A 65,097-nucleotide genomic window follows, 5' to 3' on the forward strand; every position below is an offset into this window, starting at 1 on the left:
AGTAACTCAGTAAAGACAATCTTCATTAATTAAACTTCATTTCTATGTTATCAATATTGACATAAACAATTCACAACTTACTGAAAACAAAGATTAGGGCCTATATGCAGCGTGTGCGAACGGTACATCGTCTTTCACCGACGGCCATGTTTGATAATCGGGAGTCAAGTGCAGCTCCGATCACCACAGATCACATGAATTCCCGATTATTCAAAATGGCCCTCAGTGAAAGATGATGTACCGTTCGCACACGCTGCATATAATCTTCATATTCGGTAAGTTGTTGCGTTTCACTAGCACTAACGTTCTACGTAACGTAGCCGTTAGGTAGGCCTACATTAGTCTACAACAGATGACAACTAACATGATTTGCAATAAGTGGGGCCGTCATTCTTGCGCGTGAGTCAACGGGATCGGGAGAAGATAAGACAAGTTATTACAAAGGTTGTCTATTACAAAAGGCGTGTTCAGCCTCAAGGCATCTTGATTTTACAATCACTGGAAACTAATTAAGGCATCCAGTCAACTAAATAGTTAATACGTTATTCGATCTAGTCCATTAGCTCACCTCACGAATTCTTCGCAAGCCCGTCTTCATTCTCATACCCGGTCATAGCGTCATGTTGACAAGGGAATATGTAGGTCAAAGGTCAACCTTTTACGCGTGACCTATATTTCGTTATCTCGTAGTTCTTTCTTCTTCTTTTATTATTATTATTATTATTATTATTATATATTCGGCATTATTTTGCAAAACAATACAAGTGATAACAGAGAAACAAAATAAACAAACAAAACACGAGAAAACAAAGTGTCAGGCTTTCCCTGTTGAGCTTCCCTAAAGAGCCGGGTTGGAAAAAAGAAATCAAAATCACTATGACCCTTGGGCCTCTCCAACCAACTTAAGGAAGTGCATCAGAGAGTAGTTGAACATAAAAGAAAATAAATAGTACAATTTTGAATTAAGCGTGTACACCAGGTGGATTATTCTACATACAAACTAAAAATATCATTGTGGCAAATGGGTATTCATTCCACCCCCTCCCGTAAAAAAAAAAAGAAAAAAAAATCCAGTATACAAAGAGTATTTATCAGAGTACATCTCAACAACAACAAATAAATGTCCCCTCTAACTGCACTACTGACTAATAATGTATTCTTTGCACCCAAACCCTATCCCAAGGCCCAAAACCTCCGCCCTCCCCCCCCCCCCTCAAAAAAAAAAAAAAAAAAATCACTGCAGACAGCAAGTGTATGATGCCAGCAAGTATCATCAACATACCCCAAACCATCTTCGATGCACAGTAAAAATAAGAATAATTTCAAAACTTAAACTTTATCATTACCCTGAGACTCCATGACCCAGCACTTTCTTTGAAAAGTCCTTGTGTGGTATTACATACACCACTTTGCAATGTATATTATATATCTGGCGCCAAAATTCATAAATAATATATATTAGATAATGTGAGCATGAATTATGTGAGCATGAATTCTTCTTCTTCTTCTTCTTCTTCTTCTTCTTCTTCTTCTTCTCCTTCTTCTTCGTCTTTTTCTTCTTCTTCTTCTTTTAGTTAAGTCTGCCTCTCCAGACTGCGTATTTTATTTATTTATTTTATTTATTTATTTTTTTTTTTTGTAAAGCGATTACTGGTAGTATACCACCCCCTATATCTGACACCCGACACGTCATTTCCAAAATTAGATCTATATTCTTTTTATACATCTTGTGCATCTTAATCTTCAAAGTTCAAAAGTTAAAGGGATGGTACAGTTTCGGTTACGATGGGGTTTGAGGTTTCAAGCGTTTTTTAATGATGATTTTTTTTTTTTTTTAGATATAGTGAGAAACCTCTTATGAAATAAGAAAGAGCATATATGATTCTAAGAAGAATTCAAAGCTGAATTATTTGATGAAAATTGGTTTTGAAATGGCTGAGTATCCGAAACAAACAATTCTCATAAAAGGTGGGACCCACCTTTTATTAGGATTGCTTTGTTTTACTTTGTTTTTGGATATTTAAGACATTTCAAAAGCGATTTTCAGCAAATAAGCTTTTTATTTCCCCTTAGAATTGTAGACGTTTTAACATATAAGTGATTTCAAAGTATCTCACAAAAAGTCATGGTAAGCTGAATTCTCATCTCAACCAATACTATACTATCCCATTAATGTAGTTCCCTTGGTAATTTCTTGATGCCTCAATGATACCTCCGTGATATCTCCAGAGTTGAAACATCTTGTAATACCTATAATAAGTTTTCGTGATTAGGCCTCGCAATTTATTCATGACTTTTCTAGGTCTGTTTTTATTGGGACTGAGTTTCAGGATCATTTTCGGAATTCTTTTATTTATTTATTTATTTATTTATTTATTTATTTATTTATTTGTTTGTTTATTCAGTCATTTATTTATTCATTTATTTATTTGTAATTCTTCACAACATCTTTCAACGACGACATTCCGTTCAGTTCAGCTGATATCCAGCAGACTTGCTTTTTAAGGAAGTCCTTTATACAGTGCAGACTTTCAAATTAAAACAAACAATACAGAACAAACAATAAAACAAACAAATCAGTATTTATAAATTATTCTTTACAATTATTCTTATCATTTCATTATTATTATTATCATCATTATTATCACTATAACTATTACCTTTATTACCATTATTAATGCACGCTATGGACAGCAACTGTTCTTAAAAAAATAAAAAACAAACAAATTCAATTTCACAACCCGGATAGAATGCGATTTTCTAGACTATAAGGGGGAAATGGAACAAGAACAGGGCTTTTGTACGGTATTTTATTTTTGTTTTGTATTTAGGCCTACACGATCACTGGGAGATTTTAGATTTGTAGGCGGCCTACTATTAAACTATCAACTAAGCCGTAACTTGCATTTGTAGTTGCAACAATTTTTGGTGACCACCCCCCCCCAAAAAAAAAAAAAAACCCAACAACAACAACAACAACAAAATACAAAATACAAATCTAGATTCCCTGAGCTGCTTACTTTTCTCAAAAATATCATCTTTCTGACTGTCCGATTGTATTTTTCTATTGACATCAATTCACAAAACATGGAATTGCATTTTTGAAGTGCATGGACTGATAGCCAAACTCAAAGGCTAGACCCACTTCATCACCACCAACAACAAAACTGGGAGAAAAAGTTCTAATATTAGTTCTTCCAGAAGCAAGATTACTTGAAATTTCTTAGTCTAATTCTTCTTCGCTTCTGTGAGGTTCATTTCCATTATGTTCTATATACAAGATCATGCAGTATAACGCATTTAGAATAAGGACAACATAGGGAAGACTTTGGGACCGGTATGTAAAGCCAATTAAGAGTGCGGAGTGGTTCTCTACATGACTTGCCAGTGCACCCTTTAAAAACAAAACAAAAACAAAACCACAAAGACTGTCGAAAGGCTCTCTTTTAGACATAAATTGAGTATCAAAATTTAAAAGAATAATCGCGATGATCGCTATCATAAGGTGTACTACATTGTGGATTAGTAGTGAATCTGACATCTTTTTTTTATCTTAATTCCTTAATTATTGTACATGTATTTCAGAAAAGTGTTACCAGTATTTTGTTGTTGTTTTCCAACTCATATTAAAAGTATTTATTCCATTCCATTAAGGATATTGAAATTGGTTACCATAACGAAATATGTGACACACCTATAACAGATTATTAGCAATATGAGTCCATAAAAAAAAAAACACGATGCCGTGATAAGTCATAAATCTAGAGTTCATTTCTGTGGTGCTTGTGGGTGGGTGTGAATGTTGTTTGAGAGCGACCCCCCATGGTGCACATGTAACGTCGTTGAGTAGCACAGACATCCTTCAGGGTATTGATCCAGTATGTTAAAAAAAAAAAAAAAAAATCAACCAGTAGGCCCTATACATTTGAAATGTCTATAGGGCCTGCGCAACCGGGAAGGGGGGGGGGGGGGGCTGGGCAGGAAAGCCCCGGCCGTCACCCCAAACCCCCCCCCCCCCCCCCACACACACACACACACACACTTTTTCGCAAAGTGGATAGGGTTTAACTTTTTGTTGTTTATCCTTGCTATTCATCAGCCGATCTGTTGTTAGAGGAGTTGCATTTTTTCTTTTGTTTTTGTTAAGTTGTTTTTGTTTTTCGTTTTCTTTTCTTTCTTTCTTTTTTTTCTTGTTAGCCGATTTTGGGTCACAAAGTATTAAACGTCATCCAGAATGTTTCCATCCTCAAAATGAATCGACGTCCCTGTTCCCATAAACTGGACCTCTTCACTTTTACAAACGTGTCACCGGTCCTGGTCTATCAAGTTTGTATTTTGTTATTCTATGAAAGGCAATCATCACACTGAAAGATAAACACACTAATGAGTTGAAAGGAAATTTTGCAATGAATAAAGAAAGGATGAACTGTTTGTAAACTTTAGCCACACCAACCTCCATGTAGCTACACAACGGCGAGCGCACCAAGCTTTATGCTGTGCAGCAACATAACACTGGGTGTCCGTCACCTTGACGACCAACACAGCGGCCGCATCAACAATGTGACTCGTGCAGCGCTCGGATACCACAGGTACATGTACGTACATACACACCGTACACATTGACGCTGTTTATCGGCGATCTCCAACACACGACTGTCTTGTATTATACTGTGTACCTGTACTTGTGCGCGCGTATATCAATCGTGAATGAAACAACGGAATCAGACATTGAATCCTTGTTGGTTAGCACGCACGTACACCTGCTAACTCTCTTTCATCTCTGCAATATTCGAAGTTTTTAGAATACAAAAATGGCACACGGAGATCCCCAAAAGTGGTCGCTTCCTGGATGGAGAATAGAGCAAAGATACGCAGGGGGTGTCCTCATTGGCAACTGGTCGGAAGAGAGACATAAGGTAAGTTTCCGTAATGTTTTTCGAGTTTCTTGTACTGTGCACGAGATACCTGCACCTGCTGCATGTTTGGTGGTTGTGTGCAGCCGACGCTGTCCCGCTGGTATTTACCTAGTTACCGGCGTTGGCTTTGTGCGGAAACGCATGTACCTCACACATTGAAGTAACACGTAGGCCTACCTACAGTGAATATTTGTTGGATTTAGTAATAGTTATTCGTGTCTATATTTCAGAATATTGTACCAAAGAAACTTCGCAATATAAAGTTTACAGGAATATCTTTCCTTCGTTAAATTGACTTTTCAAAATAGTTTGAACAACTTTTCCAGTTGAATTGGTAGAATGGTACATTGCATGGTCGTGTCACTGTCAGATTTTGGCGTTCCAAAAATAGATTGACGATTGCGTTTCTGTGTATCACTGGAATTGAGTTCTGTCTAACGTTAGATCTTAACGTTAGATAAGAATATTTGGAACCAAATGAAGAGTTTGTTTGCAAAAACCGATAAGTCCATATTTGTCAAATGGAGATATTTGCGATTAAACCACAAGGTCAAGAAAAATTTTGCTTCTTTTGACCATAACTTTCAAAATGTACCTTTATATCTAGTGACCAATATATTATTTAAAAGGTATTATTTTGTACTTTATGACAGAGACTGTACTTAAAAATCTTCAAAAGTGGACTTATCTGTCTTTGCGAACAAACTCTTCAAATATTTCGAGTTTCTTCTAATAGATCTGTAAGATTTTAAAAAGATGTAATATTGTATGATTTAGTGACAGCTCAATCAAGCATTCATATCATGTCATCTTATTCTTATATTTGCAGTTTGAGAAAGGAGCACACCGGAATACATCAACTCAGCGAATGGATTATGTCCACAATAGGAACTTCCAGCCTGATATCATGACAAGAAGAGCAGCTAAAATGAAGAATGAAGTGAGTTTTGAAATTTGTCAGAATCACCTTCAAGTAAAGAGCATAGTTTTTACACTAGACCTATGTATCAAAAGGAAAAAAATGGTCATGCTGTGTACTAGGGTTTTCTACTTTACTAAAAATTTTACTTAATGTATACTGGGAGGTGTTACTTTTTGTCACCAGACAAAAATTACTTTTAATCAAACTTTTTATCAAACACTTTAATCTCCATTTCATATCAAACAGTTTTGATTGAATCCGTCTATTGTTTTCAGAATTTTATTGATTTGAATTGACTAAATAGATTATCTTGATTTTGAGTACATGTGTGTACAACTTCACCCGTCCGTTCCAATCAACACTTGAAGCCTTCTGCAGGTGATTAACAGTTTGTTGCAATCACTTTTTTTTTCAGGGTCTTGATCAGACGCTAGTCTTCGCCCACCACAACAAAGACTTGAAGAACAACCTCATCTCCTGGTACGATGAGCAATTCAACAAGCGCGAGAGGTTGGCAGAAGACACCCTGCCCGAGCTCAGGCACTGGGATGGGCAGAAACTGGCCTGGGAACCCGAGAAGTCGGATCATCCTCTCAAAGGTACATACACCCACCAACTCCACTTTTTTTTTTTCTTTCTTTCTTTTTAATTTTGAAATTACTAGGGCATTTCTAGGTTGATTCCACTGCTTAGTAGTACCATTGGTACTCAACAAGTGTGGATTGATCTTAAGAACACTATTTTTGGTAACTATATGCGTGGTATGGAAAACCTCTCAATGTTGTGATTTAACTTTTCATCGTCAAATGGTCCTATCAAGTCAGTTACTGAGAGGATTGAGATCCTTAAGGTTTCAAATGTTTTTCAAGATGATCATAATTAAGTGATGCGTGTATGCGCAGATGAGGTGATATTATGCCAGCTACGTTGCTCTACTGATCACAACAATGTTATTGACGCATCTCCAGGCCGCCCTGAAACTTTAGATCTCTGTTTTTGTTGCCATTTTTTTTTTTTCATTAAAGGCTTCTTGAACATGTCATACAGAAGCTTGCACAATTAAAACTGTGTCATATTTTCATACAAGCTTTGGTCAACCTATCAATGTCTGTATTGTGTATTTTTATGTACCAAATCTAGATATGAAATTTCATTTCTCTTGTCAATTATTTTCATGCTCTTTGTAGGGGAGCCTACCAACTTTGGATTGAAGTCTAAGCTGCAGAAGAAATGGCAGGAAGAGGAGGCTGCAAAGAAACTCGGCGAGTATCACACAACCTACGGTCTTGACTACAAGAACAAACCTGCCTCCGCACTTGTCAGGCAGCATTATGCGCCACAGAGGGCGCTATCATCACGCATGCACCCAGTGAACAAAATCAACAAGGACTTAAATCTGCGGAGCACGTCGATTCTCCAGACACCCGAGGACATACACCTCAAGACGCGCGCAGAGGCTGTGACCCGTCACCATGGACCTCCACCGGTCTCCGTATGATGACGTCACTATTGTTGTTTCTTTCTCATGATAAACTTGCCGAACAAAATGAAACACTTCTGACCAGTGACATGGAGTTTTGGTGGGAAAATTTTTTGCTTGACCAACGGTGATGGCGGTCACTTGATGGATCATGTAGATGTTATCATCCAAGGAAGCACATTTCATGATGATGAATGCAAAGGATTCTATGTGACACTCACATTGAACATTCAAGAGAAATACATGTCCTGTCCTTCCTCAGTGTACTCTGTTCATATGTAACATTCACATTGAACATACGAGAGAAATATATCCTGTCCTTCCTCAGTGTTTTCTGTTCATATGTAACTAACATTCACTTTGAACATGCAAGAGAAATATGTCCTGTCCTTCCTCAGTGTTTTCTGTTCATCACCAGAGTACAGGATAACTTCATGAAACATGCAATAGCATTCATAGTTTGTAAAGCATTCTGAAATCCGTCCGCAAAAATTGGCATTATACAATGTAAGTTTGTTAGGATTTTTTTTTTTTTTTTTTGGGTTGTTTTCGGTTGTGCTTTTTGGCCAATCCTATCAGTCCATATAACTCTTACCTGTGTGCTAATGATCTATGCAAAATAAGGGTTTTTGTATTATCATATTTCTCTTTGTATTCGTATTCATCAAAAAGGGTCACCTTTTTCATTAGCGTCAGATTTCTAGATTACTGAAAACAGTAATGCAATTGTCTGTCCAAGCCTAGAATCATGATAAAAATTTATGCAAATGAGAATATTATTTCAGTGATCTACTGGTTGTTCTATGTTAAATCTTTCTTCCAAATGCAATATGTGTGATGGTGGTGACAAATAATGGTTTGTTTCTGAATTTGGATCTGTTCCATGAAATTATGTAAAACATTGATGTGACAGATTATTGCGTCTGACATCAGATATCTTACTTTCGTGAAATCATGCAGTGAATGATTGATGAATGTGTATTGAAGCTATTAAAACAGATCATCATTTTCAATTTCTTTGCTGCGTTAATACCTAAATGCGAGAAGTCACATAATTTCTATCTTGATTGCCAAGATTCTGTTAAATTTGTTATTTTCATGAAAATTATGCCTCAACTGTTTCTGCGTGTACATGCAGCAAACTTTTTCACAAATTTGTAAAGGTGTATGTCTTCTGATAAAGTTTATGCAAAATCAAGTATTATTATCATGCAACAAGGTGATCAAAGCGACCCCGCCTGACTTCTTACAGCTGTATATGAATGTACATTTGTGTTTGTCCGCTAACTGGCAGTGCATGTGTTTTCTATGCTATGCAAACTTGTATTTATCGACTGTTGGTGTAAGCATGTATACTTTCAGCCTGTACAATGTATACATGCATATCAAACATTTATATTATATAATTATGATTATGGTATAGCTACGTATGTATATCAGGGACCTCCCACCCCCTGGCTGTATATTATAATGAGCTTGACAAGAACACAGCAGTTATCAATAAATCAACTGAAAATTGAATACATGCATTCCTTGGGCAAGTGTGCCTGAACTTTCTTGCTTTCGTGTCATAAGCAGATATGAAGCTAAGTTTTCACTGCAGTATGCAACATGTGCTCTGACAAGTCAGCACAATACAAAAAGGTATAGCAGTCCCTTGCTGTATTGCTGTGTTGTTCACAAACATGCAGTGGTGAGGCGTCTTCTCCACTCTGACCAGATTCAATTTCCATGACTGTTTCACTCCAGACTGTGAAGTCTCACACCAAAATGTCGTCATTTGAGATAAACATTTTGTGAAAAGAAAGATACATAATATTCATGTATTTATGTATGTATGTCTGTATGTACATGTACACAGCAAAAAAAAAAGTAAACACTTTTTCGAGTTCATAGTTTTCATAGAAGATTTTGATGAAAATGTATTATACAGCATACAATATAAAGGGAAACTTTAGTGAGTGAACACATTTGTTTTTGTCTTCCATGGCACAAAAGTAAAAATGCCAAATATTGACATGTTGTCTTTCATTTGGAAATACCCTTCAAGATAACAATGATAACAAAAGACCAGTTTAACTCAATGAAAAACATTGATGAAATAGCAAAAGTAAGTTTTCATTCTCTTTATCTCTTAATAACCTAAAACAAAATAAAAGTTGGAAACTAAAGGGGAAAGACAAGAATTTTCTGTCAACTCAAACTTCAAATGACATAGGGAGTAAGGGCACAAAAATGATTGAAATGAACAGAATATCCTTATTTCATTCTTTTAATTTAGTAATTTAAGAATTCATGAGACAAATTCAAGAATCAAATATTATTTACACTTTTTCTAACTTGAGAAATCAATCTAAATTCCTACCATTTTTGTTTATATTGCTTCTTTCATTTATTTTGAATTTGGATTTGACAGATTGTTCATTTTCCTCCATTATTCTCTAGCCTTTATTAATCTTTTTTGGGCTTCAAAGATATTATAGAGGTCATAAATTTATTTTCGCAACTAAATTCATGTTTTTTTAGTGTTGAATTTGTCTTTTTTCCCTTATTGTTACATGTAAAAGCACTTATGAAGAGTACGCATGAATAACAACTTGCTAATTGTTTGCAATTTTTACTTTTGTGCCTTTGAAGAGAAAAATGAAGGTGTTTGCTCATGTGTGAAGTTTACATTTTTATTGACCTACTAGGTTGATAGCCAATTAAAATACCTTTCATATGGTATGTAATACATTAACTTTTAGCCAAATATTCTATGAGAAATATAAACTTGAAAAAGTGTTTACTTTCTTTTTTAGCTGAGTGTATGTATGTATGTATGGATGGATGGATATAGTAGGTAGATAGGTACTAGTACTGTAGACAGATACTAAGTGGATAGATAGTACATCGATATATAGATAGATAGACAGATAGATATACATGTAGATAGATAAATAGATAAATAGATAGATATAGATAGATAAACAGATAGATAGGCAGATAGATAGTAGGCAGATAGGTAGATAGTAGATTGATAGACATACAATGTAGTAGATAGACAGACACAGACAGATAAATAGATAAACAGATAGTAGATAGACAGATAATAGATACTGTAAAATGGAATGTTTGCGTGCATTTTAATTTCGCGAGAGCCAAGATTTGCGAAATTAAAATGCACGTGAAAGTTCTTGTCTACACTTTACGCATTGAATGTTCGAGGCAACTTGCGAAAATTTCATGCCGCGAAGAAGGCCGTCGGCTCCAATTCACAAAAATTTCATGCCGCAAAAATGTCATGTTTTACAGTAGATAGATATTACAGAGATTGATGGTAGATTGATGGATGCAATAGATGCTCAAGGTGTGATTCATGAAAAACATGCCATATACAGTGGACTCCCGTTATAACGAACTGGCAGTTTTCTTTCATTATATTGAAGTTTCGTTATACCAAACAATAGAAATATGTGTATGTTATAACGGAAGTGCACTGTACAGTGCACTCCAGTTATAACACATGATTGAAATTCCCCCTACAAAGAAGTTAAAATTCAAGTCCCAAAATTATCATCTACATACTTTTCAGCTATCATGAATTGCCAAGTAACAAAAGAAAGCTGCCAGTCCCGAGGACTTAGTTACAATGGGAGTTGCCTGTATAATTAAGAGTTGATCTCACTTTGGTGAAATCCATCTGGACTAGGTGTACGAGTCATTTCACTCTTATATGCTACCTTTCTGATCTATAGGCCTTAATTTCATTGATTTGATTGATCATCATTCAATTTGAAAGAAATGTATTATCATCATTATAATCATTAGGTAATGATGTCATCAACTACCTTCCTTACTCTCTTGTGCACAAAAATATCGCACAAATCACATCTTTTGGATATCAGTTTAGCACCAACAACATACATTCATTTAATAGTACATTATTTATCTATTGTTGTGGGAAAATTATTTGCTTCAGATTGGTCTCATATTCAAGTAATGTGCAGTTTAATGTTTCCAGGTTAGCATGCCTGTACAGTGACAGGGCATTAAACTGCACATTACTTGAATATAAGACCATTCTGAAGCAAATGAATTTCACATAGATATATAATGTACTCTTAAATGAATCCCACAAGGATTGGAACAATCATCCCCCAGCATTCGCACTGATCAGTTACTAGCCATCCCCTTTAAACTATCAAGACCTATGCAATGCAAATGCAGGTTGACTTGTATTGATTATCACTTACGAAGCCAAAAGAATATCTAAATATGTGCCATATACAAGTATAACAGGTTTTTTTTTTTTCTTCAGATTACTTGGATAAGCCAATAACAGACCTTCGAAATCAAGATTCTGCCCATGACATCATCTGTCAATCATTGCTAAAGTACTAATATGATTAACAAAAGACATTAGGATGCACCTTGTCATAGACTGAGCATACACTGTAGTAACTTGCATATTTTAATGAAATGTCTTTTGTTAATCATGCTAGTAACATGGAAACATGTTGCATGGGAAACACTCAAAGGAATGAATGAGAATATGAATGTATGAAGTTTAAAGAGAGAAAAGGAGGATGTCAAAAGGTAATACTACCTCCAGTTAAAGTACAGATACATTAATTAATGTCTTTAACATTCTATGGACAGTGGCATCACAACACAAACCAGTCTCACAAAAACACAGTCCATCAGAAGCCCTTTTTTTTTTTTTGTTGACAGCGGCGATTTTTAAACTTTTATTGTTCAAATTCTAACCATTTGGCATATTTCATACAAAATCATATAATAATCAAGAACTGCAATTAATCTGTCAACATGATTTCCACAATGGTAATGATATGTGGAATATATTTCCTTGAACAAACTCCACACTTTCAGTTGTACACAGCCCTCCATAGATAGAACTGATTATTTTTTATTTTTGGTAAAAATCATGTCGAGCACATGCCATTGCTTCCTAAATGGAGCAATGGTATAAAAATTTGTATTATTGATAACAATGAACAGAGATAAACAAGAAAACAACAAAAAAAAAATAAACCTACAACTGCATTTATGCCAATTACATGTTCATACATATTTATATGTACTTTATAGAAATAGTAAGTACAAGAGAAACACAGGTTTCTTTTTATCTTCTTACAATCAAACACACCATCACATTGATTTTCTGAGGAAAATCCCCCAGCATTCAAGTAACATTGTTTCACCACCACATCATCATGGTGTGTCTACACACACACATGGGGGCGTATCATGTGAAAGTGATGAATTCATAGGGAAATATAATTCTTTTAGGTTAGAATGCCCCCTAACAACAACACAAAGAAAAGCCAAGATTAGTTCAGAATGTGATTGACAAGTTACCATATTTCCCCAAAATGAGAAATGCTCCTTAAAGACAAGTTTACTACATGAAGTATGAGATGCAGGGTTTCCCTTTGATATCACAGGGAAACAACATTAAGTGTCATCTTAGACAGGCATTCTCTTATCTCCCTCATAATTGTGGCTGCATTGTGAGAAAGATCACTGAATTACTGTGAGCAATCTCAGGATATTAATGCTATTACTGTGCCAAGCACAATCCTCAGGTGCAGCCATGCATTGCACTGCCTGCCAATGTGTCTATAAAACATTTGACCCACCACAGAAATAAGGACACATGCTATCATACATACTCTGCCATCAAACTTGAACACTAGCGCAAATTTGCGTGTTGGCCAACACACCCCTCCAACAGTGTCCACAAGCATAACCAAGGGGTAATATATTCAAAAAGAGGAAAGAAAGAAAAAAAAAGTGTAGAACACATAAACAGAGCAGAACCAAGGCATACATAGAAATATCATTAAGTATACTGACCTGAAAACACCATTCCAGTTTCTGTCCAAATTCACTGGAATCTATTACCATCTAGATCAAGGTATACTATCAAGAATCAATTTGAAAATGTCAAAGTCTTGTAGACATTAAGGTGGTTGTACATGCTGTACAGGTCCTAGGCACTTGCTTAACTATGCCTAACATACACCAAATTTTTCCCCTCAATATAAAAAAAAAACACAAAAACACAAACAAACAAATGAACGCTGCTGGCACCCTCCTGAGCAGAGGGATTAAAACCCACTGTGTGCTTTGAGAAAAGAAAACCTAACAGCATTGTACACACTGCCAAGTGTCCCTGGAACAGACAGGGTTAGCCAAACATTCTCTAAACTGCAGAAACTGGGTTTCTACTTTTATCCTACTACAACCCTGTAGTCAAACAACAGCATTAACAAATTTATGTGTGCCCACTGCAGCATCAAGGGCATGTAACACTTCACATTGGCTGATTTGGTCGACTCACAAAAGAATATAATGTTAATCAACAAATTATGTTACAAGAGCTGCTAAACTTCCTATCACATGTTAGAACCTTACAGTCACTGTAGCCCCTGATATCACAAACAAAACATGGCATACATTACAGTAATTCAGTGTATGCTACACATATCACGTCCTGAAACTTGATACATATTGCCAAGGAAAATTTGTAGAAACATTTGCATGAATAGAAATAATGAATAGAAATAAGTGTGGATGATTAAAAAAAAATTAATAATTATAATAAATAAAACAATTATACTCTTCCCTAGACAGTTAAATACAATTCATAACATCAGAACAGAGACCAATGTGGCAGTTAATTCAATACTTTGATAAGACAAGATGAACTTCATACCCAATACTCACTGGCTATACGTACATTAAGAACCCTTGTGCAAATCAAGAGATAAAGAAATCAATGAATTTGATGAAACAAAACAAAAAAATCTTAAAACTGTACATAACCTAAACAAAGATAAGGACTAAATATACTCAAAGAACTTCCTATAACACACATTCCTGCTAAAGACAGACTTTAAAAAGTTGTGAAATACCACATGGATAATACAGAAAAATATGTATATATATTTTCTTATTTTTCAATTTACAGCACTAGTCAAATAGAACGTGTCAACATAAATTAAAAGAGCAATCCCCAATGTTCTAAATAAACTTAATCTACTTAATCTACATATTGTCAAAGTCATGTTCAAGGAATAATATGAAAGATGGAAATGAAGCAAGAATAAACTATAACTCCACAAAAATCCTCTTATCTTCTTCAGAGTTTCATATCTTATGAATTCTACCGGCATTACAAATTGTTTGAAAACATCTTTTAATGCTCTTTGAGATGCCTTCAAACTAGCTTGGAGTAGCGTTACACTAATGATTTAGCCAAGCGGAGGAAAGCGACCACTTCCAACAAGGAACTCCTATGAATGGCAAGGTGGAGACATTTTAATAGGACTTTGAGGATTGAACAAAACATTTTCTTCTCGCCTAAGCAATCTGTAATGCTCATATGGATAACTGGAGGGACATCACAAAGGCCACACTTTCTCATCTATTATCATCTAGCAGATTTTTAATGCAATGCACAGCAAAAGGCATCTCCAAATGATTACTTGAAATGGGGAAAGGAGAAGGGGGCGTGGGCCATATTCTAGCGCTTGAAAGAAGGGCCCCAGCGGGGGGCCGAGGCCGCCGGATTCGAGGCGGAGCCAGGACCCCCGATGGTGGGGAAGTCGTTGATGTTGGAGGTGTCCGGTGGCTTGCTCCAAGGGGCGTCGCGGATAACAAAGCCCGTATCCTGCTTCCTGGGTTGCTCCTCAGTCGAACGGCTCGGCGCTTTGGTGTATCGCTGAGTCTCCTCTTCTTCGACCACATCAAGGAGCTGAGAGGATGAGAAAACAAGAACTAGATTGAGCTCTCTAAAGCTGCGGTCACACGGTCAAAATTTCACAACGTTTTTAACATTATGGAACATGTCGTGGAAATTTGCCTGTCCACTCACACTGGCAGGCAAACTTCTCAAAGTTTCAGTTCTCGGTAAATTCTATAACTCAAGGTCACTGGTGTGCATGCGCAACAAAGAAGGCACACGCCATCTGACTTGTCAGCTTCAGGGGCACTACAAATGGAAATTGACCAACCAACAGACACATTCTGTGAAAATATAGGCTTCATATTCTTTGCCAGTATCAATCAGCCACACGCTCTTAGCAGAGACGCTAACCTTGTAAACAGCATTGTCGCATTCTGCAGGCTTAAAAGGAGTATTTCTGGTGGAGAAGCAGTATTCTTACCCTAAATGAAATAGAAATTTGTCATAATACAAACCAGCATTTCTCAAGCTGTATTTTTGGCCAAAAGAACAGTACAAATATGACATAAAAGTAACAGTGAGCATCTCTGTATGAATGCTTCCTGGAACTCACATATTCCTCCTCGAGGTTCTTCAGATAGTCGCAGCACTCATCCACGGCGTCCGCCTCTCCCGAGACGACGACCAGATTGGGATCGGGGTCATCCTCCCGCGGGAAGCGGATGTCCACTTTGTACGTGTCCATGATTCTGTTGATGGCTTTGCCACGGGCACCGATCAGCCGCCTGTGGATGCGGTGATCGATGGTCAACTGCTGGGTTACCTGCTCCTCCTGAAGTGCGACGGGAAGGTTTGTGGGGGAAGCGAGGAGAGAGAAGGAGTGAATCTCAAATTTGTAAGATGGGATTTCCCCAAACTGAGATAATTTACCTATCATGTGATGCATACAAAACTTCTACTGACTTTCCTATGTGTCTGATTTATTGGAGGGGCAAGGGCCAAAATGTGGTGAGGGTTTATAGCAGGAGCTAAAATTCATGTCTGATTACATTGTAAAAATAATGACTTTACAAAGAATCTAACTCTGAACCTAAAGAAAGTACCACCATAGCATCTCTGTAATCTTAATAAACTCACTGTTACACTGACACTCTTACACTGACAGCATGCACTTAAGCTAACAGCTGGCCTGACTTTTGCACATATTTGGCTTCCGCACTGCCCCGCATTATGGCGTGCCAGTGCACGCCATATAGTGGTATGTAGTCCATTTTTGGTCATGTCATGTTTACAGAAGAACACAAAATACAAAATCAATTTGTTTTGGTGGGGTCTTTTTTTTTTGTAACTGCCTATTTATTGGCATTGTTTTTGTGCCAGTTTTGGGAAGACTAAACAGAGTCTCAGACACAAAACCTAGCACAAACAGTAACTTTGCGCAGGCGTCATGGCCACTACAATACAATAAATTTTAAACTGCAATCATACAAACTAACAATAATATTTCATACAAAACTCATCTTAATCAAGTAAATGTGTGCACACAAACACACACACACACATACACACATCTGGGTCCCATTTCATAAAAAGTTGATATAATAGCAACTCTTGCTGGAATGACAATTGTCATGGGAACGACAAAAATCCAGCTTCCTGATTGGCTGTTGCAGGGGAAAGCTGTCATTCCAGCAAGAGTTTGCTATTCTAAAAACTTTTATGAAATGGGACCCTGGACATTATTATCCCATTTATACTAAGCAAAAAGGGGGTTCTGAAGCCTCCTGTAGCAGCCTCGAGCAGCCTTTCAGCTCAGCATAATCAGAAAAAAGGAGATAAGATCAGATCAGATCAGGTCAGGTTCGGAAACCACTTACAGGGGTTTCAGAGCCTGCTATAGCAGCCTTTGCTGCAGTATAAATGCTAGGGGGTTTGAGAAGCTGCTTTTTAGCCAACCCGAAAGGAATCACTGAAGGTCATCGCCCGCTTACATAAACAACCCAGCTGTCTCTACCAATCCCCGCTGAAGAAAGCCTTTAAACTTGCAGACTTCATGCAAAAGCCTGTGCCATGTATCAGATGGGAGGAGCCAGTTTGGCCTGCTAGGGCCTGCTAGGGCCTGCTAGGGCCTGCTTTTGGCGAGCAGTATAAACAGACGAGAGGCTGCTTTTTCGGAGCGGGCTTTTAAACCTTCTCGAGGAAGCTTGGAAACCTGCTTGCAGTGCCGTTATGTCCCAAAAAAAATTACAACGGGACCCTCCGCAATGATATCTTTAAAAATAGTGAATCAATCCAAATACAAATTCAGGGTATGAAACTATAACTCATTGCCCACATCTTACAGAAAACCCCATTCGATTTGCTTCAGTGGTCGAAGAGAAATTAGGAATTTTGTAGAGGATGTCAAGAATCTCTCCCCTCCAAGTTCGGTCTATTGTATTCACACACAAAAGCATCGAAGTGCTAAACTTGGAAGAATCAGACTCATGACATGCTTTACAACATTCCATATTTCTCTGTGACCGCTTAACCAAATTGAATGGGGTTTTCTGCAAAATAGGGCTAGATATTATATCATAAGACCCTGAAGTAGCATTTAGACAGTTTAATCATTGGGTGTTATCAATGCAAAAATTTGATTGTAATTTTTTGGGGGGACATACTGTATAAACGGGGTGTACAAACGTGTATGTCACCACGTACCAATTCCTTGACGATAGCCAAAATATCCTCCTTGGCCGCCTCGGCGTTGGCCTCGTATCCCTGGATGGTGATGCAGTCCTGGTTCTCATGGTCCCGGGCGGGGAACTGGATGTTGACTTCGTGCTTGGAGCGGATCTTGCCAACAACCGCCCCCTTGCGTCCGATGATCTTGGGGTGGTACTTGGGATCCACAGAGATCTCGAGAGTGAAAGCCCGCAGACGCTAGAAAAAACAACAAAAAAACGTTTTTAAAAATCACTACATCATCTAAATGAAGTAAATGTCAATTTGCTTTCCAACATTATGACAAAAATTCACAATTGTCAGAAATAGATGGTAAAGAGGGGTCAGTGATACATATGAAATCTATCTTCCGACATCAGCCCACATGTCACTGATGGAGAGATTTCAGCAGTGCAAGACAACAGTAGACAGCGATGCTTCATGAAGAAGCCACGAGAGATAACTACATAGATATTATATAAATATTGCCTTTTTAGAGGTGTAATATAACATTTCACATCACCACAGGAGAAATATTTTTCCCAAAAGATTAAATTTTTTTCAAAGCACTCAGGGCTGAGGGAAGCTATTGTCTCAAGGATGAAGTATGATTCCTAAGGGACTGTCAAAAAGTATGATATTACGTCAAACAAGGCAATATTTGTTATTACACAATATTTCATTCTAGCCCAATAGGCAGCCAAATTCTGGAATTACATTGCCTGACGTATCATCACTGCAGCTGATATAACATTTTCAATCCTAGCGCCATTAGTCACATGACTACATCGGGACCAATCACTGACCAGCATTTATGTAGACCATTCAATATGACAAAATGTTTGTAGGAGCTTACCCGGTCTTCCTGCTCATCATCCAGCTCACTGACCCTGTTCTTGAGGGCCTGGACGGCCCGGGCCACGTTGGACGGGGTGCCCCTGACTCTCACGATGTCTGACTGCTCACTTGCTGGCGGTATGGTGATGTTCACCTGGAACAAGATCACACAAAAATTACAAACATCAGTACAGTGGAAATCTTAGTTAAACTGCTTCATGTCGCTTTACAACTGACGGCACTATTTCAAACACAGAATACAGTCATGTTCAACGGGATCAACATCACATAAAAATTTTACAACAGCTTCTCATCTCCATGAAATTGTGGGCATCATACGTATCAAAGGTTAAAGACCGAATAACCTCGCTGGGGTGACAAGACCTTGTATCTGAAATTTTTGTGAAAATGACTTTTTTGGATTAATGGTCAAATAATTGGTTAAGTGATGTCCTGTCCAAATCCCAACTGCCTTACCCCCAAAATAAAGCCACCACAGCATGTCAAAGGAAAGGCTATCCCATTTGCTAATAGCGCTTTGGCCGCCATGTTTTTTGGCTCCCCTGAACATTTGACATTTTGTAGATACAAGGTCATGTCACCCCAGCGACGATAAGAAGCACATTGTTTCATGTTTAGACATAGAGTAGTGGCACAGTGCAAGGCTGCCAATGACATTCCCACATCAAAATCTGGGATATCCTATAGGAGCCCTATCCCTTTCCAAGTTAAGTGTATGCACACATTAACTCATTGATCCCCAAGAAGCATGGCAGCAGTAAAGTTCCCCTATTCCTTTAACGGTTAAATGCAAACAATACTTAACTCTTTGATAGAGGGCGAGGCAGCGGTACAATCCCTATCCTTTTATGGGTTTAGTGAAAGCAAGGATTAACTTGTTGATATTAACTTGTTGATTCTCATGGGACATCATGCACTAAAGCTCTTATCCCACTGAGGGCAAAAGTGCAAGCAATGATTAACTCCTTGAATCTCACAAGGCAAGGCAACAGTAAAGTCTCATCCCTATCAGGGTTAAGTTCACACAATAATTGACTCATCCATTCTCAAGCGTCAAGCAGCTGTAAAGCCCATACACCTTCAAGCATAAAGTGCAAACAATAATCAACTCTGTGTGCCATGGTGTAGACCACCCGAGTGCCACATTATTCACAGATGTATGTCTTGAGTACTTTTTGAAATATTCTGTTTTAAAAGACATGTAACTTTATAGAAATGTTTATGTAAGACATAAAAGCAGTGAGGAAAGGTGCAGAGAAAATTGTAAGCTTTGCCGAGACGTAAATCTTATTTACTGGGTGGCATGACTTCTGCACACAAATTTGTGACAAAAACTTAGAATTTACTTGAAAACCCCCATGGAACACCGCTATTCAATCGCCAGGCAGCACAAGCTACATGTGTGAGGAATTAAATTGTAAGTGAAGCTTTCATTGTACTGTGGCATTTGGTGATTTATCGATTAGTTCAAAAAAGTTTGTGCATTCAAGCAATGTATGCAAACTTGGCACGCCGTCGATTGAGTCGGGCATGCAAACATGGCACATAAAGAGTTAAAGGTCTTGTTTACCTTTGGGAGCAGTGATTTCAAAAAATATTCAAGATATCACATTTGATGCATACAATTTGTATGTGTAAGTCTGCTGTATCACAAAACACCCTACGGTATACATTTTTCACAATGAAACCTAAAATAAAAGGAGAAATCTGTATTTTTCTTAATTAACCATAACTGTAGATGGTTTAGTCTTGCAACATTTTATTATAACTATTGTTCACATTTTGTGAATTTAACAATACATAACATCGATTATACAGATGCAAATTTTTGCAGTGGTTGTTTCTATCCCCAACTCACATTTTAGAACTATTTTAAAGCACTAATGCTGGGATTTCGTTTCATCTGCAAATGGTAAATTAAGCCTTTAACTCATTGATTCCTCACATCATTATCCTCCATCATACGTCTGACTCCAGCTCCCTTGGCGCCGATGATGTAGCGGTGGTAGTCAAAGGGAACCATCACTTCCTCCACAATTGGAACCAAAGCCTGCACACAAGAAAGCAATAAAGATCAAAGCAATCTCAAAGTTTTCAAATCAGCAAACACATATAATGGTACATTTTCTAGCCTTGTCATAATCATCATAAAGTGATTTCAACTGCTGTTGTTCTCATAAATTGAAGCATCAGTTCAAAATTGTAATTTGTTGTTACTATCTGCAAGTCAGATTGCATATCAATTGGAAGATAAAAGTGAAAGGAGGAAAAAAAAAACAGCCTGAGTTTTGAACCTGTCACTTTCTGCATGACCTTACTAAGGAAGAGTCAGAGAAATATTTTTAACTCTCTCTAGGAAAAAAAAAAAAAAAAAATCTCATTCAATCATGTAAAGTAAGACTGGTAACACAGCATTAGAGACCTCTCAACAACCAGGAACACTTAAAATACAATTAATGTACTATTGCACATTATGCACAATTACCTCTTAATTCAAATCTTCCAAACTTTTCTTGAAAAGTTTGAATAACTTATGTTTTTTTCAGAGTGCCTTTAAAGCAACTTGATTCTAGGAAGCAATCGTTTCTTTTGTCCATGAGCAAAAGAAATGAGTGAAAAACTTTGCATTTCTGTGCAACCTGACTAACATAAACTTGATGAATGTCACATGGATACACACTGCACAATACATCAGAAAAAATAAAGCCCATCACAGGTTTATAGCACAAGTCCTTCCCACCTGACATGATCTGAATTAGGAGTAATTTTTCACTGTTTGGAAGATTCAAACTTCCATTACAACACAAAAATGAAAAGCCAAACCAAATATGAGAACAACCTTTCATAGCAAAAATGAAACAAAAACATACATCCATCTTCTAATAACAGAGACACAGACACTTTACTGGATAAATATGCATAGCTACTCGATCTGGCTTTTATTGGCACAAGACCTCAGTTTCTGTTTTTTTCTGGGGTTACAATTCCAATGGAAGCTGAAGAAATAAGAGACTTCATACCTTCAATGCTTCCTTGGCGTTCTCACAGTTTTCCTTCTTGCCAGTAATAATAATGATGTCCTGCTTCAGAGGGGCGCCATCTTTGTTACCGTTGGTCTCACCATTCACCGGCTCACCTGCAATCACAACAAAAATTGCATAGAATAGTGTCAACTTTGACTGGCTCATCACGAGGGGTGGGATGGGAGGGCTTGGAAGGGGAGGAAAGGCACCTCTTCAGAAGACATAGTGAGGGATAGTAAAAGAAAAAAAAAGAGAGAGAGAGAGAGAAGGTTGAACCATTAGTCTCTGAATAAGAGATGTACTTATCATTACAGTGGCTTTCATTTATTTGAAGACTCCATGTCAGAGACTCTAGCTGCAATATTGATGTGATTCATGCTACTTACACAGATATGGATATGTGGGGCATCACAATGCCAGTGATATCTTCCCTTTATAAAGTCCCTTGAGTTACTCTATTACTAAAGCCACAGTCACATTGGCAAAAGATTGCTAAGTTTAAGATCCCAAGTTTTGGCAGTGTGACTGCAAACTTCCCAAAAACTTCTTGTGAAAATTTTCGTGAAAATTCCCACTCAGACTGGGGAAATTTCCTGGATCCTGCCGATCATCTCGATCTTTGGGCAGTGTGAATACCAGCAACTGAAATTTTGGGAAGTTTGTCGCTTGACCAGTCAACCATATACAGTTGAATTTGCGGGCAGTGCCTCAAAAGCATGCAGTCATTGTGATGTACGTTTGTGCATGTTGACAAGGCTTATTCTCAGAAAACTGCAACAAAACACTTAATTCACATCACAAAATTTGAAAGCTTTAGCCAGCCGCCACACTTATGGTGCTGATCCAAGGAAATGGGTTTTTGCAACCATTAGAACCATGCAAATAGAATATGATTTAAAAGATGACATACAGTTCAGCCAGCAATCAAGTTCCCCCTAGATCGCGATCACGGGTGATCTGTGATCGCATACGCGATCAATTGATTGTATGCCGAATTGCATACAATCAATTGATTGCGACATATCGCGTATACGATCACTGATCGCCCGTGATCACGATCAAGGGGAAACTTGATTGCTGGCTGAACTGTATAACAGGACATGTAGTCATATCTTTGAGGAAAATACCAACTTCACTGAAAACAAAGTACTAGAGCTTTCATCCTGGTTCATTCCAAGCACAGCTAAGAAAAAAGAAGAGTATAAAATGGAAGCAGGTTATCTAAAACTCACTGGCAGGGGCGTTCCTATCTGGGAACTTGATGTTCACTTCGTGCTCCCTGGTGATGCTCTGGATGCGGGAACCCTTCTGCCCCATCACTGTGCCATGGAAACGCTGCGGGATCACACACTCGATTGAAACTTGTTGCTCCTGTTACGACAACAAGCACAGTACAAAGAATCGTGACTTTCACTGATTAGCCACACACAGAAGAGGAGGAAAATGTCCTTCCAAACAAACTTTATCCAAAAGATTTCACCTGTTTGCATTTTGCCATTACAGGGGTTTGTAAGTAAGTGCACATAGGAGCACACAAATGGGGTGATACATTACAAGCTACGGATCTGGCTCCTTTACAGATTATGCCCTACAATTCATTCTTCAAATTGTATCATTTTTGTCCATTACAGACTTCTCCCACTATAGTCGTTGAGTTTGCCAGCAGCAAACAAACGTTCAGAAAAATAAATTTGCAATGACATCAATAGAATATCTAGCTCTTATATTTCATCTAGATGTTAGGATTTGGGTGAGCATAAAGCTATACCCTGAGATGCGACAATTAGACATTTAGAGATTAACACACATTTTTCTTCACTAAATGTTATTTTCATTGAGTGTGTTTGCAGGAAAAAAAAAACATGAATTAGTTCCATAGCATAAAATTATTAAACATACTAACTATTCAGCAATGACTTCATATTTACAGGTGCACAGTAGCTGAACTTACTGAAGTCTGAATTTTGGTTCCATTTCTCACTACAAACCAATGAGAGAATTGAGAAATGATGACTTTGTCATATCATCTGATTCACATATCACATGAGTGTTATCTATATCTGTCTCATAAACATACAAAAAACTTGAACACTCCACAATTTCTTCTGTTGAAGGTCAAATCTTTAGGTAGTTGTTACATTATGTTTGACAATTTTCTCCTCCTGTTCATCAGAAGTCAAGCTTGAAAGTATAGTTTTTCTTGCTGGTCATCAAGAATATACATCTCCGAGGTTGCCACCCTCAGGACGGGGTCATCTGCACTCACCAGATCAGAGACAATCTGCAGGATGCGGTTCTTGGCGCCCTCAACGCAGTTCTTCGCTCCCTTGATGGCCACTTTGGTGCTGCTGGAGCCGTTGCGCGGGAAACTGACCGTCACGCCGCCGTACTCGTCGCCAATCTCCCGCAGGACCTGACCGCGGCGGGCCACAAAGTGGCGGTGATACTTGGTGTCCACATCGATCTCCGCCTCGACGATGTTGTCCTGGTCGCACGTAATACAATGAAATATGAAACATAATTCTCCAAACATGCTGCAGGGCTGCAGTGCTGTCCCCTTTTAAAGTTAACAGATTCTACTAAAACATTTTATTATACTGGAAGGACAATAAAAAATATGGAATTGTAGGTGAACATGCATGTGAACTAAACTTTTATTTTTCAGTTGCCCAAGGTAACAGTGTGCTTTATTAGAATTGCATGCTCTTTGACATCTCATAGAGTGGTTTCTGAATATCTCGCAAAACGTTAACAGCTAAATTCTCACCTCAACCAGAACTGTACACACCCTTTAATGTCAAATCCTGCCTAAATGCTTGGTATCTATCCACTCACCAGGTCCTTGATGAGGCTGGAGAGTCTCTTCTTAGCCTCCTCCACTGCTTCCTTGGTGCCAATGATCTGAATGAGGGTCTGGTCCTCATCCTTGTCGTTGGGGAAGACCACTCGGGCGCCAGTCTCCTCCCGCACCTTGCGGATGTTAGCGCCGCCTCGCCCGATGAGGAAGCGGTGGTACTCCCGCTTGGCATGCACATCGGCGGTGAAGCTAGCTTGCTCCTACAGATGGGAGATGGGCAGATTTAAAAATGTGACCAGTCTCTTGTGACAGAAACAACTAATCAGTGAATATTCATGATTACTACCTAAATAGGATGTTTTAGCGGCGCATTAAAAGCATGTATTCTTGTCCGCTCAATTGTCACTGTGCAATAGGGGAGCATACTGAACGAAATGTGAGTGTAAGTTCACTTCAGGACAAAAACAAACGAGGTCACAAATCATCAGTCTATAACCTGTATGTATTCACTGCACAAGATACCACAACATGTCAGGATAAACTCTCTGCAATCTCATTCTCCGCCCTAGCACACAGAAGGTAAGATTCCTCTTGGTCAGGAGGGGGGGGGGGGGGGGAGGGGATGGGGCGCTCTCACCCGTTCATTGGTGAGGTCCACGAGCTGTTTCTTGGCCTTGTCCACCTCTTCCTTTGGTCCGCGGATGGTGACCCGGTCGCTGCCCGAGCCCTCGTTGGGGAAGTGGATGTGGACGCCCCCGCATTCCTCCATGATGGCTCGGATCAGGCGCCCCTTGGAACCAATCAGGGACTGGTGGTGCTTGCTGGGGATGCGGACTTCAACTTCTGTGATGTTGGCCTGCAGAGTGGTAACAAAAGATGATCACGGTGATGATATTGACAGTAAAAATGATAACCCTGTTAAGGACTAATCATGATTTTTAAACACAGTTTTAATCCAGTAGTGAAAGCAGGCAGGATGATAACGAGCGAAAAAGCAGATGAAACAAGAAGTTCATTTAACCATGCCAAAGCTGTAAGACTCCAAAGGCACTTCTACATTGAAGAGATGTACATCTTGCCTTCTTCATAACTACATTGAAGAGATGTACATCTTGCCTTCTTCATAACTCTTGATTATAAGTTTTACCAATGTCATCAGCTCAACAAGTGGTAAGTATGAAATGATTAATTCTCTTAGTGACTGCAGAAAGAGAAAATTTGTGTTTCTTTTTGGTCTCCGTACCTAAACAGCCCATACTTCAAGATATTGTATAATTTAGACAACTTCCACAGAGCAATACATTTTTTTTTATAATCCCCTTTCCCGTTTAGACATGGCTCCCACATCTCCAGTTTCCATAGCAACGGAGGACCCTCACCAGCTCTCCTTCGATGGCCAAAATCCTCTGCTTGGCCTTCTCCACGTTGGCCTTCTTGCCGGTGATGACGATGGCATCGCTGTCACTGCTCTCGGTGGGGATCTCAATCCTAGTGTCCGTCTCTTCTTTGATCTGCACACAAAAGAGAGGAGAAGTTTGGACAAAAGTGATGGGATCAGCAGCTCACTACAGTACCAAAGTGTGAGATTATTGCCATTCACCACCATGGAAATTGATTCGTACCAACCAGAAGGAGCCCAAACACCTAAGAACACAACGGTTAACAACCATTCTGGTACCAACTTCCAACCCACTGCCGGGAGTCTTGTGTAGGGATACTCCACTTAGAACCAGCACTAACGTATGACAATACACTGTGACATCACTACTTTGATACTCTATGCAGACTGGGTTGTCAGAACAAAAGTACCTTCTTCAGTCACACACATAAACAGAGAGCAGTGGACGCAACATTCCCGTATTGCTGTTATTTCACTAAGTGATTACACAAGTGGTCTCATGTCCCAGTTGAGTGTGCAGACATATTGAATTAATGTTTTGCAAAATTTCTGAAGACTTCCCTTCCGATATAGAGTCACAAGCCTCATATTTTGTAAGGATGAAAGACAACTATAATTTGTGATAACTTAGCCAAGCCATGGAGACTAAATCTTGTGCTCGCTCACCATCCTTATCTCACTCTACCCCTCTCTCTCTCTCTCTCTCTCCCACATACACACACACACACACACACACACACACACACACACACACACACACACACACAGAAAGACACCATATGCAATCAGTGGAAAATGGCAAAGAGTTTTGGGAAATACAATCTCACAATCAACGCATACAAACACATTATGCAACACCTCGTGACGGGAGGATGAAATATTGTTGATAGCATCCAATTTGTCAGAGGGAACCACTATCTGTACCTTGTTGATGGTTGAACCACCCTTGCCAATAATGTTCTTGTGGAACTTCTTGAAGATCGGCAGTGAGATTTGGTAGTTGTTTTCAACCTGCACAACAAAAAAAAAACAAGTCCATTAAGAACATGTCACATCATCCGCATTCAACAGACCTGCAGTGGTCGTGCAAAGTGCAGGACATGAATGTGAAGAGAATACACAATCTTCTGGAAATGCAATTAAGAATCCATGTTAAATAGAAGGACATGCTCTAGTCAAAGTGGGTCAACATGGTATTTTCCTTTTCTAGGTAGACATGATGGGAACTCTGCGGTTGTATCATGGTGCATTATTGCATACACTGCTGAATAAAAAATGACAATATTCACATATTTCAACTGAATCAATTGCACACATTCAGCCAGTCGAGAAAATTGAGCATTTCTAATCAAATTATCATGGAATGCTACACCTTAAGACAAGCTGAAGAATTCGAACAATTACTAACATGAGGTAGGTCACATGATCATGTACTAATTCAGGCAACATTTACTAGCAATGGCAGGATGTTAGAAGCCTATGCTCAGGAACTTCAGGAGTTGCTAGTCTATCTGAATGTATTAGCAGAGCTTGAGGGGCAGAAAGAGAATGAAATGAAGTGGGATCGCATTTTGAGGGGGAAAATATATCTTTGAAGGAAAAAGAAAGAAAGAAGAAACAAGAGAAAACTCACCAGTTCCTTGCTGAGTTCCTTCAGGAATCTGAAGCAGAGATCTACTTCCTGTTTGGGTCCACGCAGAGTCACCACGTCACTCTGTTTGCCTGGGTCTGGGAATGTGATTTGAACCTAGAGGAGAGACAGCATTCATAAAGGGTGGAATCATGCCGAGGATGTGCATCTAACAGTGTTTTAATGCCACTTTTTACTATTGGGAGCAGGGATTTAAAGGGATATAGTATTGTATTGGTAAAGATGAGGAGTGGGCTTTAACTTTTTCCAAGATACCATGAAACCACTTATGAAACTGTACAAAGCATACCATTCTAAGAGGAATTCAACAGTGATTTGATGAAAATTGGTTTTGGAATGGCTGAGATATCCAAAATAAAAAATAAAACAAAGCAATCCTAATAAAATGTGGGGTACAACCTTTTATTAGCATCGCTCAGTTTTGGATATCTCAGCCATTTCAAAATCAATTTTCATCAAATATATGTTGAATTCCTCTTGGAATTACATGTTCTTTCATATTCATAAGAGGTTTCTCATCTTTTTTCACACAAAAAAAAATGTCAGAAACCTGAAGTTAGGTCTCAACCAAAACTATATGATCACTTTAAAAAATGTTCTGAGTGATCAGTTCTATCACAAAGCATCCAACCATATAAAAATCGTTTTTAAAAAATCCAATAAAGCCTGAAATACACGGAGATATCACTGTATTTCTCAATAAACCATAATTGTAGATGGTTTACTCTAGAAACAATTTCAATAAAATTACTGTTTGCATTTTGTATATTGAACAATACTTGCCATTGATAATACTGATTAACACCTTTACATTGGTTGTTTCTATCCCTAATTCAAATTTCACAACTATTTCGAAGCACTAAAGCTGGGTTTTTGTTTCATCTGCAAATGGTAAATAGTGCCTTTAATGACTAACATCAACAGCAGTGTTTTGTTATCTTACATTCTCATTCATTCAAACAACAGAAATGAAATTTAAAAAAAACAAACAAACAAACATTATTTTCCGCTTCAAAAATACAGCATAAAATCAATGAAATTAATCAATGAAATCTACCACCTGGCACAAGTTGATAATTAAGGAAGATCAGCCAAGTCCTTGAAGCTCACCTGTTTGAATTTGTCCCTGATATCCCTGATGTATTCCCCTTTGGCTCCAATGATGGTACGATGGAACCGGTGCTCAATGAGAATATCCCTCGACTTTTCATTTTCCTGCAAGCAAATCACGTCAGATTCCTCAATTCATAGTCATAGGAGGCGGGAAGGCATTTCAAGCATTTGTGTCAGTGGAATCCCAGCCACCATATTAGGATTTCAGTACAGATTTTACTCATGAATGAATATTCAACAATAGCTATGCATGCTAATAAAGTGGAATCCCAGCCACCATATTTGGATTTCAGTACAGATTTTACTCATGAATGAATATTCAACAATAGCTATGCATGCTAATAAAGTGGAATCCCAGCCACCATATTTGGATTTCAGTACAGATTTTACTCATGAATGAATATTCAACAATAGCTATGCATGCTAATAAGCTGTCTCGTAAAATCTCCATAATCACATTCACACCTGCATGTTCAGACATTTCTTTGGAATTTACCAAGAGGACTTGCAACAGCAACAGAAAAATGTATTTACAGATACACCTCTGAATCTTCTGAAACACATGCGCAGCTACAGGTTTAGATGGCTTGTATAGATTTCATGCAAACAATAGACATTTCACAGCCATGGCAGCATGTCACCATGGTTCAAAATTAGGATTGAATTTTAGAAATTGAATTTTCAATTTACGTCAAAATGTCTTTCTTGACTTGTGAAACTTGTTCATAAAAGTTTTCTGTCAATCTCAATCCAGTTATGAATATTGAACAATTACAAAATGAATATGCAATTGTCTAGGAAATGCATGCTTAAAGAATTTCCTTTATGAATATTCAACAAAAATGCACATGCATATTCATGGTCTCCCCCACCGAGTACCCAAGCACATAATATGATCTCACCAGTCGCTGGGCAATCTCAAGAAGCTCCTTCTTGGCCTGGTCGATACCCTCAGGGCTTCCCTCGATGCGGATCTTGCTGCTCTTCTCCTCGTCGCTAGGGATACGGATGGACACGCCCGTCTCCTTCTTGATGCGAGTGACTGAAAACGGAGAGATGACAATGATGATGAATAATCCAGTTCGGAGTTAGCTCATTGGCTCATTGGGCCGAATGACCTTTCTTTTTTCCTCAGTCAGCTAGAAGCACTTCACTCTTTCTAGAGCGACATAATGCGTAAGATTTACGTAACAATTTATGGGATTCATTGATCCTGTTCAAACAAAGAATTAACTTGCATAGGCCAGATGACGAGAATGATCCGTCAATTAACACTCTGGAAAGCATCCATTTCATTATTTTGCAGTGAATGTATCAACAATCTCTTTCTATTGATATTGCCAAATACCACTTTAGCTGTCAGGTGGATGTGCTGGCAAGCAACATTTCTAAGGATAACATGAATAATTGTTACATCACAGATGCATATCCCTGTGAATTTAAAAACCAACATGCCTGTTGGTACAAATGACCTTTCTTCTACTCATGCGCAAAGTGGAACTGCAAAATGGCTTATTGTGCTATGATGAACACATCCACAGTGGTATAAACCCTACTAGCTTGCCCAGATCAACTATGACTTGTTATGGAGCAAGTTGTGAAAATTCTGCAATCTCTCTTGTCGAAAGCCATGCATCAATTTACTCTTTTCAACCTCAAATTTCTTCAGATTATAATCAACAACAATAATCTGTAGCAGAAGAAATACAAAGAGAAAGACATAGAGTACATTTATCATCAGGTATCTTCCAATCAGAATAACAATATTTCGGCTGTTGCCTTGTCAAATACTGTATACGCCGAATATTTCGTGAGGTTTTTATTTTCGCGAATTTCGCGAGTCACTATTCGCGAAATTAAAAACACGCGAAAATATTGACTCTAATGCCGATATGAATGTGACATACAGTACAGGACGCCACGATTGCGAAATTAACCACTCGCAAAATTGTCTGAAAGTCCCGATTCGCGAAAAATTAGACTCGCGAAATATATGGCGTATACAGTAAGCTCTAAATTTTCAGAAAGGAGTACCTCAATGAACAAACTGCTCTCTTGCTGTATTCTAGGCTCATTTGTTCAAAACTGTATCATACACTATAAAAATATACAATACTTTGCAAATTGGGAGTTATAAGAGAATTTCGTCGGTGGCTGAATTCATAATTAGGAACACAAATATCAAACTGCTTGAATGCGCTTGCATGTGCATTTAGTAGGTGCGGCATCTGAGTGCAGATCCTGCCAGCCCATCCCAACAAAATATTCAGCACCCAACCCGCAGTAACATATATATTCATGCTGCACAAGAAGTCAACATGACCTTTATTATGAACACGGTTATAACGAAATTCTGGTTACAATGAAATAGAAATTCACGCCGCAACAATACCGGCTCTTTTTTTTTTATTGTTTATTTGTTCTGCTATAACGAAATTTCGATATAACGAAAGGAAACTACGGGTCCCGACGACTTCATTTTAATGGGAGTCCACCGTATATTTAGTAAGACAAAGGGCAGACATGACTCACTGTTGGCGCCGGCCTTCCCGATGATGTGCTTGTGGTACTTGGGATCGATGTCAATCTCGTCGAAGGACAGTCGGCTCTGAAGGTCACGGGAGATCTCCTCCAGGGCCGAGCGGGCCTTTTCGACTTCTTCCGGAGGGCCTTCGATGGCAATGACGTCACGCCCTTCCTGGAACTCCACATGGACCTGACATAAGTGATAAATCATCATTGTTTAACTATGGTCCGACAGTAGAGGTGGCCCGGGGCCACTAAAAATTGATGTTGGGCCACCTAATTTTGAAAAAGGCTCACTTTTTGTGGCCAAATCATGCAACTAAGATTTATAGGTCATTACATTTGGTGGTGGTTTTTTTTTCTTCTTCTTCTTTTTTGGGGTCACTTCTATTCTTTATTGGGTCTACCAAAATTACACATTTCCAGATTTTAGTGGCCCAAACAGGCCACAAGGAAAAAAATGTAGTGTTGAGCCCTGGTAAATATTATCAGTCATCCTACCAGAATTGCCTGCATGCTACCAATTCTCTGAGAAGAAGCAAACACAAAGGCAAGCAAATGAAGATGACAACATCGACAATGAACTGCATTTTCTAGTGAAACAATAGCACAATCAATCCATATGGACTTCAGATATCAATGCATACACAACTGAAACACCATTGTAACCATCATTTACATTCCAAAATATCACATACACACAGGCCCTCAGCATCAAAATTTGCTGCCTTAATCACGCACTTAAAAGACAAAAGCTCAAAATCACACTCATTCAGCCATCTTTGTTTTAATGGGGGCAATTCTGAAGAATAGGAACCAACCTTGGGCAGATTCTGGGTGATGTTCTTCACATTTTTGCCCTGTCTACCGATGATAAACCTGTGCAGCCAGGCTGGCGCATACACCTCCTCCAACTTGATGCTGTTAGCCTGGCAGTCATTAGAGAAGAGCAGTAGATGAAAAGATTAAATATACTGGCCACTTGTGCTTCTGGAATTGACCATTTCCATCAGAAAGAATGAACAAAGTAAAATAAGAACTTAGCTATTTGAAGGTTATGAAAATCTGAGGTACAAAATAAGGGTCACTCGCATGACATGAGATGGCTATCTCGAACCAAGTAATCAGAAGGCTGCATTTGGTTTGATTTGGTTTGAATTAATCTGTTTTATGTGACTGCAAAGGAAGCAATGAATGTTTGACAGCAAGCCACATATGGTCCGATGGCTTATAATCTCCTCTAGAGGTCTAGGCACAGCGGATAAAGTGTCCTACCTAGGGGCACAACCACCGCAGCCAGGGCATTGAACCAGGGACCTCATGATTGAGAGTTGATGGTTTTATCCACAGAGCCAAAACCACTTCTATAGCATTTACTAGCCATCATGTATCCGCTTTGACAAGAAATGAAGAGTTTGTTTGCAAAAACCGATAAGTCCATATTTGCCAAATGGAGATATTTGCGATTAAAGGTCAAGAAAAATAAAGAGAATAATAAGAAAATTTTTGCTTCTTTTGACCATAACTTCAAAAATGTACCTTTATATGTAGTGACCAATATATCATTTTAAAGGTATTATTTTGTACTTTATGACAGAGACCATACTTCAAAATCTTTAGAAATGGACTTATCAGTTTTTGCGAACAAACTCTTCAAATAATACACCCTTCTAAATGTGTACTTATAGCAAGAAATAGGGTGAAACCCATTTTGTATCTGTGCTTGTGTATACTAGAGTCATACTTTGAGGAAAATGTTCTTCGAAATGTGAAAAATAGATTGATAACTCCATGAACAATCATGCATTACACTTGTGAATATGAACAGAGATACTAGAGAACTTGTCTGAGAAAGAGAGAGGAAATTATCACAATGTTCCACGTATGTTTTAAACCAAGGTGAAGTGTCATGAATTCTTGACGATGTTGTCCTTTGACAAAACTTCAGAGCAGAGTCCTCACCTTGGCGTAGACCTGGGTGATGGCCGGTCCCAGCTGGTTCTGCTCCCCTCGGAGGGTGATGGTCTCAGAGGTGCTGTCCGTCGGAGGAACCTCCACGGACACACCCGTCTCCTTCAGGATGTCGGCCAAGTTGGAGCCGCGGGGCCCGATGACATAGCGGTGCTGCGACTTGCGCACCTCAAGAGAAACTGTGGTGGTCTTCAGCTTCTGTAAATCAAGGAAAAATGACTGTTGATTTTCATTGTGCCTCCTGGCAGGTACAAGGTGACTGTCTGGCATTATCACACGATACTGTATAACCTGTTATTTTTGCGAGGGTTTAATTTTCGCAAATTTCGCGAATCGCTGTTCGACCGCAAATTTAACAACACGTGAAAATGTCACCATGCACTAGGGTAATAGCTCACTTACGATAGCATTGGTGTCGATTCGCGAAAACAACATCTCGCAAAAATGTCCATGATCTCCTCATTCACAAAAATAACAGCTTATACAGTACATTGTATGTCCAAAATACATAGTCTTTGTAATCTCCCAAAACATGCTCTCTTTAAACTGTCACTGCCCGTGTTGCTTCACACTTCAACTGGCACTTAGCATGATTCTGCACTACTATACTGTTATGCTATACTATCATGCACTATTGTACCCTCACTTCAAAACACTCCCCTGCCTCTATGTACAGACAATTTGCATATCTTCTGCACTCTCTACATTCAATACATAGGTGGATAATTGCAGTGTGAATGAAAACATCAAAGTGGTGTGGCACCGAAGAATCGGCCACAAGCCTAAATCGGTTCCAACAACTTGCCTTCTCCTCGTAAGTCCTCAAAATGACAGCCTTGGCCTCATGCACCCCGTCCTTCTCGCCAGCAACGACAATCTCGTCCTTGCGGGCGCTAAGGGGCGGGACGCTGATCTTGGCTCCGGTCCTGGCCGACAGTTCTTGGATGAAGCAGTTCTCCGGCCCGCAGATGAAGGGGTGGTACTTGTAGGGGACGATGAGGCGCTCAAAGGCCCTCTTGGCCTAAAATTAAAAAATGAACAAAAATACTTTTCAATCTTCTTGAGAGGACAACAACAGAATGCTGTAGTGATATCTATAAAAGTAAGCATATATGATCTGGGTGCATTTTCAAAACACATAGAATGTATCAGATATATTTTACTCAGTGCAGTTGTGGTCCTCAGCACGTCAGCTTTCAAATGACAAACATCATGACACAATTAATTGTAAATGCTCTCATCTTGCATGCTTGGCACCATATGATTGCAGTGCATGTTCATGATTGCCAACATCTGCCATTTCATTTATATTCTCTCACTCATAGCTCATTTTGAAAGAGCCACTGAACAAATAACATAAATAGTATCCCGGGGTACCAAACAAAAATCAGCCATTTTGTTGAATTATTTATTTTTTTAAAAAGGTTGTACCCTGGGTGCGAAAAAGAGGAAATTATTTTGGTGCTGGAGCTAGCGCGAACTAGCCACTGCACTGCACTGCACTAAAGCACATGCTAGTGGTATCGCAGCTTCCATGCACGCATAGTATAACATGCAGTGGCATGGGAATAACTATGTACACGCACACACAGTGCATGCATTTTTCTCTGGCTGTCCTCGAGTGGACGTGAGGTGGCACTACACAACGCGGTTACCCGGGGTACTACGGTACCCCGGGGTAACGCATCAAATAGGGAATGAAAAAAAATAACCAGATGATTAGTGATCTGTACTGGTCAGCATGAATCATGTGTGTGTTCACTGCTACATGCACTTTTTGGTTTTCCTGCGGCAAACTTCTACATGCCATGTTGGAGAACTTACAAGGTAGAGTTCACTTTACATAAAGTTGAAATGTTTAATACTTCATTTTATGATGTCATCTGTAGCTAATTGCATGCATTGATGCCACTACAAGGCAGTCTGCAATACTAGTGTAAGGAGGTGAAGTCAAATAGAGGAAATGTCAGTACCAGGACCTGTGAAAATAAGATCATCAGAAGGAAATGTGAAACTCTATATGGATGCAAAAATACTGCTAACAAATGGAGGGGTTGTTGATAGCAACAAAATCTGGGAAGGTCTTGGTAGCTCTTTACAAACCTGTTCATCGGAGATGAGCTGCAGCTCATGCTTAGCCTGGTCGATGCCCTCCTTGGGGCCCTGGATGCGGATGAGGTCAGAGCTGTCCTCACTGTTGGGGATGGTGATCTTGGTCATCGTCATCGTCTCCAGCTCCTTCAGCTTCTTTCCTTCCTTGCCGATGATGAAGCGGTGGTGGTCTTTTGGGATGGCGATCTGGATGTTGGCCTACCACAACACACCAAGACAAGATACATTCGCTATCACTACAGTGTTCTGAAGGCTAAAACGGGCACATTTTTCGTGGAAAAACAGTATTTTAACCCTGTCCAGCAATAGGTATGTGTAGCAATACAATTTGGGAAAGACCCTATTTTCACAAAACCTGCAGTATTTTTGGCAAATACCCTACAAAACACTAAAAAAAAGAGAGAAACATTTGGCACCTCCATCATAAACCTACATCCACAACATTATTTGTGCTGTGTTTCTTTTCTAAATTGTGTTTCCAATTTCCCATGTAGTCCAGTTTCCATGCATATATGCTCTGCTCATAGAATTTTATACTGCTTATATAACCTCATCAAGCAATATCCTGTGGTGAATCTTTGTCTTCAAATGACATCACCCCTCTCAACAAATTCTAAACAATGGTGTCCTTTACACTCTAAATTGACAAACTGGTCTGGGAAAAAGAATACTTTCCTTTCATGCTTCAGAGCCCTAAAATAATAGACCAGTTCGTAATTCCACTTTGCGCATGAGCAGAAAAAGGTCATTTGTACCAACAGGCATTTTGGTTTATTAATTCACTGAGATAAGCATCTGTGATGTGATGATTATTCATGTGATCCTTATCTAAATAGTGCTTGCCAGCACATCCACCTGACAGCAAGCCTGGTATTTGGCAATATCAAAAGAAAAAGCATATTATTGCATTCAATACGAAACAATGAATTAGATGCCTGCTAAAGTGTCAACAGACGGACTATTCTGGTCACCTGGTCTAAACACATGTTCATGCTTTGTTTGAACACGAATTCCATAAATTGTTATGTCGGGCAAGCTTATGCATTATACCGCTTTGAAAACGAGTGAAGTGCCTAACCAAATGAGAAAAAAGAAAGGTCATTTGTACCACGGTGTACATGAGTTAATTACAAACTGGCTTATTTTTTGTCAAGAATTTCAGTGCATAGGTCTGGAACAAAGACTAATAATCATATCCTGTTTGGCATTGATTCCATGAGGTGTTTAAAGTACCTGGGTCTGCAGTTTGTTCATCACTTCTCTTCTGGCTTTCATGACTGCATCCTCCTTACCGGTCACCACGATGGTCAAGCTCTGGTCCTTGGCCAGACTCATCTCAATGCTGGCATCTGAAGAGAGAATCAGAACAGCATTGTTTCCATATGTCTATTTATAGATAGACACTCAGATACCAGATGCCTGTTTTGAGTTCGCTATCAATACACTACATATGATATAAAGAGCATAAATGCTCATTCAAGTCTGGAAGACTTATTACAGTTTTATAATATCCATGAACCAGAAACAGATTTTCCTTTAAGGAGAACTTCAGCTGATTTTCAGATTTTTACACTGAACAACTATGAATTGGTTATACTGGGTACAGAGTCTCAGAATTCATACTGATTGGGATAAAGAATAATAATAATGTCTTCAAAATTTATGACAAATCACAATTAACAAGGATGATGCCATGGCGGCTTCACCATAAGAATGCACGAGTAGGGGCTCAAGGCAGCAGAACAAAAGAAGAAAGCATACATGAATTCTACACAGGTGACCTTAAGTGATATTGTAATGGATTGCATTGCTACATTTCTGAAATATGTGAGCCTCCTCATGCATTCTTATGGCAAGCTCCCACTCATGCATTCTTATGGTGAAACTGGTACCTTGTTCAGTGTAATTTGTTTTGGGGTTTTCACAGTATTGGTTTCTCTGCTCAAGGATTTGATCATGGATTAATTCCACAAATCTAAACATGCAGCTGTCCATTTAAGTACTACATGATGTGAAATTATGAAATTTGCCTGGACTTCTTCTTCAACTATTGGTTTCTCTGCTCAAGGATTTGATCATGGATTAATTCCACAAATCTAAACATGCAGCTGTCCATTGAAGTACTACATGATGTGAAATTATGAAATTTGCCTGGACTTTTCCTTCAACTCCTGTTTTTATCAATGATGTCAAGAAAAGATATTGTATCTTTTGCATCTAAAACTGATCTTTAGAATTCTATAAATGGTGCTGACCTTTCATAGGGAGTAACAAAGATTTTGAAAGGCTGATAAGAAAGCATATCTTTTGATCTATTCCTCGTATTTGTGCTACAAAGGGAAAGTTCTAAGGCTATGACTTAATGATATTACAACCTTCCTGAGTGTCAACAGGTGATTGTGACAAATACCACTGGTTCCTGAACACACATATGTACATCCTACTTTTCTGCTCATTCTGATTATTCAAGGAACTTTCTGCAACTCATTCCAGTTCTCTGTTCGAAATGAAATTCTGCTTTGCGCAGATAATATAAAAATAAATACAGCCTCCAGGCTTCTGGACATATCTGACCAGGAACAAATCAATGTAAATTTCATATTATATAAATAGTGCATGATCTGAAACACAATGCAATTAGCCTAAGTGCAGTACAGAATTGCACCTAGGATCTGATTATGCATTTAGAATACATAGTCAAGAGCGAGGCATGAAAAAGCATACAATATGTGCCAAGTATGCAATGACAGTTTATTTCTAGCACTGTTGGGACACAGAAATGCCCATACCAAGTATTCCTGGTTATAGCACACGGCATTGCACTTCCAATGACAAAGAAAGTCTGTTGCATGGTGGCCATTTAGCCAATCAAAAATCATGATAATGAACAAAAGGTCCTATAAACATATAATTTTATGCTAGAATCTAATTAATCCTGTTCATCTGCCTTCGTTTTGGATTTCAAGTGGTTATATGACTACCCATCATGCAGAGTAATATACAAATAGTGAATGGTCACGAGTGCAATGGTGCAAGATTTCGCACGAGGTGAAAGATAGAGGCGCTCTATTCAATGAGGTGAAGCCGAGTTGAATAGTGCGTCTCATCTTTCACCGAGTGTGAAATCTGGTTCCACTGCACGAGCAAAGACCATACACGATTTGTTTTATACAACACCTCGAACGTCAACAGATTTGGTACTCACAGATTCTTGAATTTAGCACAGAAATGGCAAGCATTATCCGTGAAAGACGAATGAGTAGCCTCATAGTCGCAGTCACTGTATAACACTACATGTGTACGTACGTATACGTACATTCGAAATGAAGTTGTTTACAAAAATGAGTGACAAAAGTACGCGCTTGTAAGCGCGCTTGTAATTGTTGAGTGCGCGCGGCACATGTTTGTTTATTGTGACATCAGAGCGCGTGCAATAGAACATTTTGGTCAAACGAAAATTGCACGGCTGAGACAGCCAGAGCATGCAATGGAACCTTTCACTAAATGTCACGTGATGGGTGATCGACCAATCGGATAGCTACATTCTAAATAGGTGTTGTATAAAAGGTAAAAGCACTAGCATTGGTAGGTCACTTACTGTAGTTTTTCATGATGTCAGCACAAATCTTGCTGGATTGGCTTCCGCTTTCGCCAAAGCCTTGGTTCATCTCCTTGTAGCGGCGCTCTTCTAAAGGCACATGGAACACCTGTCAAAGGAGTGGACATATCATTACATTGTACATAAGAATCCACAAGAAATTATCCCCCAGAAACAATAAGTCATACAGCAGAGGAGCGATATTTCTGCAAAGACTTGAGTAAGATTAGTATATTAATGTCAGTCAAACTGCAGTGTCACATAAGTCTCCGTAAGAATCTATTCCAAGAGACATTTCATAGCAATGCTGTAATAGAGAACCGATATCTCTGCAAAAACATGAGCTATTATCGTATGTATTTGAATATCAGTAAAATCGTGCCTGAAATGATATCTCACCACCATCAACAAATACTACCAACATGTCAAATCATTTCCCGTTTGCCTCTTCCTCACATACAGTTTGTATTCAATCAGTAGCAAGGTCATAAATCACTTGAAATCCATTAAGTATCAGCTAATCCACAGCTACATGTACCACACATGTAGGCAGGCTGTTCGTGCAAAATGGAACATTTTGAAACGGCCAGGATTCAACATTAGAGGCGCTCTGGTGGACCCGGGCCATCAAAAAAAAATAAAATAAATAAATAAATAAATAAATAAATAAATAAATAAATAAATAAATAAAATATTTCAGGCCACCAAACTTCATAACAGCTTGTAACATTTGGTTGTATGATCATGCAACCAAGATTAAAAATGGATTTTTATGGGTTTTTTCTTTTATTTCCCTGTTATTACATTTAATTTTCAAGCCATCAAAGTTTCAAAGTTAAAGATTTTAGTAGTCTACACAGCCACAAGAACAAAAAGTTAGGGTGGGGCCCCATTAGAAGTCATGAGGTTGCAGTCAACATGTCCTTCATTTCGTCACTGCATTCTGTTGACTGATGGACGAACCACTCACCTGAGTAATTGTGGAAGACTTGACTGCCATTTTGGCATAGGAGGGTCCGCGGCCGCGCCCACTGACACCCCGGCTGGCTCTGCCCCCTGCGCTGGCATTGTCCATGGGGGGCATGGGTGGGAAGGCCTCATCGTAGGTGGGCGGTTCCTGGGGCTCGTAGGCTTCCGCCTCAATGGTGAAACCGTTGGGGTCGACGGGCGACTGACCCGGCCCGTAATGGGCACTGCCATCGGGCAAGTATTGAGGATCCGTACTCATGGTCTAGGGTCGTGATCAAAGTCAGACAGTACCACTGGAAAAGAAAAGGGTAAAAAAAAAAAGATGGGGTGGGGAAAAACAGATGCAAATTGTTAATTGGCACCATCATGACATGGCATTGTTATCAGACTAATTAAAGAACTGTTGAAAACCTACCTCTGTTCCAAAAGTAAGACTTTATCTTAGCTCTGACTTATTCCTTTGCTAATGATCAGACAAGTTTAAAGTCATTATTTGGTTGTTTGTTTGTTTGTTTGTTTGTTTTGTTTGTTCTTTCTCTCTTTTGTTTGGTTTATATGTACATACTGTTAATTTCTTATTTTTTGTTGAAATTGACGAAGCACTTTGAATTCGTACAGAAAAGACGCTATAAATATTGGTAATTATCATTATTATCAGAATTTAGATTTGGGGATTTAATGACCCAAGACTTTATGGTCAAAATCACAAAGCACAACGGGAATATAGGGAGGTCGGGAGCATTTAACTGGGGAGGGGGAAGGTACAGCTCTATGTACGTGTACATTTATTCATGGTAACAGATGGTAATCAAAGCCAGTCAGTGACAAATAATGACCACAATTAACATGTCACTATCACTGGAATATTGCACTCAGTACAGCATGCATGCACAAGTTGCACTTCTGTCACTGAATATTCAATTTTATGCTAGAAGGATAGTAAATTGCTGATTCTTTGGGGGGAAAATGAAGAATTATAAAACACACTTTATCCTTCTCAGAATGTACAGTTCATATCTCATGTTCTCAATGGATAATATCAAGGATATTTAGTGGACATGGTATAACCACAAGATAAGCATTGTTTAAAAACATCCAGCATTCTTAATTCCTTCCTAGTAGATAAACACAAGCATATCAATGATTCATGATTTGCAGTCCTTATTGGGTGATTATGTGAAAAATATTGTTAACTTACACTGTACGACATGTACAACGTTGTACATGTAAGGAAAGTCTTCCTATTATCTTCTCTCAGTCAGGGATTGATATGAAATACCTGTGTGCTACGGATGCCTCCCAATTTGAATTTGAAAATAAATCCATAATTCAGAGAGACTTTAATTCCCCAGTTAAGGGCATGAAGAGATATAAAGTACACATGTACATGTACAAATGTATGTACATCCAATCAGGGAGCCTCACATAGAAACTACTAGTAATGTTAGCTTCACTGAAGGAAAAAAAAAAGACCTCAATAAAAGATACATGTGTACTTTAAAAAAAATTATCAAACACACAATCTGGAGCAAGTACATGTACAGCTGTATCTGCATACACAGAGCAGCATTCTGAGAAATTTGCAACCTGAAAACAGTTCAAAGTACTGCAGTTGAATAGGTCAATGAAAATCTTTCCGAGACAATGGCATTTTCAACTCCATGTAAATTTGTATTACATGTACTACATACATGTACATACCGGGTATTTGCATTTTTAAGTACAGTCAGTGTACATCTGTGACTAATGCCTACATGTACATGTACTTCCACAAAACACATGTGACACTTGTTAATTCCTATAGGATTCTATTCCATGCCTATTTTATCCATAAAGCTTCTGTAGTTAAACCATTCTGATTTCACTCTTCCATGTACAGTACATGAAGAAGCAACTTTTTTTTTCCCCATTTTGTATCCATGTGCAGACACTGTTGCAGGGCTACCAACAATTCATCTGTCAAAACCAGGGTGGGAGATTCCACAGAAGATTCAGGAGGCCACTGATGCTAGAAAACATGCATCTCCTGTATGTACCAATGATTCCTGAGTCAGGAAGATTCTCTTTTGTTGTTGTTATTGTTTGAGTTTATTTGGCATTTATCATTCCCATAAAAATATCTATGCCAAATCTTTATTTACAAAATAAAAAAAAATTAAAAAATTAAAAAATTCCAGATAAATATTTTTTTTATCTTATTTTGATTTAATACTAGAAATAATTCAGAAAATAATCTATAGATCAATACATTATATACATTTATAGTGTAGTCCCCTTCACTACCCTCAGTTCCAGTTGCGCGATCAACAATGCTGTATTTTCTGGCCAGCCCGCCTCAGTACCTTGAGCAGGCTTTTCAACAAGGCGGAGGGCCGTGATTGGCTATCCACCTGCCTAGGCCACTCCAATACACGAAAGGCGTTTGACTGATGCTCACGATGAAATAGAACAGAAATTCATCGCGTAATTATCATAGTCTTTACACAGGATAATGAACTCTGTTAAGATGTAAAGCAACTATCTGGGCTACGTGCAATTTGCAAATTACATGTAGTTAAGACAGTGAAGATATTCTCTTTTCAGGACATGAAAGATATTGAAGTTTTCAGGAAGAACACTGTTGAACATTGTAGACTTGGCAGCTCTGCTGATGTACTCGAACTAATAAAGAGACAATAGACAGGGCAGGGCACATTTGCTTGAATATGAAAAAAAAAAGAGAGGAAAACTCAATATTAAAGTGAAATAAAAACACTCAATCAAACTTACATGTGATTGCCAACAAGATCTCTGGTTTCATTTTGATTAGGATAGGGTACCATGTGAATTGCACTCAAATGACACACTAGATTATGTGGTCATTGGGTTACAATCGTGTCATTTGAAGTAGGTTGTTTGAAACCACTTACTGAAGCAGAGCATCCGTTCAAGCAGTATCAAAGTACATGCTGAGAACTGCATTTACAGTGTATTAACTGGTACCAAGTGTTTTAAAGTGAGCTTTACTTGTATAATTATCTGTACCTGTATGCTACACAGTATGAATGTACAGTATGTAAGAAGTTCATATTGCTGTAAGAAATAATACTACATGTTTCATTACCAAATATTTAACATACACTTTAACAAGAACATTCCATTATGTCATTGCTGCAAACTTTAATACCAAACTCTTTCCAGCACACAGAAAGGTACAAACAGTTGTTTTTGTTGATTTTTGTTTAAATCAAAGATGCTGCAAACAATATTATATTGGACAGACATGGACACTTAAAATCAATCAAAAGATTTATGCTTTTATACGGCAAATATACACAATGTGGAAAATACAGCTTGGATCATGTCAATACTACATTGTGCTACAGTTGTCAATAGCAAGGCAAGCAGATACATGTATGTACATATACATCATCATGTATCTGCTTACTATACAAGATGTTGACAAAATGCAAAATGCATTCCCCCACCCCCACTCCACCTACTTACGGTAGGTGGTCTTCAAAGCAGGTAAAAGACAAGAAAGCAATAATTGGTTCCCTTACTCCACATTTAATGTTGTTTTTTGTCACTGAAGGACAATGGAATATTGACACTTTTTTTTTTTTGGAGAGCAACTTACTGTGCAGTTTATCATAGGACCAACCAAATAATAATAATAATAATAAAAGGACATTTATATTGCGCAGCTACTATAATAATATACTCTACTGCGCATTACAAAATGACATGCATACAAAAAATTCAAACAGAAAATACATTACTTCAAGAGATGACTTTTTAGCCTGGCCTTAAACTCATTAATTGTAACTGCTTGTCTTACAAACAAAGGGAGATTATTCCATAATTTTGGTGCAGCGTACAAAAATGCCCTGTCACCAAGAGTAACTTTTGATTTCCCCGATACTGTAAATGCCATACAAAATGTACATTAAAGACATTCATCCACATTTTGTTCAGCAGTACTTTCTTCATCCACAAGCACCCCATCCCCACAAAAAAAAAAAAAAAAAATTAATCTATTGGCTATGCCTACAGGTTGGGAGTGGACCACTGAAATTACATTTTTATCAATAAAATTAACAATACATGTATGAACACACCTATACACTTGTACATGTATGGTACAGGGTAGGAGCAGGTTTAGGCTTGTCCGCTTGTTTATGTTGTTTCACGTCATTAAGGACATTTGGGGTTCATTTATAGGCATACATTTTGCAATCTGAACAGATACATAATTATCATTAATAGGCATAATAATCTTCAGCAACGGACAGGTAAAAACCTCACATGTAGTTCAAAATGCAAATTATATCAGCCCCCAAATGTCAGATGATACAAGTACCTGGCTTTACAACCACAAGCAATAAAAACCAAACTGCTCCATCATAATTCAATCATAACGCCTTCCAAATTTCTACAGATAGCTATGTAGGAACATGCGTTTGCACGTGGTCAAATTTTAGCACAGAGGGTTGAACCTAGTTCCCTGCACTGTGCACCACAGTTCAACCTCCTGTGCCAAAATTCGACCACAAGCAAAAGCACAGGTTTTACCCGTACTGATTGTAGCCGACAGTCAAATTTTAGACGCCATTATGATCCAATTATGGGGAGCTTGCAAGGTTTGACCTCCCATGCTGTCACAATTTTAACACACTGCCAACACTGGTGACACTGATTGACATGCATTCAACAATACTAACCATTAGCGGTAGCATTCTACTAGATATTCAAATTCACATTATAAAACTACAACATATTTTTACAAGCAAACTCCTGCTATGCCAGCCAAATGCCAAATGCCGTGCTCCTCATCCTGTACCCCACACTAGGCTTTTGTTGGGACCTACACTCAACAAGCTTTGCTTTCTAGTAGGTTCCATCGAATTTCTCTTTGCATCCTTTACTTTGATCGAAAATGACACATCGACCGCTATGTATTATGTTTGTATTCATATTTCTTTATGTATAGACCAATCCAAGCTGGACATTCTGTATTATCATATTTTGTTATATCATGAATTTTTCATTGAGAAACACGAAAATAAAATTGAAATTGAAATTGAAATTGAAATGGATTCGGTTATCATGCTCTTTGAGGCCCTATATTATTGGTGCAAGATTTTACCCTAATTGAGCAGTGCACGCGAATTCGAGTACCTACAGCACCACCAGCAAATTATATTTGTGACTGTGCACCACAAAACGAACAAAAAGTCGCACACGCTGATTTTGTGTGAGGACTGAATATAGGTGAAATGGGTCAACCAAGCCGACTTTTTCATATTTTCTGAAAGAGCAAGTCTTCTTCTACATTATACTAAAATAAAACGGGCAGGAAAGTGTGCTTTTTAGCCATTTTTCTAGAACATTATTTGGCAGAAAAGTGTGATTAAGTGTGTCTTTAGAGTCCCGTTTTCATTTCTTAAAAACCTTGTACACACTCTTCACTTTCAAGTTCTATAACTTTTGAAGGGATAACAGTACTGCTTTGAAAGTTGGCATTAACTAAGGACAGAATGTGTTAATAAGGCATGATCAATTTCAATTTAATCTGATAATCCCTTTATAGTTGCTACTCCGGTGTTTTACATCCTGCTTTTTGTCCCATTCATTGCACAGTCAGCACGGCTTGGTTAAGATTAAGCGCTTGAATAGACACTGTACTTCAGAGCCTCTTTTCTCAGTTCACACTTTTCCAGAGTGTGTGCCTTCTTTCCAATATTTAGATAGGTTAGGAGAGTCAAATTGGTTTGAGTTACATATCATTTTAGAGCTAAAAGTCTGCTCTTTCAGAATGTGCTCTTAATTAAAATTTCATGTCTGGTGACTTTTTGTTTGTTTTGTGGTGCAGGGTCACATTTATACATGTATCAGGCACCGTAGGTTCGACAGCATGTGTTTCGGTACTGCACTCTGTGTATGTGCGTGAGATTTTGCATTTTATGAAGTGTGTGTATATGTCAACGTGTGTGTGTGTATGTGTAATGAAAGCACTTACCGTACGCCACATAGTTGCTCTAATGCCCTTTCCTGTGCGGCATGGTCGAGCAGAGACAAACAGGGTGCTGTGCATAATTGGCACACAACTGAACGCAACCAGTGGTACGCAACCAGTGGTAAACTTACTTCTTCATTCAAGATTTTAAATTAATGGATGCTGCGTTATAATAATATCTCAAGCAGGGGATCACTCATTAATCTACTATTGCATAGGACATATGTCCACTGGCCTTGGCAAAATTATTGTGAAATAGTGAAAAAAAACGAAATCTTATCCCGTTTCATCAGTCTTTTAGTGTTTATATCGTCTACATACATGTAGTTACCAATTTACTAGCCCGACCAGACGTCGTGCGAAGCACCCACTTGTGTACAGTGACAGTTACCAACTGGTATATTTACGGGCAGTCACTACATAGACACACACATACATAAGCCTCACCTGCGTGGGTGGTTTGCATGATTTACATTTGTATGGGGTCGGGATGGATGAAGGAGGCATAAAAATATTCACGTATGCTGTCGTGGTTAGCCAAGATGTTCAAAAAATGGAAGCTATTGTATCGCAGACTAAAGCAAGATACCCTTGATTCGACCGTTTCCATGAATAGACCTCTCTTACCATTAAAAATTCCCTGAAATTCATGAATAAAAATTGACGCAAATCAAGTGCAAAATTCAAACTATGCAACTACCTCCACACGTGTTCCGAAGAGCACAACAGTGGGCCATGTCGCCGGACCCCCGAAATCATTGTCGCGACCCTCCCGGGTCAGCTCTCACGAGCAGTTCAACGGGTAAGTTAAGTTGCATAGCAACACAGGTATATACACCTTGTTTCATTCCAAGTTTTGAACAGTGCAGTTACTAGTCCGTTTATCTACATTGAATCTGTACAGCGTGTCACACCTACAGCCACGATGGCAGCAGTTTCTGAGATAACTTGAGCTTTCACGCGATATTGATATTTTGCATGCCACCCGTACCAGTGGCAATAATTTGTGGTATAATCGCCATGGTTCGATCGCCACGTGTTATTTATGCGTTGAATCTCTCGCACAGCGTGGAGTACATGGAGTACCGCGCTCTCATAGTGCGATGTATACAGTTTCAGCTGCACGTGGCACGTGTGCTAATCCATATGCCATTCATAGGCAGGGCGAGCGCACGGCACAGTACGTCGCGAATGTCGAACAATGAGCACAGGCGTTCGAACGATGATCGCAGCACAGGCGTTCAAATCATGCACGCTATTTTGCTTCCGCAATTTAGGCGGTCAAAAAGTGGGTAAATTTACTTGCTTTACTACCAACTTTCTCATACTTTGCGCCATGATCTTGGCAATCTTCTGTGATAATGCAACATTCTGTGATAATGCAACATTATAATGCACTTGTCAATGTAATGACTCACCCCACTACCCCCGGACATGGGTGCGTCATTTCCTCGTTTGGTCCGTTAAATTTGTGACCCAGGTGTTCGTCATTTTACCAGCTTTGTCCGTCAAATCTTTGACCGAGGGGTGCGTCAAAATCCCATCATTGTCGGTCAAATTTTTGACCGAGGGGTGCGTCATGGTACGTCACTTGGCTATGGAAAATAACACGCATTATTCTGAACGGAGGGGTGCGTCATGGTACGTCACTTGGCTATGGAAAACTGCACGCATTTTTGCACGCTACCAGTAGCGGATACACGTACTGCGAGTGAAATTACAGTGAGCGCTTTCCCGCGGCAAGTGAAAATCAAAGTCGGGAAGCGTTTTGGAATAAGAGGGAAAAATGCTTGCCAGAATCTGGCGAGCAAATAATTTAAAAGCCACCCTTTCTCCTCACATTTTCCCTCCAACAAACCCATGAAATCATGCATACTCAATTTCAAACCAGGGACTGTTCAGCGATGTATCAATTTCAACCTTACTGTCGAACACTTACTTTAGTGCCTATTGCATATCGCGATGCAACACCAACACACATTGCTATCGAAGAAAGTTCGTTTACATGTATATTCCAATACAATGTGCGTCTAAATAATGTTCTGTGGTGACAAAGGCAAATTTTTGACAGTAAAAGAAGCAGCAGCAGAAGAAACTGCCTGCCACATGCCATTTTCTGCTCGCGGGATAGCCCGACTAGACGCTGTTAGTACGCTGTGCGAATCTCTACGTACAGCAACTGGGCTGTGTATAGTTACTCGCGGGAATGCCGTGGCGTGGTGTGTACCTGCGCTGCAGTATGCATCCACAGGACTAGCAATGGCCGAGCACACACAGCACATCTGCACACATTGTCATGTATGGATTGCATGCACAGAATACATACTTGTACGGAATATCGTAGCAGCAGCGTGATGTACGGTGAATGACGGTACGGTGCTTACAGGGCCAGGGTAAGGGAAACTTGCCGAAACTTTTACAAATTATGTTTACGAACCAAAAGAAAATGAAATTGCTTGAAGTTGAATAAAAGTATTAAAACGTATGCAAAAATCGTTTCAGTATTTTCAGGGGTGCGTCAAATGTACCGAGGATGTCCGTCGAAAAAGTGACCGAGGTGTGCGTCACTTTCAACGTGTTGTCCGTAAAAAAAGTGACTGTGGTGTTCGTCACTTGCAGCGTTTTGTCCGTCAAAAAAGTGACTGTGGTGTCCGTCAAAAACCCCGTGGTCAGTCAAAAAATGACCATGACGCACCCATGTCCGGGGGTAGTGGGGTGCGTCATTACATTGACAAGTGCATTAAAGCTTGATAATCCTGCAAAGCAAGGCATACGATATCGCGATCGCAGTGTTCGATGTGTCAGCAACGCAGCAGAAGCAAACGGCGTTCCATAGCAAGAAAAGCTCGCCAGCGGCAGCACTGCTGCTCAGTTCATGGTGGTTCATGGGATATCACCTGTCCTTGGCGTATGGGGAATGAAGTACCGATAATAAAGGGCTGTAAACAATGGTAAAGTGCATGATTGCCATGAAATTTCAGATGGCTCTGTGAGCAGGTGATGAAAATCTAAAATTAAAAAGAGTAAAAAGAGTAAAAAGCAGAAAGATTGTGCCATTTGTGGACGTCTCCCTAAGAAAATTTCTGGAATCTGGATCGAGCGACTCCAGGCAGGGCCAGTAATTTAAGGCCAGGCCGGGATCCAAAAACCAATTTAACGGTTAGCATCCGACACTGAGCTGAGCAGTTGATCATATAGGCCCTAATGACATATTTATTTTCATTTGGTCTAGAGTAAAATATCCCGTTTGCGGCAGTTTAAGCATTGTTAAGAGTTTTTCCAACTTGTAAACAAATCAGGCAAATCATTTTCAACCATTTCATATATCATAGATAAGATTATTCATTAACGCAATTGTTTTCATGAACGAAATTTACCATCGACTAACGCAGTTTTCATGATTTACCATGGCAAAACCCGGCACAATTTTCGCCGATAAGGGCGATTTGCGACGTAGCATTTCTGCTTGCGGCACGATGTACAATCCCTATGCAATACGCGCGTGCTCCGCGATCTTTAGCTGAACGCCTTCACATGTATCGCGAACACTGCGTAAGCGCCAATTCCCATTGCGAAAGCACGTGAAAATAGCGTGCGCACATGCATTGGCCGCAAACAAGATCGCACATCTGGCGGTGCTGTTGATGTCTTTCTCGTGTTTTTCTCATTTTTTTCGATGGTAACATCCACTCTCTGAAAAAATGGCGGCCCACATCGGCTCGCGAAAATTCTATTTTACGTGAGGATATGTTTTCAAAATCCATGAACATCGAGAAAACGAAAAAAAATCCAGTTTCTTGGACCATTGTTTCTTAACTGTTATGTTAAGAAGTATCGAAAATTTCATTTTGGATGCGATATGTTGTCATTTAGGTGAGAAAATTTCACTTTCGTCAGAGATCGTGCCCATTTTATCGGTTGGTTTTTGTTGATTGCTAGTGTGTTAGTATATGTGTAGTGTGCATGTAACAGTGCAATGCTGTGTTTAGCTTAGCCCGACCAGACGCTGTTAATACGCTACGCGAATACAGCGTCTGACCAACGAGCGGGCACCTACAAAGTGGGGAAACACAACACAACTACAAAACTTATGAAAATTTATACGTTCTTTATAAACAATGTACACGTTACCAAACGTTACTCACCGTAAGTGCATGCTTGTATTACAGAAGGTTCGTAAGTCCATTGAGAGCCCTCGTGATAAGTCCGTGGAACCAAAAAATGATACTTTCTGGCGGATTCCCTAACACCGTCAGGGTTCATCGTTGCAGAATTCAAAATGGCGCCTTGATCTCTGCGGAAATCTTTTGCGTGCGTGCGATGCGCTGCTTGATCAGTGTGAGTGTTGGTGTAGCAGCACGGTCGACAGCGCGACCTTTTGAAAGGGCATTCAGATCATGTGACCTCCCGGATATTGGAAATGGCCTGGCGTGAAAGACGATGTACCGTTCGTGAACCGTTCACCCATGCTGCATATAACCATCATTTTAGGTAAGTTATTAAATCTAAATTTCAATATTCATAGCATAGATATGAAGTCTCATTATCACTTTGTTCGTCAGATGAGTTTGAAGTGACAAAAAAATGATCTAAAGTATCAAAATTCAATCCGATCGCATGTGATCGTTGGACCCTCTTCGTGTTTGGAGCTTCGTTGGTACAGCCCTGTCGCGCTACGTATGTACAGCGGCGACTGGGCTGTGTATAGTTATGTTTAGCTGTATATTACCGTGTATGTTGTAACTGCCGCGAACGGCTGCACGGCCGCCTACTGACGCAGTTACTCTAGAGCTAGAACATATTTCTACCTAGGACCTAGGTCCTACATCGATAATTATTAAATTAACTAATCATATCATCATGTAAATTAGTCAAACAAACGTGATGTTCTAACGTTCTCAATAGAAACAAGGCAAGGCGATGCCGATGGCTAACATGGCTAGCTAGGCCATAATAAGGGCCTAGGCCAGGCCAGGTTATGTGTCAACGTGGCGTGTCACCCCCATTCATTCTCACGCGAGAGGCAGTGCCAGTCAGTGGTGCGTATGAGCAGTGAACGCTGTCATATTACACACACACACAGAGGATACAGCCACTTCGTCACTGTAAAGAACATTCTTCGAAGAAAATCTGGCAGATGAACATTGTCACAAATCGCACACAACTTACACGAGAGTGGTTACTGTTTGCCGGGGAATCCGTCCTAGTGTTTTCTTCTCCCTTTTAATCGCTCCACTTTTTGCGATTTTCAGTTATACTGAAAACATAAAAAGTTTCGTCCCTTTGCGCAGTGCAGTCCGTCGAAACGCAGACTAAACTGTTGCAATGGCAAAAAGGTGAAGATTCGATATTCATACGCATCACAGTACAATACGTACATACATGCAGGGAGGCATGTATTGCTTACGTACGCCGCGGAGATAGATGGCGGAAGTGCGGGCATGACCTCTATTTTGATAGATCATTATCAGACAAGTAACACCATTGGCCAAGAGTTGACACATGGCTACATTTCACCCAATGAGCATTTGCTTTCTGGAATTGCAGGGAATCTACCCAGCTAGTAGCTCTGTGGTTATCATTGCACCTGTCGTAAATTCCCACCGTACCACGTAGGAGAAATTCATCGTGTGGTGTACAGCGTACATCCAGTCGACGAATCGGAACGATGAGCTGATTATGCGTACAAAACTAGACTTTTACCCCTGTGTGTTCTTAGCTTTTTCCTCTCTTCTGAACTTCTCAGGATGAAAGAATCCTCTGTAAATACTGTGTCTTAATGGTAAATAATGATGACAGTAAATCCCTTTCTGATGTACATTGCCTTGAGAAAACTAAAATCTCTTTTGGACGGACTCTGTAACTGAGGTCATCTCAGTTACACAGTTCGCCCCAAAATTAGAGATCTTAACCCAGATACTCAAGGTAACTTTGTTATAATCATTTAAAATATATAATGACAAAATAAGAATAAATGAGGGTATTTTGCTTTGCTTTGTGTTTAGTACAGAAGCCGAGTTAGCAAAAAATTTCCCAGCCGAAAAAGGGGGAAAAAAGGACAGAGGGCTCCCCGACCCCGCCCTTCATTCCTAATAAAGTATACTTTCTAAATGCTTATTAAAATTTGTAACTTTTAATTGAATGTGGTGTGAGGTTTCAATAAAGAACTTCTCTTTAACATAACCATCTTGAAACGGCCACATTATGATCCAAACATTGACACTCGCCACTGAGCCTCTTATAGGTCGTGAGAGAATAATTTTGTAATGGCACGCATAGCATACACCGCTGAATACGTACGTTTTTTTAAAACTCTAATCCCACCGAGTTTTTTGAGGGACTTGAAACCACGGGGGGGGGGGGGGCCTTTTTGCCCCCCCCCCCCTAATAAAGCTCCAAGACTTCTAATTTTTGGTGAACATATTCTTTTCAATATCCTCAACAACAGTATTGAAGCAAAATTCAGTTTCACAATTATTTCTTATGTATTTTATTGTTTATTGAATTTCTTATGTATTTCTTTGTTTTTTACCTTTTCTTTTTGTTGTTTTTTCGTCAAAATTTGTCGCAGAAACTTTTTAAAGCATCATCAGGATAAAACAAATCATTATCAACCATTGAAAGTAAAAATATTTACTTTTATATGAATTAATTGCAAAAACAAAATTTACATTGGATTTGTAAACAAAATCATGTTTTTGAGCAATTTTGGGGTCGACGATTTTTTTTCAAAGGGGCGTGGCTTCAAAACGGTATGCCCGGGAGCAACAAATTTGGTCTCAAAAGTTGCGCGATACTTGAAAGAAAAAAAGTTATAAAATGTCGCGGCGAGAGCATCACGCGTTGCGGAATAATCACGCGAAACGTCGGTGGGAATAGGGTTAATTGAAGAACCCTTCAGTTTTCTATTTTCAGTATTTCCGACCAAAAACATGACCTATGACAAAATGAAAGCACAGAATTTAACAGTGATTCAAACTGTTTTAAATGTGTTGCTGATAGCAATTTTGCTCAAATTATAAACCATCATGACCTACTCACTTTATACACACAAGATCAGATGTAGGGCCTACTCCGCAGAGAACTGATGGGCCCTGTTTTATATGAAGAGTTAAACATAATTATAAAGTTGATTTTTATCGTAAGTCTATGGCAGCCTGTGTGTTAAGGAACTTTAAAATCAGTTATATCTTTTGATTAAACAGGGCCCTAGTCCATAAATGATTAAGGTTATTAAAACAAAGATCTTTCAGCGCGCGCTTTATTTAATCTCATTCGTATGTTACAGATCAATCACATCTTTGAGGGAAAAAAACAAAAACAAAACTCCGAACCACCTTCGTTCTGTTTTGCAGTGTGTGTGTGTGTGTGTGTGTTGTGTTTTATCATAACCAGCGGCGATACCTGATATCTCTTTCTGACAGGTAAATGTTTTCAGGTCGTTTTATATTTTTCTCCTTTTTTTGTTATTATAACAACGGCAATATTTGAGTGGTAAAATAGTAAAATTGCAATGGGTAGGGTAGGGTGGGAAGGAATTCAAAGGATGGGTAATTAAATATGGAGGAGCGGGTTTTCCCTCCCTTTCTTATTTCTCTCTCCCTCTCTCTCTCTCTCTCTCTCTCTCTCTCTCTAGTGGGGGTAGTGTATAGTAAAGTATAGTATATACAATGTATAATTATTATATGGCTAGGAAGGGTAGTGAGGGGTGTTAGTGGGACGGGTTTTATCTATAGATGTAACATACTTCCATTTTTTTCTTCGGTCATTGCTTTGCTATTGTCATTTCATTTGTTATATTGAAACATGAAAATGTATAATCATTTCAGTTATCTAAAAAAAAAAAAAAAAAAAAACCTTATGTTTGTATAGTAATACCAAAGAGAATTTATGTATTTTGTATTATTTGATTGGAAGTGAAATGATATTATTTGACAAAAAGTGTGTGTGTTTGTGCCCGTTTGTGTTTGCGTGCGTGCGTGCGTGTGTAAGTGTGTGTGTGTGTGTGTGTGTGTGTGTGTGTTTGTGTGTAATTGTGATGGTGATCTGCGATGTTCGTTAAAGATGAAACATCGATCACGAAAATATGGGATATACTCCGATCTCAGTCTCTGAGTTTAAAGTGGTTTAAAGGTTAATGCAGAAATGATATGTAAAATATAATTCAAATGATTGCCAAGGTGATTCTTTCTGAAGAGGAATGTTTCTGTCCTGGCAGTTAATCACAGAAGATTTAAGGAGATTTCTGCATCACCGTAGTATACACCAAGGAGTGACCAAAATACAAAAGTTTTACATGATATATCACGACAATATTCCAGTTTCATTATTTAGGCAAATTTTCCAATAGCAGAAGAATTTAAGGTACATGTACTTCTTGTCTGGTCGAGAGTATCAAAACAATAGTTCCGTGCATTCAGTGGGGATACTGGGCCTTTTCTCGAGGGACATACGGTTTCACGAGTAAGACTTCCTCTGCCCGGAAGTGGGGCAATGATGGGTCAGAAACCACTTCCGCCGGGCTTTGTTTTACACTTTTTTTTTTCATTTTACAGTGTCAGAGAGGCAGCAAGAACTGACATTTACTTGTGTGAATGTTTAGAGGTGCGATTAATGTGGGTAAAGAAAAAGGGTAATTCATGACTTTTTAAGTGTTTTCTTTTTCTTCTTCATCAGTATTTGGTATGGAAAGTAATCGCGTAATTGTCGTAAAGCGTATGTTTATTCACGCATTCACGGACTTGCGAAAGAACGGCTATCGCTGAAGCAAATGGCCGTGTTTTTAATGAAAAGGAATGAAAATCAATTATTGTTTCAAGTTCTGAAGGTTTCCAGATTTCTGCTCGCGTAGGTCTATGTGTGTGTGCGTGTGTGTGTGTCTCAGTCAAGTTCACTGTGCATTTGACAGTTACATAGAGCTATTTGAGCAGCTTCTCGCATCATAATCTTGCATGAAACCAACATTGATAAGAAATGGATGAACAGTCATTAAACGAAACTATGTCTCGTAGCATTCAAATTCTGTTCGATGTCCCTCATGAGAAAGTATGATACATCTAAAAACAAAAACAATAAATGGCAATGGATAAAGTTAAAGACGATTAACTCTAAAGTTCAACTTATTTTTTTTTCAGTTATCTTGTGTACAACCATTTAATTCTCGTGTACATTTTTTTTTTGTTTCTGTATAATTTTTGTTCTTGTTTCCTCTTTGTTACCATGTCTGTAAGTTTGTGTGTGTGTGTTTTTTAATACTTTGATTGCATTTTGTATGTGATGCAGGGCCCCAGAGCAGTTCCGAATGAGCTAAAAGGGCTACCCTGTTTAAAGAAATGGAATAAATATATGGTTACGTGTATAGATAAATAGATTAATTAATTAATTAATTAATTAATTAATTAATTAATTAATTAATACTATATTAATTAATTTAAAGAAGGATTGAGTAAGAGAAGAGTGTGAATCTATTTCTTTTTGATCACCTGATGGGCCCCAAGTGGTTCCCCTCCCCCACTTTCACTTTCTCTCATTCATTCATCAACTTATCTCTCTTAAAGGGGAAATCCAGTCCAAATATAAGTTAGTGTGATAAAAAAAGAGTAAAATCATACGAATTCAACGGTAAAAGTTTGACTGAAATTGGATGAAAAATAAGGAAGTTATGACATTTTGAAATTTTGCTAATTTCAGCAAAACAGTTCTTGTACAGTGGATATGAATATGCAAATGAGAGAGCTAACCACGTCATAACCTCACAATTTTCCATTGATCGTGTACAAAAAATGATGAAAATTCAATGTTTCTGTCATTGAAGTCTGAAACATGATGTTATTCCTAGTTGAGTAACTTCAGAATACTGATCGGTTAGATGTACGAGGTTTTGAGCCTCCGGCACAATTGCGTTTCAATGAAAAACTGGAAATGTCACAATTTTATGTACAACCTATAGCAAGTTGTGAGGAAATGACATGCTCACTTTGTCATTTGCATATTCATATTGACCGTTCAAGAACTATTTCCCGAAAAAAATAGCAAAATTTCAAAATGTCATAACTTCCTTATTTTTCATCCGATTTCGATCAAACTTATACCGTTGATCTTGTAATATTTTAATCTTTCTTATCAAACTAACTTATATTTGGACTGGATTTCCCCTTTAAAGGGATGATATAGTTTTGGTTGAGATGTTGATTCAGGTTTCCAACATATCTGTGAGATAATGAGAAATATCCTATGAAAATACAACATGCAATTCTTAGAGAAATTCAAAGTTTATTGATGAAAATTGGTTTTAAAATGGCTGAGATAACCAAAACAGAGCGATCCACCATTTAGTAAAATCACTATAATTCGATGCTTTCCATTGTTATTAGATATCTCAGCCATTTCAAAACCAATTTTCATCAAGTAAGCTTTAAGTTCCTCTTAGAGTATTATTTGCTCTTTAATATTTTGTAGTTTTCCTACTTGAACCATAACATCCCTTTGATCCATTGCTCCAGGTTTGTTCATTCCTCCACATTAAAATGTGCCAGGTGAACTACAGTTGAAGATTTTGTTTGCAAAAACCGATAAGTCCATATTTGCCAAATGGAGATATTTGCGATTAAAGGTCAAGAAAAATAAAGAGAATAATAAGAAAATTTTGCTTCTTTTGACCATAACTTCAAAAATGTACCTTTATATGTAGTGACCAATACATCATTTAAAAGGTATTATTTTGTACTTTATGGCAGAGACAGTACTTCAAAATCTTCAAAAATGGACTTATCGGTTTTTGCAAACAAACTCTTCAGTTGTATAATTCAAATAGCATTCATTGTATGACAAGAAAAATGAGAACATCATTGCTATTTTCCTTTGTTACATTTACAAGGAAAGCACACAGAATTGTATAGGCAATACAGCTCAATAATTCAAACAATACACAGAATTTTGTTGTACTCGATGCTTATTTATTCATTACAAGTAATACATGTACTTTGACAGCATTTACAAGGAAAAGAGAATGACATCAGTTTTACAGCAATACAGCTGCAAGCACACACAATCAACTCACCACTTGAACAAAACACAACACGAAGTAAAGATGACAACCTGTCATCAAAAGTACACAAATTGACAATCGAGCAACTGATGGTTGGCGGATAATATATACATTATCCTCACCTACATCTACAGCTTCAGGAATGTCGGCAGCATTCAAACATCTTTTCCAGACAGATGCTATTCTTTGTGGCACCAATAGATGGGTGTGCTTCTCTCTGTGCATCTTTTGTATCTCCTCATCTTGATGGTCATATATATTCCTTTACCTTTGATGCACAATTAAATATATTCTCTGTCTATCTCTCTCTCTCTTTCTCTCACAGTTCTTACTCTTATCATTGTGGTTATATATTCCTTTACCTTTGATGCACAATTATTCTCTCTCTCTCTCTCTCTCTCTCTCTCTCTCTCTTTCTCTCACAGTTCTTACTCATATCATTGTGATGATTATAGGACCTATATTCATTTACCTTTGATGTTTTAACCTTTTGAACTATTATGTCCCCTCCCCCATCTCTCTCTCTCTCCCTCTTTATCTATCTCTCATATTTTTTTTTAATCTCCCCTTCCTCTCTTTGTGTGAACAGAGGTGACTCTTTCAGATCATTTCACATGTTACGGGAAGCATCTCTCCAGAAATCAATTAAATATACAGTGTGTGAAATTGCAATGTGCATCACAATACAAGCATTTATACAACAATAACCAGGCAAGCCAATACCACCAGTAATAATCATACATGTACAATGGAGGACAAATGCGATCATTACATGACAAGACATCAAATTTTGAGCTTCACATAAGCAGATACTGAATTTCATCTTTGGCCATATAATCAGGTTAACTGACTAGATGAGGTCAGGATACAGTTTACCTTTCAGGATGTATGACGTTTCATTGCTAAATCACAGCCTACGCTTTCATTCATGATTTCAACATTTCTTTACACGCATTGCATCATCTTTCTTATGTCAAATGGTAACATTTCATTTTCATTTCATTTCATTTCATTTCCAATAACACAAAACACTTACGTACACATACACATAGAACAGTAACAAGAAGACAATGCCCTATGATGTATGGTTCTAGCGGAAGCTTAGAGATCTTTAAAGTCATGATTCAGATATCATTCTGTCATACTTCGCTCATTACATGACACCCATGATTGAACAAGAACCCAATGATTGTTGAGCAACCCCATTTTGAACTGATGGGACCAAGCATTGTCAATTTCTCACTGACAATGTTCACATGATTAACTTTCTTAGAATATAGAAAAATCTTTATACTACAGTAATTATGCTATATGCATATAATCTTTGTATCAATGCCATGAAGACCCATAGGGTGTGGGCAGTGTATGAGAAAAATTTATGTATTGGAAATTACACACACTTGAACATATAGCAAGTTAACGCCACATTTAAGTTGGCTTTAATGAATAGGGTAGAATCTTACGGACAAAATGATAGAGGTTTATCAAAACTGAACAAAAAGAAGAAAGTTACAGAATTTTCAAGTTTCCCCATGTCATCACAAATCAGTGATATTAAGTTGCAAACCTCAAATTGGCAATGGCAATAATATCATCACATTCCTCTCCTCCCATAACTTCACAAATCTTCACCGAGTTTCCCTTTCCTTCAGAAATGAGATCTATGAAAATAAGATGTATCCTTTGCATTAAATAAGTATAGTCCTATGAAGCACTGGCAAACAAGGGTTTTGATGTAGGATAGAGTCTAGAGTTGATGAATTATTGAAACATGAATTTACTGTTCATGTGTGTGTGTCTGTCTGTGTGTGTGCCTGTGTGTGTGCAGAAAAAAAAAACACATGAAAGTTTGTGAGATGATAAATCATTATGGTATCATTTCTAACTTGTAGGTGTTTACCAAAAACATGAGAAGCTAAAAAACAAACAAACAACAATATATATATATATATATATATATATATATATATATATATATATATATATATATATGTGTGTGTGTGTGTGTGTAACTTTCTACTTAAATGTCTGATTTTGCTGAAACTTCTCTTGAAATGTCACTATGCCTATTGAAGTCATCTTGAATGTTGTCTGACATTTCACATTTAGCACGTTTATGTGCAACAAACTGGTGATTCAAGTTATTTGTCAGAAAAATAAAATACCAATCTTATAAATAGCAAGATCCTCATCCTTGGTACATCAAATACCAGTACCATGTTGTCTTCCTTTTCCCCTGAACACTACACTAGGTGCCATGGAAGTTTAATGTGCATTTGAGAATGACATCAAATATGTGTCCCTTTAGTAAAACAAATTGCATTCATTGTATAATGCCATAATTACATAAGTGCAGTATTTCTTACATCACTATATCTAATACAGGCAGATGATTGCTTGTAGCCACGCTTCTGATGACAGAACAGTCTGCAATTATTGTGCGCTGTGACACTCAATTAAAGAGGAACCTACTGAAGCAAAATGTTGATTCTAATATCTTTCTTTCTGATCATTTGTCATGAGACAGACACACATCCTTTTTTCCACAAAGGGAGATAAGAATGTTACAAGTTACATGAAGGATATGAAGACGACCAGTCTGTCTTTAAAGAAAAAAAAAAAACTAAAATGAAAAATAAATAAATATATGTCGCAAAATACTTCTAAACCTTCTCTATGCCATACTGCATATCTGTTATGGTCACACACGGACGGAATGTGGGTGATTTAGTGTACCATTATGAATACCTTTCTTCAAGTTTATCAATCAAAATACTTAACACTTATCCGCATCACACATAACTCTGTTTATACTTGACAGGTGAACAACCACAACATTGCTCAACAACTTTCTGCCCAGTATTTGAGAGAAAGTTTAATGAAAGAAGGGTAAAACTTCTAATTTCTATTTTTTCTTAAAGTCTTTCTCTTACTCTGGTTGTGCTTCTGTCAAGCTAAACCCACCTCAGGTTGGTCATCGGTAAAAACAGGAGTTTGGTGAAACACAAACTAGTGCACTAATTAGTGCAGTGGTCCATTCATGTTTGGTGGCTCTGAGTTCACAATCTCTCCTAGCGACAGAAAACCGTTGAGGATCTTGCAACAGTGTGTATGGAGACAATCCAAACTGACTTAAAACAAACAAAGAAACAATGAAACAAAATAAATAAGAAATATATGGTGTTGACATCTACACCATGTTTTTTTTTTTAACAACATGCCATTCATTTCATTAATACCTTGACATCCAGGACAGTCCATCTGCAATGAAGTCCTATGGCTCACTTAGTTATGCCATGGCAATGAAGTTTTCATTGAACAAAAACCACACCCCTTATACACTTCTAAATAGTTTTTAATATGCCGAGACTGGCCATGGACTAAAAGAAGGGGGAAAAACCCTGAAGACATACACAAAGGAAAAATGGAGGTAATACTATCAGAAATTATCATACTCAAAATTTGTACAAGTACACAAACACTGATACACGTGTAGTACAGTAGTGTAATGATGATGACACTCGCCTATGCTTTATAAATACAGTATTTACACCACATAGCTCGTACTACTGATACACACTGTACACTGTACACAGAAAATACATTCAACGAAATAGATTCATGTGTGGGCAAACACAGAAATTCACAGAGGGATGGGTTAGAAATACACAGACACATCTACCAGAAGGGCATGTACGATTGCAAATTTTCCACATGTGGTACTTTCAATTGAGGCACAAAAAAAACAAACTAACCAAAAATACAATTTGGAATAATCACAGGCTTGCTCATGTCTCAAATCAATACTCGACAGTTGCATAATTCTTGAAGCAACCACTGTGGCCAACATAGTTTGCTACTGTAAACGTCAATATTTTCGCGCGATTAATTTTTCGCGCTGAGCGGCTCGAAAACGTATTCGCGGGTTCTTAAATTCGCGCTCCGCAGCAGGTTACTTTACTGTAGTACACATTCACTGCTTTCATCCAAAGCCTCTGCTACATAGCTTGCTATGCCAGCGTACGACAAGCGACGTAGCGAGCGGCTCGACTGCGAGTACAAGCACTCAAATACGTAGTACAGCTGTGACTCTAGTACCGCAGTCACGGGGGACTGTAGCATCGATGCTTGCGGTGCACACATGCATGCTACAGTACACAGCAATCTAGGGTATCGTCTCTTCGCACAGTACTAGTAGCGTAAACATGCCTGTACATTGTACTACGTAGCAGTATCATCGATGAAGTGCACACAATTCATCCCGTTCAAAATGTGCGTAGAAAATTGTGAATATATATTCGCGCGTTTTTGAATTCGCGCTAGCCGAGCGTAGCGCGAAATCCGCGAAAATTAATGTACCGCGAAAGTTTCCACGTTTACAGTATATTGCCTGGTAGTGTAATTATCATTATTACTATTGACTGCTTTGGGCTGATAGGAAGTACTGTATGCAATATATTTCATGGTTTTTTAGTTTTTAGTTATATTTGCAAACCAATTGATACTTGCAAAATTAACAACTTGCAAAAATATTGCCTCCCATGACAAAATGTGCTACATATCATTTCCAAGGTGGGGAAAATCCACACTTTTCCTCCTGAAAATAAAATATTCCCTTCTCATTCTATCACTGCGCTTTTTTAAATATTTTTGAAGTTGTTTTACAAGTCCAAATTTGTGAAATGTCATAGAATATACAGTTCTTCCTGTCAAACAGCATTGTGTTGTTTTTTGTTTTTTTTTTTATTTTATTTAACAGAAGGCAGAAAGTCCCTATATCCATTGCAATGAAGAGACATAGAGAATATAGGATTATATAATGCCATACCGATCCATGTGTAGTCCCACCTATGGTTATCTGTGTTCTCACTTTGATTCCAGCTGAGGAATATGGGGTGCACTGCACACAGATCCAATTGGACCCAGAACTACAGGACATCTGGACTACACTGGGAGTAAAAACATAAAGCCATAATGGACTTTCTAACACCCTATTCAATAGCATCCTTTTCTTTTTTTAGCTCAGAGTAAACACTCTGTAAAACAGAAAAGCAATAGTGACCTCCCTCAAGCAAACATTTTTATTGTTGGCCATCATCCAAGATGGAAATCCTACCAAATCGTGGCAGTAGCATTTATGTTTCATGGTATTATACCCTTGGGCAGATATTACGATATATGAACAATGTTCTACAAGAGTATGATGATTCATATGTACATGAAAAAAAAAAAAGTGGAAAAGCAAACTATCTCCCAAAATAAATATTGGACTATTGCAACTTGCCCTGTGGACACTTACCTCCTTCCCCATCAACCAGTGATGGGGCACTGCTATGGCCAATACAAACAAAACACACTGACTATGGCACTTGTCAAACAGCTTTCTTTTCGCGAGATATTTCCGCGCACTCCCCTGGCAACTTGAACGATAAATATATTACGGACATGTCCCAAAATGTTACTGCACGGCTACAGCTTCACTGAGCCAAAGATACAAGCAGAAAATTTACCACAATATACCATATTACACTTACAAGGGTCTACTAACATGAGACTTGACTGAAAAGCGCAGCTATTACAGCAGCATACCCATAAAAACAACTCTCCCTCGCTCTTTATACAAGACTGTCACATATGAGGACAGGCATCAAGAACATGTAAGAATTTTAGGACACAAACATCACCCCTGTCCCTGCACAAGTAAAATGCACACCCTTTTGTACTGGTCAGATCAGATTCACACAACCCTGCAGCACAAAGCTATTAAACAGTTCATCTTTAGACAAACATACAAACTGACAAACACTGATTTCGAGTTTTCCTCTCTCAAAAAAGATTGCAGTCGCAGTTGACTATGGCACAAAACATTGAAGAGAGTTAACATGCACAAAGACAGCACCACACTATAACCTAAACAGCATGACACTCCCGGCGCCAGCGAAGCAGCATCTACCATCAGGGCAGTTTGCGCTGAAAGATTGATGAGCGACGAAAGAGGCCGAGGATTTCATTTCAGTTTTCACATAACATCCCAAGGTCATATCTTGATGTATCCTTTAAATCCCAACCTTGGTATTTCATGTTCCATTCATCAAAAGCACGATTCATTATCTCACATCACGATACTTGGCATTGTACACATTATGTCTGTTTGATTTCACTCCATGAGTCGGAAATAAAAAAAGGAAAAGCGACTTGCCAACCTCATTGTTTTCCCTACCGACATTTCTTATTTAAAAGCAGTTATTTCTACATATCATCAATAATTAATTGTGTGGGCCTGGCAAAGTTACACACAGAAGCTCTGAAAGGACACAAACAAATCTGTGTACTCACATCTCTCACCAGGGATAAAAACTGGAGGTTTATGATCATTTTACTGGTACACTATGTATCCGTAAAATATCTTTAATGTCTGACCTCAAACATACACATAAATACAGTCCAGTTGATTTGGTCCCATCTTACAAAATCATTAACGGTGACAGTGAATGTCACTTATCATCGTTGATATATGACATATTTTGGCCCTCGAAATAGAAAATACATTCCTACTTTTTAACTCTACAGGTAGCTGAATGTAAGTAGGGAAAAACACTTGAGCCTCAAAAACTCACAAATTCTACAAGCCATAAACGATTTCACAATAAAGTTGATAATATTGACAAATGATTAAACCTTCAACAGAGTGATTTTTTTTTTTCTCTGTCGACAAGACAACAAATGTCAAAGTGCAGCGGTTTGCCTCCCCCCCGGATCGTCAGTGTTTCATGTTCTCCTTGACACTGGTAGTTGCTGGAAAGTTGTTGCAGCAACAAATTTTCATCAATGGTACCCAGATCATCACTGGATTTAACCCCTTGTGTAACTTGAGTGTCACATAACATTCAAAACTCCATAGAATTGTACACATTGTCCAAAGTCCCTGGCTCAGAAAGGGTTATATCTGTACTTACAGTACACTCACCCCACCCCTTAAGGGAGCGTACACATGCCAAATCCAACAATGATATGTAACCCAGCATCACAAAACCAACAGCGTTGCACAACCCTATCTTATTTGAGGACTCAAAATAGGTGAAATGGATCAATAAGGTCAATATTAGATTTCTATATTTTCTGAACGAGCAATTTTTCTATACAATTCTGAAGTTAGGGATCATTAAATGAATGGGATATTGTCTCTTTTTTTTTCAATTTTTTTCAAGAACACTTTTTTTTTTGGTCATACATGTACATGTAGGCTTTCGCAAATTAGACAATTCAGAGCACAAGAAACCCTTTACACACCATTCTTTTGCATCAGTCATGAATAGAATGTACTCAATATTTCAGTGTAATCTGATAATCCCTTTCACAGCGATTGCTATAACCTGGAGTGTTACATCCTATGCTTTGTCCCATTCATTGCACAGAGTAATGCTGGGTGAGATTAAGCACTTGAATAGACCCTTCAATTAAAAGCTTCTTTTCTCAGTACACACTCTTCAGACAGTGTACTTGCTTTCCATTATTTCGATGGGTGAGAAAAGTCCATTTGGATTTTGATTTATCTATATGTCATTCTAAAGCTGAGAGTCTGCTCTTTCAGAATCTGGCCTTATCTAAAAATCCATGTGTGGCAATTTTTTGGTGGTTTTGTGATGCAGGGTCACATATAAATTCTGCTAGTTGGTACAAGGCAAGGATTAACATTACAACCAAGCATTACAATGAAGGTTTGCCCTCTCCAGTGAGGAAATGGCCTTACGTATTACACAAATCCCCTCTTACATGGTAAAAGAAAAAACAAAACAAAACGAGAAAGAACTAGAAGTTTGGCAGTAATGGCAACTACATCAACAAGAGGAAATACAGAAGTGATGATTGAAATGATGATGAAAATGATAATGATGATGATGATGATAATGATAATAATAATAATAATGATAGTGATAATAATAATAATAATAATAATAATAATAATAACAATAACAATAATAATGATGATAATAAGGGGAAGAACAATAATAACAATAACAATAATAAATATGGCAATGATTACAATAACAGCAGCAATACTAGTATTTAAGATAGCAAAAATAAAAGCTTACATAGTGCACATATCATCATGATATTTAGACTGCTGTTCATGGGATGGACAAGACATCATTTTTTAAGAACTAGCTTGTCCATATTAAATCTTTGCTATGCTTGTCAATAACTTTCATGTGCCATGTGGTTGACAGTCTTTGATTCTCTAGTTAAATACAGATTCTGATGTAAAAAACAAACAAAACATAAACAAAACATCGAGAGCAGGGAGGTGTTGTATACTA

General features: G+C 38.4%; 3 protein-coding genes across 3 annotated transcripts in view; 1 reads left to right on the forward strand and 2 right to left on the reverse strand.

Annotated features, from left to right (window-relative positions):
- Nucleotides 1-612, reverse strand: part of LOC140238786 (uncharacterized) — an 8,018-nt gene extending 7,406 nt beyond the window's left edge. The window contains exon 1 of the mRNA XM_072318682.1: nt 569-612. The gene's annotated coding sequence lies outside the window, so the exon portion shown is untranslated. The remainder of the gene's footprint in view (nt 1-568) is intronic.
- A 4,116-nt stretch (nt 613-4,728) lies between these two features.
- Nucleotides 4,729-8,097, forward strand: LOC140238811 (cilia- and flagella-associated protein 107-like). The gene is made up of 4 exons (XM_072318710.1): nt 4,729-4,916; nt 5,746-5,856; nt 6,254-6,437; nt 7,026-8,097. Exons 1-4 carry the CDS (start codon nt 4,812-4,814, stop codon nt 7,334-7,336), a joined length of 711 nt encoding a protein of 236 aa, XP_072174811.1. The 5' UTR covers nt 4,729-4,811; the 3' UTR covers nt 7,337-8,097.
- Nucleotides 8,098-11,748: 3,651 nt separating this feature from the next.
- LOC140238831 (vigilin-like) lies at nt 11,749-51,060 on the reverse strand. The gene is made up of 24 exons (XM_072318729.1): nt 50,902-51,060; nt 39,736-40,027; nt 38,766-38,874; nt 36,401-36,516; nt 35,159-35,365; nt 33,861-34,076; nt 33,047-33,253; nt 31,906-32,013; nt 31,091-31,274; nt 29,461-29,600; nt 28,556-28,660; nt 27,428-27,541; nt 26,719-26,805; nt 25,775-25,906; nt 25,033-25,251; nt 24,434-24,655; nt 23,865-24,083; nt 22,831-22,969; nt 21,596-21,711; nt 20,521-20,625; nt 18,574-18,708; nt 17,715-17,936; nt 15,625-15,843; nt 11,749-15,080 (listed from the first exon to the last, which is right to left on the reverse strand). Exons 2-24 carry the CDS (start codon nt 39,991-39,993, stop codon nt 14,850-14,852), a joined length of 3,810 nt encoding a protein of 1,269 aa, XP_072174830.1. The 5' UTR covers nt 39,994-40,027; nt 50,902-51,060; the 3' UTR covers nt 11,749-14,849.
- Nucleotides 51,061-65,097: the final 14,037 nt, after the last annotated feature.

This window comes from Diadema setosum, chromosome 15, assembly GCF_964275005.1.
Source record: "Diadema setosum chromosome 15, eeDiaSeto1, whole genome shotgun sequence".
Lineage (NCBI taxonomy): Eukaryota > Metazoa > Echinodermata > Echinoidea > Diadematoida > Diadematidae > Diadema > Diadema setosum.

Excerpts from the sequence above, each read along its gene's own strand:
- LOC140238811 (XM_072318710.1), top strand. The coding sequence starts at position 4,812 with ATGGCACACGGAGATCCCCAAAAGTGGTCGCTTCCTGGATGGAGAATA. Across the intron at positions 4,917-5,745 it reads GGTCGGAAGAGAGACATAAG|TTTGAGAAAGGAGCACACCG; the intron begins GTAAGTTTCCGT and ends TTATATTTGCAG. Across the intron at positions 5,857-6,253 it reads CAGCTAAAATGAAGAATGAA|GGTCTTGATCAGACGCTAGT; the intron begins GTGAGTTTTGAA and ends TTTTTTTTTCAG.
- LOC140238831 (XM_072318729.1), bottom strand. The coding sequence starts at position 39,993 with ATGAGTACGGATCCTCAATACTTGCCCGATGGCAGTGCCCATTACGGG. Across the intron at positions 33,254-33,860 it reads TGAGGACTTACGAGGAGAAG|AAGCTGAAGACCACCACAGT; the intron begins GCAAGTTGTTGG and ends CTTGATTTACAG. Across the intron at positions 15,844-17,714 it reads TGGCTATCGTCAAGGAATTG|GAGGAGCAGGTAACCCAGCA; the intron begins GTACGTGGTGAC and ends GTCGCACTTCAG.